The sequence below is a fragment of the Elaeis guineensis genome, chromosome 2 (assembly GCF_000442705.2).
Source record: "Elaeis guineensis isolate ETL-2024a chromosome 2, EG11, whole genome shotgun sequence".
In the NCBI taxonomy this organism is placed as follows: Eukaryota; Viridiplantae; Streptophyta; class Magnoliopsida; order Arecales; family Arecaceae; genus Elaeis; species Elaeis guineensis.
Window position 1 is genome coordinate 88,803,960 of NC_025994.2, and position 60,948 is coordinate 88,864,907.

The following is a 60,948-nucleotide window of genomic DNA, read 5'->3' on the forward strand; positions in this document are numbered from 1 at the left end:
AAGAGTGCTCAAGCTATCCAAAGGAGTGAATACTTCTTGAGCGGAGGTCGGAGTACCAGGTCCTGGCGGCCTTGCGAAGTGTAGTGGGGAAGCCGATGCAGAGAAAAGCATCGGTTGCCCCTTGGATCGTTATGAGAGCCTTGTAGCTCTCCAGGTGGTCAACTAGATCGGTGGAGCCGTCATAGAGCTCCACATGGGATATTTTGAACCGACTAGGGATCGGCTCATCAAGGATGAGTCGGGAGAGAGGTTGGGCGGTCTGAAAGTCGACGTCATTCGAGGACTTCTATCCATCCACCTGTAGCTGGGCTAACCGACGGTCGATTTTTTCGAACCTGCGTTCGTAGTCGTCGGCCCGTCGGTGCTGAGAGACCCCGGGAGTGGAGTCTCCTGACAAATCTGAGAGGGAGGTGGATGGTGTTCGCGGCCGCTTCTCCTTCCTTGCTTGTTCCAGCTGGGAAGGAGACGGCCGTCGAGACCAATGGGTATCAAACCGTGGCCGTCTCTCCTCCTCTCGGTGGGAGTGTTGTGACAGCTGCTCCCGAGGAGGGGATGGAGACCGATGCGAGCGTCGGCGGCTGCTCTTGGAGGGCATCTGATGTGCCGCCGGTTGCTTCGCCGGCGAGTGCGGCAACCGGATTGGTTGTTGTTGAAGGCTCTTGACTGCGTCCGTCAGCACGGTCATTTGTCGCACGATTGTCGCGATCTGCGCCTCCGTGGTCACCATGGGATGCGGAGAGCTAGGTTCCGCCGTGGAGGGTGGAGGAGAGGCCTCTTCCCGACGGGAAGAGTGCCTCACCGATCCGGTGGCCCTCGATCGCTGAGCCCTGATTCTTGTCATTTCGAAAGGGTGTTTCGAGTTTTGTGGGGGTCGTAATCCCTATCACCCCCCTTCCTGGTGCGCCAAACCTGTTGCGGCCAATCCCCTCGTCGTCTGATCGTCAAGAACGAGCACCTGCAAAAGAAGTCCGCACTGACCGGAGGTGACTCCGGCGGGGACCCTCGACGGTCAAATCAGAGAGGAGACTAGGCAACAGTAGAAAAGAATCAAGGAGCTCAGCGAGAGAGAGAGAGAGGGTAAGCCCAAGAATTTCGAAAGGACCTCCTCCAGCACTGTTGCCTTCTCCGTTTTATAGTAGAATGCGGCATGGCGCCGTCATTAATGGCGCAGACAATGGGAGAGTTGTCAGATCGTCGAAGACTGTCAGAGTCGCCGTGGGGCTGTCAGATCGTCGAAGACTGTTAGAGTCGCCGTGGGGCTGTCAAATCACTAGGGTTGACCCTCCGTCTAGGGTAGGACGACGCCCCAGGGCGGCTATGCCGCACGCCTCTGTCAGGATGGACGGCCTTCAGCAGTCGTACGGCGTTTGGAGGAGGCGACCGACTGTACGTCGGCGTCTGGTTGTGGAATGTCGGGTGAAAACCCAGGGACTCTCCGGCGGTCAGTCGGGCACGTTGTGGGGGTCGGATATCAGGTTCTGCAGTTCGACCAGTCGGAAACGGAGAGGGTCTGTCCGACCGATATATATTCGGTCAGACGGCGTCGGCAGTCGTCGGTCGGTAGAGTCGGGTGTCGGTTAGGCGGGTCCGACGGTGAGTCAGTGTGAGAAGGACCGGTCGGTATATCCCAACAGATGATATGGTGACCTTTTATAAGATAGCAGGTTTTAAGAAAGCAAGATAAAAAGAAAAAATAACTGATAAAAATATGGTCCGAGAAAAAATTGTTAATCTTATTATTCTAAAAAAAATATAGCAAAAGTTTTTTAAATTTTTGGGAAATAACCTTCCTTCTATTCGTCCTGTTTTATGCCTTTCTCAGGGGAGCTAAGAAATAGGAAGAGTGATCCGCGAAGCTTATCATTCTGATGCTATATTCTGGTGAAGTTAGTGACTAATATATATACATAGAATCATTGAAATAAAAGTTGGATACTTGTGGATGAAATAAGAAAGGTGAAGAAACATTGCCCGTTAAAGATACTTCGTAGGTGCTTTTTGCGGCAGGAGTGGGCGGTAGGTCCCTGTGTAGGTCCCGAGAAGATGTACCTAAGGGTGGCATCAAAGGAACTTTACAATATTGCAAATATCTATTGTTTTCTACGCATGATAAATATAAAAAATTGAAATCTTAAAATAAAAAAGATGATGGTCAAAATATATATATTACATGGTAGCAATGGTGATGCTTTTTACCGGAGTGTCTTCACAAAAAATATCAGATTGAATATATTTTTTGGGAGTTATGGCATAAGTAAGAGATGTCTTGACCATGTGTCTAGATCTCATGCCACACGTGGTGCATCTTTTTAGATATAAAATATAATAAAAGTTAATTCTCTTTCTTTTTTTTTTTTTTGTTAAAAAAATTAATTCTCTTTTTTAGGATGTATCAGATACACTAGCATCTTAATATGTATGAAAATTTTTTGTACATCACATGCATGTGGCGTGCATGCAGCATAAAAAAATATATTATTTTATTTGATTGGATACATAATTATTATTTTTCAATCTATATTTAATATTCATAATTTTATTTTTTTATTTAAAATTTTGAATGACGAAAATATCCATCTCCTTTTGAAAAAATTATGATATCCTGTGGCGACATTATGATATTCTATGTTGAAATTATGATTTTTGTACATGATATATAATATTTTTACAGGATGTCATAAAGAAAAAAGTCATTTTCATCATTAAAAAATTTATGAAATTTTTAAATGATGATTATATCTCTATTAAAATTATGAATTCTATAAAAAAATTATGACATCATATGCAGAAATGAGAATTTTAACATAGAATGTCATAATATCACCACAGGATGTCATAATTTTTTCAAAAGAAAGGGATATTTTTGTTATTCAAAATTTCAAACGAAAAATGTAATTATGGATATTAAATGCGTGTTAAAAAATATGGTTACATAACCCAATTAGATAGAGTGATGTATTTTTTCTATATGCATGTGATGTATAGAAATTTCCTAACAAGAATATGTCAAAATGGCCAACCATTAAACCCATCTCTTGTTGGGTCTTACTACAGGTGCAATCAGATCGAGTCGGGTAATTAAAAATTAAAGCTCGATTTGATCTAAAATATTTCAATTTGAAATTTATTTTAAAATCAATCGAATCTTAATATTTTAATTTTTAACTCCATCTATTAAAAAAAATAATATTCGAGATTGGTTCAATTCAACTCAAATATCAACGTATTATATTCAAATTGAATTTAAGTTTGAATTCAAATATAACCTACATAACATATAAATTATAATATATATTATAAATAAAAATAATATTAATAAAAATATATAAAAATTTAAATAAATTTATAAATTTTTGAGTCAAAAATTTTATCATTTGAGTTGATTTAAAAAATAATTTAAGCTATTCAAGCGTGATAATAGTCTCGAGCTCGAGTGATTTATAAACAGCTCCCCAAGCTTGCACCCTTGGACCGTATAAAACTAATTAATGCAAGATCCCTGGAAGGGGGCTTTACTAATTTTTAAAATTAAAAATATTTTGATCACATCAGTCGACCTCAGCAATTAGCTGTACGGTGGCAATCATCTACCTGCAGGATCATTCTACTTCCAGTGGTTCATAAAAAATTGTTGTTTAGGCCTTTAAGGTAGCGTACATGAAAAAATCTCCTACTTGTGGGAAACGCTTCACCCATAATAAAAAAATTATAGTTTAGATCTTACCTATATTTGATAGAAAGGATGGATGAGGAAGAATGCGAATGGATCTTTTATTTATTTTTTTATATATTTAATAAAATATAAAAAATAGATAGAAATGATTTTTTCTATTTAATTTAAAAAAATAAAAAAATGATGAATCATATTTATAGATATTTTTACTAAACTATCTTTGTATAAAAAATAATATTATTATTAATTTATAACACTTCTTTTTGCGATATATAAATTTATAATTTTTATAATCTACAATTAAATAAATATTTAATTTAATTTAATAAATAATTTAATAAATTAATTCTATATAAATAAACTAATTATATATTAATTATATAAATAAATAATTTATAATTTAATTTAGATAGTTAATTAATTTATATAAAATTTTATTTTTATTATTTAATTATAATTATGAAAATTATATGTTGAAGTTAAAATAATTAGTAATAAAATTTAATAGTATAGGATAAATTATATAAGTAAAATAAAATGTATATATAAATAAATAAATAAAAATAAAGAAGTGTTAGGATTTTGTCTATTCTTTTATATTTGATCTAGGAAAAATGAAAAGAATGGTGGATCATATTTATAGATATTTTTATTAAACTATTTTTTTATAAAAAATAATATTATTAATTTATAATATTTTTAAGTGATATATAAATTTATAATATTTATAATTTATAATTAAATAAATATTTAATTTAATTTAATAAATAATTTAATAAATTAATTATATATAAATAAACTAATTATACATTAATTATATAAATAAATAATTTATAATTAATTTAGATCGTTAATTAATTTTATATAAAATATTATTTTAATTATTTAATTATAATTATGAAAATTATATGGTGAAGTTAAAATAATTAGTAATAAAATTTAATAGTATAGGATAAATTATATAGGTAAAATAACAAGTATATATATAAATAAAAAAAAAAAATATTAAAATTTTATCAAAAAATTAATAAGAAATAATTTTATAATGTAACATGCTTTATTCATCTTTCCTTGCATTCCTCCAAGTTAAGATATGATGCAAAAGAATGGGTTTGGATGGATAAATAATTCTCATTTTTCATCTATCTTTTTTAAAATTTTTTAAACCAAACGATGGATGAAGACATCTATCCTTCCAACCCATATATTCTTCCTCCTATAATCCCAATCCAATATAGGATTAAAGTTATTAGGAGGATGACTCATGAAAAAATAATCCAATAGAAAATAACCTACGATCACATGCCCCACTTTACGTGAAAAAAATAACCATCTATATGAAACAATAAATATAAATAAATATTATAATTATTGATTAATATAAATTATACTTTTTACAAAAAATTAGTAGAAATATAATAATAGTTAAATTTTAAAAAATATTATTTTTTATCTTGGTTGAGATTTGTGAAGAGTGCTAAATTATTCGTTTCTATTATGCGTCTCATCCTTACTAAAGGCCAAAGAAAAAAAAAAGATTGAAAAAGATTATTTGCATTGATGAGATAATTTGGTTTTCAATGATTTTTTTTCAAACATAGATAATTATAAAAATGATCATATAAAAGATTTTATCATAAATAGGATAAAACATGTATTTCATAATAATTATCCTTATTTGGTATTATAACAATTTTTTTTTTCTTGTAAGCGAAACATATCAATTAAATAGGCCCCTTGGATTTAAAATCCGTTTTGCTTCTAACTTGTTTCCATTTCTTTCTAGTTTCCTTACTCCTTTTGGCATTCTAACCCTATGCTAAAGAATTTATAAGTCATCACTGCAGTCCAAAAAATCTGAATAATTTTTTGTCCCATAATCTTAATATCTAAATAAAAAATATAGCAAGACTGATATGGTTAGCTTGATCGAGATACTTATAGGACCATCTAGAATTCTTTTGAAAAGTTGGAAGCATTGTAAGGTAATAGGATTCAAATAACTCAGAGAGATTCCAAAAGTGACGAAGGAGACAAGGAAGGGGGAAAAAGAAAAAGAAAAAGTCACAATAAAAAATATTAATATTTAAGAGGGACGGTCCAGGAGGAAATGAATGGATGGTGGGCCTGAAGCTGCAACAACAATTTCGCTAGTCGATCACATCGTGTAACATGCAGCACATGTGGGACGTACATGAATAGTTTGAGTTAACTTAAAATAATAAAAGTAGAACCACTGATAAAGCTTTACAAATTTCTTTTTCAATAAATATTTTTTAAAAAAATTAAAAATATTATTCTGGAATTGCGCTTTAAAATCTGAGAGAACGTGAGCAAGGACCCCCCCCTTAGGTGGCGAATGGTCCAATCCCCTCCCTTTTTGTCCCGGGTCATCCCCTTCGGATGGGCGGCACCCACTAATTAACCCCATACATTTCTTTTCTTTTTTTTTTTTAAATTTTATCACCGGATTGTACGATTCGATTCTCTGTCCATCCTCTTAGATGAAACAATCAGATCTGCTGTCTAGATGTAAGTGGACATAAAATCAAAGCAACATCGCTTCCATTATCAAATATCTTTGAGTAATAGTTGCATAAGTATTAGTTTAAAAATGACTGGTTTAGTTGAATATACCATAATAGCAATCATCTCCTCTACATCAGACACATAAAGAAAAAAAATTATTAGAGCCTAAACTTCAAACATAACTAGTATCAAAAAGTTATGAATTAGAAAAATTTTAAAATTTTAATCCTTGTCTTCATGTCGCTTACTGACATATCCACCACGTTCATATGTTTACCAAAAAAAACCACGTTCATATGTAGGTGAAAAAGAAAAGATGATTTTCTATAGAAAAATCTTGGTGTGTTGGTGTTTCAGTCTGGTGAGGTAACAAAAACACATGGGGAAAAATAACTAGTTAACGTGCTCTAATAACAAATATGATGACAAAAACTTTAAGAAAACGAAACAGAAAGGTTGTCTTGCGAATTTCTATTTATCAATATAGAAATAAAAGTTACATTCAGCAAATACCATGAAAAATATATCCCTCAAAAAATTCATACAAAAATAAAAAATCACCCACAAAGAATAGATAATTTTAACTCATTCTATTTTCCTTAACAAAATCATATTAAAATACACGTTATTTCCAATGTTATCATTCACATGCTTAGTAATTGGGGTGAGCGGCGGGTGTTTACTAACTAAGATGGTGGAATCTTGCGTGAAAGGAATGCTAAAATCAAACATTGATAGGCTGGGTCCTACACAATTTTTTTTGGTGAGAAGGGGCCCTACAGAATTTTGTAATCCGAATACTGCAAAGTAGTGGAACAGCGTTGGAGAATAATATAAGTGGAAGGTGAAGGCTCATTATTGTCATCTAGTGTTAAGATGCCATAATATTTATTTTACCAAAAAAATATATCATAATTTTTAAAGCAAAGCCATTTTTGAAGCAATTCCGACATATGACGCAATGATGAGTGGGCCTGGGCCATCCTTTGAGTGCTGATTTTTTAAATAACAGTAAAGAAATTTTTAAAGGTACGACAACGATGCCATATACGATGCCTTAATAAATGGCCCATTTTTCAAGTGCTGGCATCCAAATAATGATTGAATATATTATTTTGATCTTGTTGCGACGGGAGGAAAAAAATCATTAGTTTCGTTTATGAATCAAAAAAAAATTAATTTATATAAAAAAAATTGAGACTTATATATTAAAATGGTAATATCTCAAAAGTCGATCATGAGCCTCGATCGTAATAGTAGCACCCTATAAGGAGGACCATCCCTACATCTGTGAGGTCCCTCCTGTCCACATACATACTCCTCTTTGATTGGATGGACTGTGGTAAATTATATACAGACTTCTTGACTAGATGACTATAGTAAAAACAATACAAGAGATTAAGATATTAATGACGGCATTTTTGTCGTCGCTAATAATAGGTAGCTATCAGCTATGGCTTAGAGAGAGATTTTCTACACCCACTTACGATAAAATAAATTATATTATAAATATTTAATTTGTATAGTATTTTTTAATATTTGTTATTGACAGGGTGTATTTGACATCATTGATTTTGAGGAGGATCGTGTGAGGCGAACCGTAGACACTCATTTATCGTTGCGTTTCAGGATTATCGCTATCACATGCATCAGCATTGGTCCCATATAGTGCAAGATCATGGAGCGGAGATAGCGCGGCAGCAGCCCTATGCAACATCACTATGGATGACTGGACTGTCATATACTGGCATTACGAGGATCCGGCATATCAAGTTACACATCCAAACTTCTTTTTTTTACAGTTTAATATTGAATTATTTATTTTTAAATTAAATTTATTATCTACTAATTTGACTGGTAACTGTACAGAGAAGATGTGCCAGAATGTCGCAAATCGAACGAGACTGATCGTACGTATTGTGGGGATTCAAGGTCGTTCGCTCGTCACATGGAGCACATGATAGGTAATTTTAAAATTTTAATTAGCATATAATTCTGTAGTTATTTAAAAAAATTTTAATTAATTCTCAAACTGCAGAGAGATGCTGAAATTGGCGAGCTTCTGGTAGGATCGATATCTACCAGTGGACCCACCAGCGACGATCAGGGGAGTGGACGACGGGAGCCAGGAGCTCTATGTAAGTTTTTTCAATTATTTTTTCATTCGCAGTCTGATTTTTATTATAAAATTTAAATAGCTATAACTTTAATTTTCAGGACCATATGACGGACATGAGATCCTAACCTACCCCTAAGGGCTTGACCGTATCCACAGATGATAAGATCTGTGATCAGACGCTTGGTATGAGATCCTATTATGTTAGTGGTCTAGGATATGGGATCACTGCTCTCTCATCATCACGTTCATTTAGGGCTGACATCCATTCTGCGTGCGAGGCTCAACTGATGGAGGTGCAGAGGTAGGTTGAGCAACGAGCTCAGAAGTTGACTGCACGCATCAACGAGTATCAGCAGCTCCAGATCCAGATGATGGAGCGGATAGTGCAGTTTGAGTAGACGATACAGCTGATGAGGCAGCAGCAGGTCGGTCTGAGCTCTTTCGAACGCTCTCTTTCTCCAGCTCGTTCTCTAGGTGCCGACACTTGATGGCTTCTTCATGTATTTTTTTATTTTTATTTAAATTTTTTATAATTTTAATTTAATATAATAAAATAATAAAATTTATTTATCTATTTATTATGTAAATTTTTTTATTTTAATTTTTTATTTATAAAAATATTATAGATATAAATTAAAAAATATATTCATATATTATTTTTTTAAAAAAATATAATTAAATTATTAGCGATAAAATTATTTTTGATGAAATATTGGTCGTCAAAAATATTTTAGTATGATAATTTAATTTTTTAATAAATATAAAATTATTAAAATTTTACATATAATTAATAACGATGAAAAATTATTCGTCACAAATAATTATTAGCGATAAAAATTTTCATCAAAAATTATCTTATTTTAATAGTAATGAAAAATTTTCGTTGCAAAAATTTTTTTTGCGATGAAAATTTTTTGTTGCTAAAAGTTTTTAAAAATTTTATTTCAAAAATATTTTAGTTAAATTAATAGTGATAAAAAATTTTATCGTTATTAATATTTTATTTTTTAGCGATGTTATAATTTATCGTAAATATTTTTTTATGATTAAAATTTTTCGACGAAAATATTTTAACAATGAAAATTATTCGTCGCAAATACCGTTTATTAGTGATAAAATATTTTTTTTATCATAAAATATTGTCAACGATGCGATTATTTGCGATGAATAATTAGCGATGAATATTTCATTGTTAATAATTATTAGCGATGAAAATAGATTATTAGCGACGAAAATTTTTTGTCGCTAATAACCTATTTTGTTGTAGTGAAAATTTCTGTCATGGAGACCCTATCGTACAGGAACTCTCTTCATCCAAAGAATCTGATCCAGATTTGTCCAGATCTGCTAGCCTCAAGGATTTATGTCCCTAGCCCTGGTTCCAAAAGTCTTGAGAGTGGAAGATCAGATCTGGAGGTGCATTCTAGGTCCTAGGAAGTAGGAGAGATGCGAACTAGGTCACTGCTGTAGGGTTTTTGATACACAGCGATCTAGGATATGGTATTTGCTATCCTTAGAGAGTCTGAATCATCATGGACTCTTATAGAGGGCTCCGACACAGATCTTCTCAGGTCCACATAAGTGCACGGTAGTCCTAACAAGTGGTATCAGAGCTTGGTGGAGCATGAAAGCAAAAGAGAAGTCATACAAGGTAAAAGCTGAAATCGCATACATGTATACCTATTTCACGATATGTCTCAGATTTATCTTTATTATTGCTGTGGTTTGGCCAATTGAGAGCAGTGGGTTGAAGGTGGAGGCTGAGAAGATTGATAGGAAGAAAATTTTTTGAGGTGAAAGATTTGGGTGCATGATTTGCTGGTCCAACATTGTGTGGAGACGGTCTTGATGGAAAGACCAGGGTGTATGACGGTTAGGCACTAGGATTCTCTGGGGAAGATGGGTAGTAGGGGGGCTATTTGATGGATGAGGAGTGTTTGGCATGCTAGAGGAGCGGTTCCCCAACAAATAATGATCGAGGTGGAGCTGAAGAAGCGACTATACAGTTTTCTGATACAGCAAGATGGAGAAGTAGTTGGGATGCATCCAGCGGTTCGACCAGAGCATGGATTTGTGGAGCCTTGGGATAATGAAGATGACTAATCCACATGGTGTCGCAGCTGGTTCAGAGGAGGAGGAGGTCCTATGGTGGTTTCATAGGTGTTTGGGAGTGCAGAAGGTCCGAAACAGTAGCAGCGATGGTGGAGGTTCAGCAGCAGGGCAGTATTAAGTAGCAGATCTCATATCAGATTTTATCTTCTGCAAGGGCACTAGGAAGAGTCGTGATTCAGATGGAGCACTGGTCAGAGGTGCCTCCACATGTGGAGGATGGTTTGGCATAGGTTTAGAGCTAAGGAGTGTAGGGATAGAGCCAATTTCTAGCACCAGCAGCGGTGATGCACAGCATGGTTCTATGCAGGATGTGTGGGCATCGGAAAGCCATGGCTCTGGGGAGACTGTGTCAGATGGGTTGTTTGTAGCAAGAGAGGATCCAGATACCTACAAAGAGGTTGAGACGAGTCTCAGGTTGAGATAGGTGGCTCTAAGTCCAAGATAAGGTTTGAGCTGTAGTTCCTCCAGGTGATACTGAAGTGACGATTGGTGCAAGGGCGGAAAAGGATAAAGTACTAGGGTGGAATTTCTAAGGTTCAGTCGTTGCTTTTGAAGAGTTGGATGAGCTCTTGGGTTTCGAAGGTACCCATGGGATGCATATATCTGAGACAGCTTTAGAGGGTCTGCGAAGTGCGGAGGGTTCGAAGGGACGCGACAGTTCTCGAGGTGCAGTGGTAGGCCTAGCAGGTCAGTGTTGGATCATTAGCGTCGGGTGACTCGGGTACAGAGTCGACTTTTATAGTATCAAGCGGACTTCGGATTCAGATGGAGCACCGGATAGAGGTGGCTTCATAGGTTAAGAGGGTTTCAGTAGCAGCGAGTGTCAGTTTAGGAACACTGCAGTTTCTCCAGAAAGTTCAGGGTGAGTGATGCAGCTGCCAATAGAAGTGAGCCTACAAATTCCAAGGTGGTATTAAAAAATAAGTAAGGATCTTCAGTTGTGGAGACGGTCATCCCAAAGGTCTCCAAAGGTGCACAGAAATGAAAGAAGATTGGCATCGACGATGGGGGTTTGCATAGGGAGTTGTCAGGTGCGCAGCGATAGCAGGATCGTGCAGATGAATTGTGCGGAGGTTTGCCAAAGCTTGAGGGCACCAAGGTAAAGATTGTTGGTGCATGTATGGTGCTCCCAAGCCTTAGAAGGCCATGAAAGGAGCTATGGGTTTGGTTCTAGGATTCTAGGATCGGTTTGGGTCCTAGGGTGAAGGCTATCAGCCTTCAGGGTCTTGAGATTCAGGAGTTTTGGACCTGAAGAGGCTAACTTGTCTTGGATCGAGTTTGGATCTAAAGATGAGATTGGGTCAAGTCATGGATGTATATGAGCTTGGATGAGTGCAATTTCATGTGGGCTAGCCATGAGAGTTTTTGAGCTAGGATTTATCGGGTTCATGTGGGAATCCTAGGGTATATAAATCATATGTTGTAACAATTTGTTAAATGATCAATATACGGCTTTTCTCCTTAACTTCTCTCTATTTTGCATGCCACCCTAGGCAGCAAGAGAAACCCTAGAATGTGGTGCCTCCCTCAAGCCCTAGCCACCCTAGGATTTGGAAGAGGGAGGCACCCCATCATGTGGGGGCCCCATCATGTGGGCTCCCTCCTTGTGTGGCCACCTAAGACTCCATGCCCAGGAGTCTCCATGCCCAAGAAGCTATCTGATCTAATCAGGGATCAGAGGAGGACGTGGAAGGAGACTTCGGAGGTGGGCATGAGTGAAGGAAGTGCACGAGGTGATAAGCACGGGCAAAGGCTGCACAGGTTGCTATCAAGGTGTGCGCTGATAGTCCCTATTGGACAAGAGATTTTCTCCCCATCTGGATCGGATTTTATGCTTGGTTAAAACAGTAAGGAGGCTCTATCAGATGTTCTTAATGTCTTGATAGATCATCCAAAAGAGATCAGGAAGATGAGAATGAGGCACACAAGTTGGAAGCGTGCAGGTTGAAATTTTTGCCATGGAGTTTCTGTCGTACAGAGACTCTCTTCATCTAAAGAATCTGGTCCAGATTCGTTCAAATTTGCCAGCCCCAAGGATTTACATCCCTAATCTTGATTTCAAGGTTTTGGGAGTGGAAGATTGGATCTGGAGGTGCATTCCAGATCTCGAGAAGTGGGGTGATGCGAATTAGGTCGCTGCTGTAGGGTTCTTGACGTGCAGCAATTCAGGATATGATGTTTGCTTCCCTTAGAGAGTCTGGATTATCATGGATTCTTGTAGAGGATTCATCGTAGATTTTCTCAAATTCATGCAGGTGACGATGGTCCTAACACAAATAGACTCTGATTTTATATTTTCTCTTCCAAGCAACACGTTTACGAATTGATTTAATTAACCTTTCTTTTTGATGCCGCGAAACCCACGAAGCCACAACAGTGGGTCTCCTTCCCTGCGAAAGTGGCTTTTCACCTTTATGAGTGCAAATGGATATTGGAGGCTCACCTAAGAATGCCTCTGGAATGTCTGATGGCCACCGCGTCGCGATGGTGATCGGAAGATGCAAATTCGTTGTTCCTCCAAGTTGCAATGAGTACGAGGCCAGTTGGCTCAAACTCCTCGGAGAGCTTTACGGAAAGACAGTGGTTCCAATTGGCCTCCCACCACCAGCCCTTGGCAAAGGAGGAATAGAAATATCGTGGGCTCACACGCTAGAGAGGAGAATATGGGACCAATTTTTTATTTTATTATATTTTCTTTCGTTTCTTTCTTAAAATAGAAGTTCAAAAATAAAATTTTTTTCTATTAATAAAATCATCAATCACATGATTAAAAATAAATATAATATTTTTTTTTATTTTTATAATATATTTTTTATTATATATACTATATAATCAAGTGATATATATCAAGTAAATTAATCATCAAGCAAGTTAATAAATATCTCTAGATAAATCAAAAATAATTTTCAAAATATTGAGTTCACCAATATATAGTATACGATCAGATAATATACACTTAGTAAATTAGTCATTAAGCAATGCAATATATTACGTTCAAGTGAATTGATATACAATTTTCAGAACATTATATTTACCACTATATACTACATGATCTGGCGATACACATTTGTCAACTTGCTGGAACATATTATAAGTTTATATATATCTAATAGTAATTCAATATATATTTTTAAATAAATTCATATTCAGTTTTCAGAACATGATTTTTATTTGGATACGTGTATTGGATGACTATTAGGTATCTATCTAAGAAGTTTGAAATATGCATCATAAAATCAATAAATATACATCATCTAGCTGTGTAATATATACTGATGAATATAATATTTTAAAAATTATATATCAAATTATTTAAAGATGTATATTAATGCTGATGATTAATTTACTAGTATGTATCATCTAGCATATATTATATACAAAAAAACTTCATGTTCTAAAAATTATATATTGATTTATATAGAAATATGTATCGATTTGGTTGACAATTTATTTACTTGGTGTATATCGTTTGTTTAAATATATCGATAAAAAATATATTCTAAAAATAAAAAACAAATAAAATAATATATTTTTTAAAATTACGAGACTAACGACTTATTAATAAGAGAGCCTTGGCTTTTGGGCTTCTGCTTTGAGCCCATTTTCTTACTTTGGTGCCCGCCCTAAATGATTTTTTTCATAAAGGGGATCAAGAGTTTCATGAGATCACTAATCTCATCGCAAGACTATCCACATGACAAAGTTAATCCAGGCAACTTCTTATTTATCTAATTATTATATATTATTTTTACTATATCAATTCTAATTTAATAATTATTTTTTATAATTTTAAGATAATTAATATTATAATTTATATAATCATATGGGTATAAATGGGTTGGGTTGGATCTATGTACAATCTAATCTCAATTTAAAAATTTCAAATCTAGATCGAATTATATAGATTTAGGTTTGAGTTCAGTAACTATAATATATTACTATCAAACCTTGTATATATTATTTTTGAGAAAGTCTTTGTGCACCGCATGCGGTGCAGTAAAAATACACTGCCCTTTGGGTTATGTAGCCATCACTTTCCTACATACATTTAATGTATGCAGTTTCATTTTTTATTTAAAATTTTAAATGATGAAATTTTTTTTTTTTTTAAATTATACATCTTGTGACCATATTATGATATCTTACGGTCAAATTATGACCTCCTGCATAGCAACAAGTCATAATTTAGTTACATTATATCATAGACAATGAAAGATATTTTTATTATTTAAAAATTTTATAAATTTTTAATATAAAAATATATTTTTTAATATAATTTTTAAAAAAATTATGATTTTTTATATAAAAAATTATAATTTAATTATAATATTTTATGATATAATAATATCATAATTTTTTTAAAAGAAAAAAATATTATATTTTTTTACTATTATATTTTTAAGGAATCCAACAAACTTAAGAAAAAAACTAGTATAAGATCTTATTTTTTAATTTTTTTCCATCTCCTCTTTGGTTTTCATTGATTTTTTTCATCTACGAGAGTCTCAATCCAATGAAAGCTGAGATGGATGCTTGAAATAAATTTTAGCATTGAAATATAATATTAATTTTATTATTCATTATTAAAAAGATAAAATAAAAATTATAAAAGATTTATTAATTTTTTTCTCTAAATTCATTCGATGCACAAGAAAAAAAATTATAAATTCGAAGGATTTTTTTTTTTTTTCTCTCTCCAACCAAGGCGTTACGGTTTTTGTTGCTTGGGTACATATCCTTTATTGCTTACAGAAGATGAAGGCCCACTGCCAACCACTCCTCCATCCCACCGTTACCGCTCACATGCCTCCTTCGCAGCCTCCATGAACTGGCACCTCGAAGCTTCACATTTTTTTTTACCATCAGATCCTCTAAAACCTTTGAACCTTCTCATCATGGACAACAGTGGTGTTCTCCACATCGCCGTGTTCCCCTGGCTAGCCTTCGGCCACATTCTCCCCTTCCTTCAGCTCTCCAAATCCTTAGCCAAGAGAGGCCACCGCATCTACTTCCTCTCCACCCCGAGGAACATCCAAAGGCTCCCGAAGATCCCTCCCCACCTGGCTCCACTCATAGACTTCGTTTCCTTGCCCCTGCCGAAGGTCGAAGGCTTGCCGGAAAACGCCGAGGCCACCCCGGACCTACCAAAATACCAGGTCCAGTACCTCAAGGTGGCCTTCGACCGCCTCGGAGGGCCCCTCGAGAACTTCCTCGAAGAGGCTTCTCCCAAACCCGACTGGATAATTCTCGACTTCGCTTGCCATTGGGTGCCAAAACTTGCGTCCAAGTTCGGAGTCCCCTGTGCCTTGTTCAGTGTGTTTACCGCTCCATTTCTTGCTTTCTGGCGACCCTCGGAATCCTTAAGCCGCGGCGGTGACGATGTGCTCGAAGAATTTACATCGCCACCCAAGGGGATCTCCTTCGAGACCTCCGTATCTTTTCGCCTCCACGAGGCCCGCCGAGTGATCCACGGCTACGAAAACAATGCTTCAGGGGTGTGCGATGCCGACCGGCTTCTGTTGACCATCGAAGGTTGCAGAGTGGTCGCCCCCCGTAGTTGCCGGGAATTGCATTCTGATTGGCTGTGTTACCTTCAGGAGCTTTACAAGAAGCCGGTCATTCCGATAGGCCTACTTCCACCGGCACCCGACGACGGCGCCGGTGTCGATGCTACCAGCGATGAAAGCAATGTGTTCCATTGGCTAGACAAACAAGCTCCAGGATCGGTAGTATATGTGGCATTTGGAAGCGAGACTGTGCTAAGTACTGAGATATTGCATGAGCTAGCTTTCGGTCTCGAGTTATCTCAAGTGCCCTTTCTCTGGGCGATAAGGAAGCCGGTCGACGTAGCCGGCGAAGGCAAGGAGGTTTTGCCGGAAGGATTCGAGGACCGAACCAGGGATCATGGAGTCATCGCCATGGGTTGGATCGATCAGCTCAAGGTTTTAGCCCATGCGTTGGTGGGCGGCTGTTTGACGCATAGTGGCTGGAGTTCGGTGATCGAGAGCCTTCAATTTGGGCATCCTCTCATCATGTTGCCTTTTATTGTAGACCAGGGGATCATAGCTCGAGTGATGGAGGAGAGAAGGATTGGAATAGAGGTGCCGAGGAACGAGGAGGATGGATCTTTCAGTAGGGAAGATTTGGCCAAGGCTATTAGATTGGTCATGGTGGAAGAAGAGGGGAATCAATTCAGAAGCGAAGCGACAGAGCTAAAAGAGATCTTCGGTAACAAAGACTACCATGAGAGGTATGTGGAGGAATTCATACTGTATTTGAGGAATCAGAAAGAGCATTAAATGATGATCGATGTTGTTGCTATGATGCATCCTAATAAAATGTTTATTTTCAACCATCTGAAGGGAGTTTAATGTCCCAAATTCCCAATATCTGGTGGTTATATTACTTGAAAATAGAATTCTTATTTGCTGTGCTGTGCCAACCGGTAAATCAAACAACTTCGCATTTCCATTGTGGTTATCTAGATTCTGTAATTCTCACGCTATGAAAACGTTGTCCTGCCTTGTTAGATTATTTTTGTCCACCATAGCTCTATCTGCAACATGTGCCGAAAGCGGAGCTCCAAATCTACTGACATTGGGCCCATCCAGTGAATATTGCATCAGGATTTGATATCATACGATATAACAGGAAGAAAGAAGAAATAAAATAAGAAACATAATACAAATACATGGATCGGCTTCAAGCCTATCTTCACAGGACGTGCAAGCTTCACTGTGAGAGAAAAAAATAAAATCAATACAAGAAGAACTCACCACTCAATCTTTGTACAAGAGTCTCTCAAGAAAAAGCTCTAAAATCCTCATAAAAACTCTCTAAAATTTCTGTTGAAGTCTTTTTGCACCTCCAAGATGTTATCAGCTTTCCAATACAACTGACGGCTCGTCAATCGGAGTTTTATAGACTCCAAAAACTCAAAAATACTGTTTCAGTAGGAAACAGAGTCCCAATCAAGTCTAGAATCATCTCGAGCCATCCGATCGTGATCGGCTCGCACCAGAGCCGTCTGATCGTGCAAAATAGCGCCACTGATCACCTGATCAAGCTCGAAATTGCTCTCAGTCTTTCGATTATGATCGGCTGCGATCTGGGCCATCGAATCACGCAATCCATCTTTTGAACCGCACGTGGACTGCGACTTCGGTCCATGCAACCCATGGACTGCCAGTACCCCGCGATCCACGGTGGACCGCACAAGGGCGCTGGGTGCTTCCGCACGTTGGGCCGGCCCACGCATGCGCCCGTGCTTGGGCCGCGCGCGCCTGCGTGCGCGCGCATCTCTGCCAGGCCCGGCGGTGCTCTGTCGATCCCTGTTGGCCCACCACCGGCCACCGCCGCCTTGTGCATCGTGCCATCCGCTCCGATCTTCTTCGTGCATATTTTCTCCGTTTGGACTCTGTTTGGGCTATTCTTAAGTTCATTGAACTTTGTTTTTCGTCCTGAACCTCGCTGTAGGCTCAATGTAGATCAAATCTCGAGACGTATTTTCTAACAATCTCCATCTCGACTCGATATTCGATCTTCACCTGTCTCTGAGAGCCTGTGATCCATCTCACCCCCACGCCATGGGGCATACTTGCTATCTCATGGATGGATAATGTGGGAGTCGAGCCAGGCCGCTCAATCCCACCTCCATCATGGGCTGTATCCATTCTGACCAAAGACCTGCTCGGGGAAGTCTCCTGCGGCAATAGAAATCTCACCCTGCGACGTCACATCTTGTCCTCCCGAGTCTCGTGTTTCATGCCCGATCCACCTCCACCTAGAGCTCTACCTCGCTCTGAGCTTCTCTTGGCTCCTAAAGCTTCACCTCGCACTGGGCTCCCTGTCAGGTAGTAATGTCCTCTCGTCATCTTCTTCTCCTCCAGAACAATCCTATCATCGCACAACACCTTCAGGATTCTTCCACCAGCTACCATCCTGTAGCCTCTTGAATCCAGTCTGCTTAGTTAGATAAGATTTTGCCTGAAATTGGATATGTATCAGACCTCCCCCAATCTCCTCATTGCACTATCATGTGTTCTCCAGCTGACCGTTCCGATGCCTCTGATCACATAGCTCGATCCATCCGGTAGATAAATAGTGCCCTCACTGCTCTCCAGAGAGTCAAACTGCTCCTCTCCGTAACATACATGATAGGTGCATGCAGAATCTAAAATCTACTGCTGGAAAGAAGTAGATACCTTGTCAGATATCTCCAGAGCATCACCCTCTGAGTCGCTACTGGCCATCACTGTAATAGCCCTCGTCCGATCTCTGAGTTAAGAGTAATTTATGGCTAGATGCCCCAACTCGTCACGCTAGTAACATCTGGACTTGCTCAAATTTCTCATCCTGGACTTGGACCGCCCTCACCGCGATCTCTTGTCACCCTGTCTGCTGCCTCCTGCTCCTTCAGAAACCACCAAAGCTGAACTGCCGCTTGAGCTCGAAGCTAAGTTTTATCTCTTGAGAATCTCGTTTTGGAGAATCGTCACGGTGACCTCGTCCATCTTGATGGTGCTCTTCTCTACTAGAAGAGCAGTCACTAAGGACTCATACGAAGGGGGAAGTGACGTTAGCAAGACCAATGTCCTGATCTTCTCCTCAACTTTCTCACCAATGCTGAGGAGGTCGGTGAGGATTTTCTGAAAGTAGATGAGATGCTCCTACACACTTTGTCCCTCAGTCATCCGCAGCTGGTAGAACTGTCTCCAAAGAAAAAGAGTATTGGTGAGAGAATTTGCCACGTACAACTTCTCGAGCTTCGACTACAGCATCGTCAAAAAAGTCTCGCCAAGCACATGGATCACCACCTCATCTGCTAGGTACAAGTGGATCGTGCTCACCGCCTGCATCTGGAGCTGCCTCCAATCCTACACCTCCATGATGGTCGGCTTCTCGTCGCACAAGAGAGCATCGATCAACTCTTGCTAGATGAACATGTCTTTCACCCTTGTCTGTCATAAAGAGAAATTGCTCTTTCTATCAAACCTGTTGATCTCCACCTTGATTGTGCTTGTCTTCTCCATCTTGTATCTCGATCACCACCGCTGCAACCTATGGTCTGGCATCACCTTGCTCTGATACCAATTGTTACGCCAGAATCTGGTACCACACGGTGCAGCAAGAAGAAAGAAGAAACAAAACAAGAAATACAATACAAATACGTAGATCGGCCTCAAGCCTACCTCCACGGGGCGTGCAAGCTTCACTATGAAAGAATAAAATAAAATCAATACAAGAGGAACTCACCACTCAACCTTTGTATAAGAGTCTCTCAAGAAAAAATTTAAAATCTTCATAAAAGCTCTCTGAAACCTCTGTTGAAACCTTTCTGCACCTCTAAGACGTCACCAGCTTCCTAACACAACTGACGACTCGTCAATCAGAGTTTTATAGACTCCAAAAATTCAAAAATACTATTTCAATAGGAAACAGAGTCCCAATCAAGTTTAGAATCATCCGTGGCCATCCGATCGTGACCAGCTCGCATCAGAGCCATCCGATCATGCAAAACATGGCTACTGATCACCTGATCAAGCTCGAAATCGCTCTCAACCGTCCGATCATGATCGACTGCGATCTGAGTGGTCGGATCTCACAATCTAGCCCCTGAACCATATGTGGACCACGACTTCGGTCCACGCGGTCCCATGGACCGCCAGCATCCCGTGGTCCACGATGGACCGCGTTGGGCGCCCGCATGCGCTGGGCCCACTCGCGCCTAGGCCGCACGCACCCGCGCTAGGCCCGCTCGCGTGCTGGGCCACGAATGCTTGCGCATGCGTCTCCGCCGAGCCCGGCGATGCTCTGTCGATCTCCATCGACCCACCACCGGCCGCTGTCGCCTCGTGCATCATGCCGCCCACTCCGATCTTCTTTCTTGCGTATTTTCTCCATTTTGATCTGTTTGGATTGTTCTTGGACTTGTTGGACTTCGTTTTTTGTCCTAGACCTCACTGTAGGCTTAATGTGGTCGAATCTTGAGATGTATTTTCTAACAGTGGAAGCTCTTTGATTTCAAATGGTCAAAGCTTTTTCGTGTTTCAAAGAAATAGAAGTTAAAATCTATCATAATCAAACCTTAGAATAGAGTATTATTCTATAAATTAGAACTGGACCTTCTCACTATCATCCCAATATCTCGAATGACACGAGACTATCATCCCAACATCTCGATTGATACAAAAGGTGGGACATCATCTCATCCTATTCCATAAAAAAAATCAAGAGAGTTTCATCCCACATAATTTAAAATTTTGTTTGACAGTATTAAACGTGGTAGCATAATATTATGAATGCTATGTTGATTAAAAAACATGCTAATTAGCTTGTAGTAGGAGAAACGTATCTTTTGATTCCATCCTTGCCTTGGCCTGATTATGATGTCAGCAGATCTAGTTAGAGTGTCGTAGCATTTTGCTGTCACATGCGCCCACAACAATGCATACTCAGAGGGGAGGTGAGGCTATAAAAATAAGAGTGAGAATGCTCCGCTGCAAGAGTTTGAGTTCCCAAAACCGAAAACAAACAGGCTGTTTGGATGGTAGTGTAGAAAAAGGGTGGGAAGAGGAAGCATAATAAACAATTTGTAAAATTTTGGACACTTTCATTAAAACTGATCGAATTTATCTTAAATTTTAAATATTTTGAAGAATAATAATTCTGATTAACTAATTCTTGTTACACAAACTTATTGTCATGCTCTTTTGATGTATAAATATCCCTAGAGTTTGTTTATAAAAATTGGTGCTTGGAATGAGTTGACCATATGAGAGGGGGAGAATCTATCTTAGGGCTGGGCCTGAGTGGGAACTTTCTACCAGCTTTGGCAAGATCGGGGAGAAGAAAAGAAGAGCCGGAGGACCGGGGAGAGAATGAGGGTTTGCTTAGAAAATTTAGCAAAATTGGGTTGGATTTTCTATCAGATTCATGGATTGGATAGTTCAATTGGTTAAGGGCACATATCAATCCAATACCCCAAATCTTATGAGAGGAAAAAAGAATATATCTATGGATTTTGTTCTTGATGCAGACTAGCAGTCTGCAAATGAGATTTGGGCTAAGACAAAGATGAGATACAGGCTGGGCAGGCCAACAAGTTTAATTCTTGTAAGAATATCTAAACAGGTAATGAAGTGGGTTTTTTTTTTTTTTTTCCACCGTGATTGAGCTCCCCAACCTTACATTCTCCCTCTTCCATTCCCTCCCTTCCTTTCCATGTACTCACCAACCCTACATTCTCCCTCTTCCATTACCACCCTTCCTTTCCTCATACCATGTCTCTCCGGCCAAAACATATATAAGAAAAAGCAAACGGCATGCAAAATATGTGAGCGCAGTGAGCGAAAACATCTAATTCAAGCATATAATAATACAAGGGAAATCTTTAAATCAACACAAGAAATCATTCGATAACCACATGAAGAACGTGGCGAATAGTTGGATCATCAATTCTGAGCTTGAATCGGATCGTGAATTATCACATTATATGATGTGTCATCACAAACAACAGCCCAAAAACCAATCGCTCGTTCTGAGCAATAACCTGTCGGCATCCAGATCGGTCCACTCGAAGTTGATGAACTACTGCCTTGAAACCTAATCCAAAAAAAAAATTGGTAACCAAAAGAAGGCAGGAAGGACCCAGTTATATAATAGAATAAATGCAACTAAGGTTTCAACAATACTGCCATCCCATTACAAGGGTCCCATGGGGTCACCTTTCTTGGCAATTGTAGTGCAAGTATAGCTGCTATTTGCCCAGTTCCACAATTATTTCACAATCTAGCAAATAATTAAAGCATAAACTGACAAATCACCGCTCACAAAATTATATTATTTTTTTGGAATTGGCCATCTACAAATCTATTTTAGTATTACTGCAGAAACAATATATAGGTCATAAAATATGTGGACATTGGGTAGATCAAACGGGGTTCCATAAATAATAACACGACGTGATGTAATGCAACGGCTACTCATAATTTCAAATCATGAATGATACACGAAGAAGTATGAATTGCATGGCTCGGACCGCAACTACTCTACATAACAAATTAAACCCTTCTTTTCTATCATTAGAACACGTAACAAAACAAAAACGGATACGGTTTTGATAGGCGAGACCCACCTCCCACCACCCTTTACGTACGTATTTGGATTGCCCTCCTTCCACCAACCAACCAAACAACAATACCACCAGACAGATTATTAGAGAGAGAGGAGGGGGAGATAGGGGATGTCAAAGCTGCAGCGATCTTCGGTATCGTTTCGCCGGCAAGGCTCGTCGGGCCGAATTTGGGACGATCCTCTCCGTGGAATGGATCTCAAAGGAGCAGCCACGCCGCTAACGGAGCCGGACCCCGGGACATCGTTGTCCGGCAATCTATTCCCTGACCCCAGAGCCCAGACTCCTGCCGTCGTCCCTCCTCTCGCCCAACCCCTCAAGCGCACAAAGCAGCCACGGAGGCATTGTTTCTTATGTGCATGTATCAGACCTGCTTCCCCCGCCACCCCAAAAAAATAGGACTTGTTTTTCTTTCGGTACAACTCGTTTTGAGCCATATTTGTTTTCGTTGAATGCCATTCTTTTTTCTTCCTTTTGTGAGTGCAGTGGAGTTCGTCTTGTAAATGGAAATATTGTACATATGGATGATGGTTTCTTTTTCTTTTACTCTTCTATTCTTTCTGTTTTTGAGTCTTGGATGATATGACAATGAACCGGCAGCAAATAAATTTGTCGAACTCACCGGACTAAAGGATTTTATTTTATTTTATTGAAATATATGTTTGCCATAATGTTTTAGCTTTGCCGCTAGTAATTGTTGTCAATTATTTTTAAACTTCAGACTCTTCCCTGGATGATGCATCTACAAGTCTTTGAACTTGGATGTTTTGCACCCAATGGACCGGCCGCTCTTTCTGGTTCTAGGGGGAGGAAGATTTTTCTTTTTTATTGTTTATTACATAAATTTATCTTGTATAGCAATAAGTAATTTGATTTTAAAATAGTATTATGATAATAGAATAGTGCGGTAGTTAAACAGGGCTGTGATCGATATATGATCTTGTTATGATGATCAATGTATATAATAGCCAGACCTTACGGTATTTAGCTGTTAAATAGTAATGTGCGCGGAAAATGAGGTACAATCTTTAATTATCTTTGTAATATCTTGATAATATTAATTAGACCTTGGTCCCAATAGTTACATCCCTCTTCCTAGCAGTCAAACACAATCTGATTATCTTCTGAAAGCTTGATATTTGATGTAAGGTTAAGCATAATATTACCGTTATTCCTTCCATATCTAGGGGTCTTTCCATTACACCTGCTTTCATCTTAGAAATGAAAACTAAAGCACATGTCTGTTTTAGTTCTGCAAGAATCCAATGGACCATAGTTTCATCCATGATGGGATTCATCGATCATTCGTCACCTTGACTTTTGTAAAAACAAAAAGATTTAGCTAGAAAAGCAGATCAACACCTACATTGCATGCCTATTGTCATTATTTTCTATATGTTTCTGTTCCAAAAATAGCTTTATTAGGTGCAGACGAGAGCATGGCACACCAATTTTGCATTTTTTTCACTCGGAGGAAACCATTTGATTCGTTGCTTAAATGTGTACCACTAGGTAGCTTAGAACATAATATGAAGTGAAGTTTCATGTATCATATAAACTTGGTTGCAATCCTTCACCATGGAGAGTCTCTAAATTTTAATCTCCGGATGATCTGTGACATTTCCACTTAAAAGATTTTCTGCAAATGTTAAACTACGGTCGGCAGACTGGAGTTGAAACTTGATCCACCAAAACAAGTTGTTGGAACTCGAAGGAAATCAGTGTCTGTGGCTTCTCGGCTATTTCCCATACATAGGCAACAATTCCACCACAACCCATGATGAAGCACTTCCTGAATCCAATTTGATTCGTTTTGTATGAGAAATTAATGTATGAACCTTCGCATTACCATTTATTTTGTTCAGCATGAATTTTAACCCTGTAAGTAGAAAATGATAAGCAGTACATTTAAGACCAATGCTAAACAGCCGTGGTACCTAAAGTCACAAGAATATTTATCCAGTATCATTATCATCATAGGTAATACCAAGATAGAATCAAGCAATTAAGAACAGCCCCTTTTTTCTTTTCTTTTTTTGTGGGGAAAAAAAAAACACAGACAAAGACTGCAATAAACATACATTGATAACTAGTGAAATGGTGAATGATATTTTTAATCAATTTCCAATTGACATCAACATTTGTACCACTCTGATCTGCAACTTATCATCAGCTTACTCTTCTACCACTGGCCTTAACAACTAATTTTCAGCATACATTAAGTATTTTGAAATTGAAGAACTGCTGCTATTTTCCATGGCATGGACACCCTCTTTGTGTGCCAGGCAATAATCCAATGTCACAGAGTGAAAATTTTGGCATGTCACCCTGTAGCTTCTTTAATCTCAGGATGTGTAGACTCCTCCAACACAAACATTTTCAAGTAAGCTGGTTGACACTGATTTTTCAACTTTAAGGACAATGCACAGCGAGCTGGTGGTAATTGTTGTAGTCAAGACCATTTAACCGAACACAGCATAAGATATGCTCAGGCAACTCTTCAGCTTTGTTTCCCTGTGAAAAATCGAAGTCATGTCCTCCTATCCTATCTAATTAGACAGAACATATAAGGTGTTTACTCACATTAGTGCTGAACCAAAACGTTACCTGTATTGTTAGGCCAACATCCAAGATGCACAGTTTCAGCCTGTCTAGAAATGTTTCAAATCCTTTCCTTGAGATGTAACTGAATCTATGCATATCCAAATCAATCTCAAAGTAATTCTCTCCCTGTCAAAGAAACCACAGGTAGTGGCAGTGTCAGATGGTCTTGTTTTCTCGCTTTTTCTTTTTTTTGGATGTAATATGTAAAACTGTCATATCATAATGCCAAAAGTTATTTGGGAAGAGGAAGTGTTCTAATAATCTGCTGGGTAGAGACATCTTCTGGTATAAGTTTTACACTAACTGCACTAACTTTGTTACGTATATGATAAAACCACTCTCTGGAAAGTAAAGCCTTTGGATACGATGCTCCCCAGCTCTTGCAACTACAATCTTTCCACACAAAGCAGATTCAGATATGGTATAGCCTTCAGTCTCCAAAATATGCATTTTCTCAGTCTCTACTAATAAGTTGTAGTCAAGCAACCTATTTAGTAAAGAAAAGATGGGGAAAGTATTGCAGTAAAAGTATGTCCATTTAAGTGCCAGCTTGGTTGTAATAAGCGTCAGAAAGGATGAAAGTAAAAAACAGGGAGTGGACTCAAAGAAATTAAGTTCCTGTTTCGTGTGGTCGACAGAACAGAAGTGATTTTCTGAAAATAAAAACTATGACCAACAACAGCCAGACATTCTATATATGACTTTTTATAAGCATGGTTAGACTTAGGGGTGGCAAATTGATCCGACCCGCCGGATGCCCAACCCGAATGGGACAGGTATGGGTTTTATAAAAGATACTGAATCGGATTCGCATTAGGTACGGATAATAGTATACCCCCACCTAGCCCGACCTTATATATGTATGTATGTATGTATGTATGTCCCATTAACCCCGTTTAACCTCTCACCCGTATTCCTCTTGTCTCTCACCGCCACTCCCCTTTCTCCCCGAGTCCCCACCGCCACCCGGCCGCTATCGGTCTGCCACCACCCTTTCTCTGCCTTCTATGACATCCTCCAAGCCACCAACGGCCGACGGTCGATGATGCCACTGCCCCGAGGCCTTCCTTCTCCCCCCACTGCCATTGCTGGCTCGCCATCCTCCTTTCCCTGCTCTCTCTCACCTCCGCCAAGCCCCTGACATATGAGGCCTTGCCCCCCCCGGCCCCCCCAAGCGGTGGCCCGGCGGCTTCCCACCACACCCCTCCACCCCTAGTGGCGGCAAACCAGCAGCTAGGGTTTTTGACAAAACCCCAGCCATCATCTAAGCTCCCTACTCGACTGCTCCAAGCCTCCCACTTAATTAGGACTCCTGAGGACCAGAAAAATAGAGGAAACACCAGAGAAAAACATAGGAAAAATCAACTGAAATGAAGGAAAGATGGAAAAAAGTAAAAGGTAAGACCTTTTCCCACATCGATTGATGTTTTTTTTTCCTTTTTGCTTCTTTTTCTTTTCATTTCATTCTCTTTTTTGGAGATCTGTGGGGAAGGAGAGCACCCGAGGGAGATTGGAGGGGTCTTTAGGTTCTGGTTGGGTTTTTTTCTCAAGCATATGGGATTTTGTGAAGTTGTGGCAGTGTGAGTTGGTCCCTTGAGGTTTTGAGAGCTTAATCTTAGTGAAAGCATGATATTTTGTAGGGTTTGTGGATGGGGCGGCAGGCAGTGGTTGGGCGGCAGAGATGGAGAACGGAGAAGAAGAATTGAGAGACTTATTCGGGTATACCCAACCCGATCCAACCCAACCCATCCTTGGAGCCTGGCCCTATCCGACCCAATCCAAAACGAGTATAAAGCGGGTACGGATATGCTATTTTTTTCTGACAGGGCGGGAATGGGTATTGTTTGACTTGACCAATACTCGATCCATTGCCACCCCTGCATGGTCAAGATATAGTTAAAAATAGTGATAGAAGTCTAACAAGATTGTTTTCAAATTGTTTTAAGTAAAATAGTTAACTACAGTACAAACTCACAACCAATAATGGATTACTTAAGTTGTTGCTGGTGAAATAAAAAATGACTGGTTAAACTGACCCGACTATCAGTAAGCAGGTAGTTATCCTGGCTGGCTTGACGTGCACAATTTATTTGTTCATTCTCATGCAACCTCTAAACCTCAATAGGATTTTTGGTTTTTGGAAACCAATGAAAAAAAGAAAACAAAAAGATTTTTCCAAGAACAAAGATATAACAAAATTAGGAAAATCTGTTTATGTATTATTTTATTTTTTCCACCATCCAAACAGCTATAAAACTCAAATTTTCTAAATTATCTTTTTTTCCATAACCTTTTTTTTGAAGCAACCAAACATATACCCTAAGTATAAGCTGGGAAAGGGAGCCAAAAAAAACACACATACACAAAAGAATAAAGTAAAATAAAATAAGAATTATAGTTTCCATGCTTAAGCCAGAGTTTTTACCTGTTGAGACAACAAAACAATATAAGGGGTATGACATGAAGGAAAACCTGAGAATGAGTTTGCCCAATTTCCACCCTAGCATGAATGTTGTTCTGCACAAAACAAATCTAACACAGAGCAGGCTACACCTAGGGGCCACTATGTTTGGTCTTGCCAGTAACATCCCTAGTTTTGCCATTAGGCTATGCAGAAGCATTGGCCAATTGGGGGCATCTTTTTGTGTCTGTGCTGGATGCTAAAACAGTGTGCTTCATTTCAGCAATTCCATATGTTTCACTTAATTTCTTTTTACAGGCTTATAGTTAGAAAATTCCAGGAATTGATGATTAAAATGATACATGGGTCAGAAATAAGCATTATGTATGTAGTACAAACTTACCGAGTAAAAATCATGCTGAGGACGAGAGAGCACCGGCTTCTCATTGTATGCATGCATAAGCTTCCTCTCTGCTGCACTTAAAGGAAGATCCTCCAAATTTGCTACACGACCAAGTATTTTTAACCTTTCCCTAAAGGGAACAATAGTATCCATAGTAAAGCCTTTGACCCTTTCTGTCTCATCATCAATCAACCTCTATGTGCAAGGGAAGATTACATGCCATAAGAAACATATAATAAATCCGCAAGACAAATTCTGGGCAAATAAATAAATAAATAAACAGATTTACTACTAACAAAAGCAGGATTATGGAAGTAATTCTATAAATACAATAAAAATAAGCTATCTGTCAAAACAACAGATTGTATCAATGATGACAGACTGATATCAGTTACAGAAAAAACAGTAAAACACACATTAATAGCAGTATGGCTATTTTGGTGGAAATTATGTAGTGACAATTTAAATGGTTCAAATCTTCTCATATTTCATGCTAGGGTGATTCAAAAATCAGCTCAATTGTCATATGATAGAGGTTGTTTGACACTCAGGTTTCAAAGATGAACAGATAGAAAGTCTCCATTATGGTATGGGATATCACAGAATAGTGGAACTCAGTGCAGGAATGATGGATCATGGATATTTTCTCTTGCTTTGCTGGACGATATGGGAGTCCACTAAAACATAGAGGCTAGTACCTGTGTACCAATCCTTAAGATTACTCATCTACAAACACTAACATACAAGGTTTTGCCTATTCCATTTCCATTGTACACTCTTAACCTTGCAACTACACCTGCATTAGATGGGAAAGGACTTGTTGGTTGATAACCGCATGATGTTATGGTTCATGGTTTGCCTCAAGTTAGGCAGGATCATGCACAAATATTACTACTTATGAGAAAAGTTATATTATAATCAAAACTCTTCATGTAGTCATCAACCTTTTCTGGAGATAGATCTCAAAGAAATCATTATGTTTAAATGATAAAAGAGATATTAAATGCGTAAAGATTTGCTGGTAGATAACCATATAATCTTATGCATAGGCAGGATCATGCACATGCAGTCATCAACCATTCATGCGATAGATCCCAAAAAAATCACTATATTTAAATCATAAAAATGATATTTAATTTTATTTAATATAGGATTTATTGATGTTTATTGTCTACAAATTGTTTCTAGAGCAGGTCTTCCAAGAAGAATAAACATTACAAAGACCCAGAATTAAGATATTTATATGTGCAAACAAAATTGGCATGGTTAAATATTCAGAATAACCAAGAGATCTACTTCATTCTTAACTGAAAGACTAAGCATCCAACGTCTATCATCGGGAACACTAAAACCTGCAAATTTTGTGCAACGCATACAAAAAATGTAAAATTTTTCTTGATTTTAACATAAGCATTAGGATGTATATCTCTGAATTACAACATGTCACTATGAAACAAGATGTGGAGAAGAAGTATGAGCAGAATTCATCTTACTCTAATACTGTCCAGGAAAGGGGATGGAAGTTCTTTTGAATAATTTTCAGAGAGCTTAAAATATAAGACAAAGCTCATCCCTTCCCCATCAGTTTCACTCTGAAATATTGCAGCAGGATATAATGGAACCTGACAAAATCACAACAGATCTGATGTGTGAATCAACTATCTAAACTGCCAAGTAAAAACACTAACTTTGTATCCAGATAAAACAAGAATTTTACTACAGTAAATTATGGTAACCTAATCATTTAGAGAAAGGAACAGTAAAACACTATCATACTGGAATGATTTTAAAGTATCATGATGACCAGATTCAGAGTAATTAACATGTTTAGATCCTGAATCAATTAAATATGAAGCTCAACTCGGACATATTTACCAAATATTTAATTTTTGTTATTCTTGGAGTGGTTAGTTTCCTGATAATCATTTTCAGAATAAATTCTGTTATACTATTTGTTCTTAATATCATATTCTTTGTTCTCTAGAGGTTCCTAAAGTACATTGTCGCATCTCTCACCGGGTTTGGCTGTTTAGACATATATGTCCTTCATGATGTAATTACTACAACATATCAGAAACAGACATACACATGCGCACAGACAGAGAATCTTCAGAACAAACTTAACCTTCTCATTTCAACAACTTCACACACACACACAGACACACACACAGAGTAACAAAAATCTACAGCCACACAGAGAGAGATACAGAATTTAGTACACTGAGGCATCATCCAAACTGCATAAGATTTTTCACAAAATAAACTTAATCTTTCTCATTTCAGCAACCTCTACGAATATCTAGGTGAAGGTTTTAATTATTTTGTCAACAGTGAACATATTCCAGAAATGCCCCAGTTACAACAAAAACATACTCTATGAACATAATATGCAGTGCAGAGAAAAACTAGAAAGGGACCGACAAAACTATAACGGATGGTTACTCAATTGCGCACATATAAAGAAAATTGCAGAACAGGAATGGTCATACCCACAATCATCATATCTTCAAAACCTTTCACAATGTTGGACAATGTTTTCTTTTGGTTTCCACTCCTCTTCCCTGGTCACCTCTGAAATGCTCCCCCCTATCAGACTATGTGGCTGAACTTGAGCTATCTCTTTGACTACATAGAAATATTAAGTACTTAAATCTATCACTTGCTCCTCCTTACTGCTACTTCTTGCCCTCCTCAGATATACTTGTCTCTCGATTTTTCTCTAGTAAGTATATCACACATAAATCCTAAACATCCTCATGTCCAATAAGTTCATATCAGTACATGTGAGCTCCTTATCAATTAGCAACCTACTCAACACAGCACAGGAGATTGTTTTGCTCTTTTAGTACTTCAAAAATCAGTTGGACCCAATCACTACAAATAAACAACAACAAACCTTTTATAAGACATCCTGATACTGATTTGCTCTTATTATATCACAAAGTGAAACAATGAAAAATGAGTTTATGAGAGAGAAATTATATTTGACCAAAGTGCCATCTCCATTTTTTTTATAGCATCTTTATTTTTTGATCTTCCCCCTCAAAACAACTCAGTCAAATTTAACCCAACTGCAAAATTACTAAATAGACCCTTCAATTTGAAATTATTCATAACAATTCCAAATAAGCATTTAAGTTTTAACGCCACCAAAGAATTATCAAACACGACTGCAGAAAACAGGGTATATGCTCCAACAGAATCGACTTGAATATTATCAGTTTAGTCTTCTTTTAACAAGTGACAGGAACAGGCTTAAAGTTGACAAAATTGTTGATTCATCATAACTAAGGACAATTTTTGAGAAGTCAATAATTTTTAATTTGTAACTTCTCCTTCATAAAGTGTACTGTGTTATAGGTTAGGCTCCTTGATACTTAACAACTAAAAAGGTGTCCAAATGCATGAGGCTCTACCACTACAGTGTGGGGAGGGTCAAATGTATGCAGCCTTACCACAGCATGTGGGAGGCTTTTCCATGTTTCAAATCTGTGACACCTAGGTTGAAATGGAGCAACCCTAGGCTTACCCTCCTTGAACTTAACAGCTAACACACACACACACACACACACCCCAAAAAAAAATAATAATAATGTACCATTTCCAGCTTCCTAAAAATCATTTGTAGGTATATGCTCCACTCAAAACTTTCCTTTTAACTACCTGGGAAGTGATGGTTAACTTAAACAACCAAAAATCAGTAGTTTAAGAACCTTAATACTTGCCATTGTCTCAGTTTTACCAGACTATCTAATAGCTTCATGATGTGATTTGTAAGATAGCTTTTAATTGTTAGTTCAATTTGATACACAAACTTCATTATGTAATTACAATGTAATGATTAATTACGATCTTGGAAGTATAAAAATAGCTGGATGATTATTTAGACATGGTTTTTAAAAAAAAATTGTAATAGTTGACAGCACATGTATCTTTTAAGTCATCGTGGTTATGAAAATCAGTAGGATGGGCATACTTACACAAACCAAAACTAGATAATTTCTCATTCTAAATTTTTCAGCATGAGAAAATTTTGAAATAGTAGTATGATACACGACCTACAAATGAAAACAAATCAATTAATGGATATCCATACCTGAACATTTACTACAAGAATAGCTGGGAGCTTGCCAAATGTATTGAAAATGGGGAGTTCCACGAATCGACTGATATGATTTATTTTCTGCTGACACAAGTAGACATCAACACCAATCGGATAATATGCTGCATAATTTGGAGCAAATTCTTTCTTCTTATCCCTGGTATATAATCCCAGATCAGTGTGCTAATCAGATTATTCGTCATATGCAATATTATCTCAAATTTACAAGTGCAACAAACTTGACATGTCCGTTATATGTTATGATACATAAAGTGTCAAAATCAGAAATGCACATAGTGCCCACCTATAATGTGTTCTCCCCGGACTCTGAATGTACTAGGCTCGATCCATGACCAGCTATCCAGTATTTTCTTTTCCGCTAGGCAGAATGGAACTTGAGAACCTGCCAGTGGTCTTTCAAGGATAGCCTTCGAAGAAACTAGAATACAAATGAATGGCCATAAGTCCATGCAATTTTTAAATTCCCAGTTAACTGTATTTCTAAATACCATGAAAAGGACTTGTTTCTGATCTAATACATGAGGCCCTGACATCTATTGCATAAATCAATGCTAAACTGAAGACATGAACTTAGAAAGATGATGGTTTCAATAAGCAGTTGGAAAAACCAAAAATAATAATAATAACCCGTCTACATTCTAACATGCAGTAATGACTATTTATAAGAGGTAAAACACAAAGCAGCGACAAGAACTTGTGAAGTGTCAAATAACATTTCCAAACATATTACAACACAAAACAGGGTTTTACCTGCATATTAAGATTAGATCAAACATACTTCAATGATTTTTTTCCAAAGGTGAGATAAGCACTATTTAAACAATTCGGCTGCTGAAAATTTTGGTGGTAAAGAACAGAAGAATAGAAAAGTTGGAATGATGCTATTGAAACACCAAAACTGAGATGATTTAAACAAGAGCATGAACACCCACACAGTGTTGCAGCAGCATGTCCTTCCCCGAGCTTTCGCTTGAAGGAAAGCTTCAAAGTAGTTTTTTTCGTTGAGTTTGGTGGACTGGAACTTAGATATCTCCTCTTTTCAGCCGTGGGAGCTGCAGAAGCAAGGCAAGGCAAGCAGTTGTTTGGCAGAATACCACAATTGTCCAGTATTCCCCCTTCTTCCCTACCAGCTTCTTCATCCACAGAAAGGCTTGATACATCGTCATGGCTCACATAATTTTTCTCTGAATTTCCTGTATATTGCTCCCCTGATTTGTGGCCCTTGGGGTGTTGGTCAGTGGAAGAGATGGAGGAAGCATTGACAGCAGAACCTCCATGGGTGGCATCTTTTAAAGATGAAACACTCAACCGAGCTTCGCTTTCAAATCCATTTAAAGAAGAAGCATCTGCAAAAAAAAAATCACAGCATCACAAAGCTCAGAGACAAGAAAGCAGGGATAAATCCTGAGACATTAATACATATGAATCATGTATTATCACAGCTGTGCTTCCAAGATTCAGATACGAAGGCATTTAGTGCTGCATACCGTCCTGAAAGCTTTGGAAATCATCCTCGTCTGACTCTATTATCGCAATCGAGTCATACCATGCCTCCTCATTGCTTCCAGACAAGCGTGCTACAATTCCAGTTTAAGTCATGCCAAGTGTCAAGACAACAACATGCGCGATAGAGCAACACCAGAGTGTTGCAAACAATAGAATAATTACTTCAAATGTCTATAGAGTCGGTATCAGTAAGAAAAAAGAAAAACTAGTATCAACGAGAAGCTGTAGTACTACTGATGACCAATAAAATAACAAATCACAAATTTAAGGACTTATCAGAAACCAATAGTATTTTTTATTTGAAAAAAAAAAAAAATCAAAACTTGTGGCCGGCGGGTTAACAGGTTCTCTCCCTAAATAGAAATGCTGAATTCTAAATAACGCCTCAAAAGGTCGCAAAAATTCTTGTCAGAAATCTAAACAAAAGGACAGCACCCGATAAGTATCTTTGATTCCATCCAAGATCTCATCTGGGATCAACATTCTAAAACCATCAAAAAGAAAAAAGTCAAAACCGACTAGTTCCAACGCAAGTTTCGTCAAGGCTTTAGAATAACAGAAACCACTTTACTAATTCTCTCAGGAAGAACACAGTGCAGGAATCCAACTCCTAATTCAACATCACAACTCAAGAAGTCAATGCCAGATCAAAAAAAAAAAAAATCTCATCTTCTTGAACAAAAAACCAAAACGTAGCACAACAAATCCGGGATGAACACAGAGAAAGCCACAACCTTGCAACGCGGGGTTGCCGTATGACCCCTGATCCGGCCCGTCCGCGATCTCCATCTCAACGATCGTCTCCATCGAGTTCCGGGACGATACCCGCCTCCTGATCACCTTCCTCCGCCGCCTCCGCCTCCCTCCCGCCGGCTTCCTCCGCCCTCCCACGCACCCATCCGGCCTCGATACACACCCCCCCATCGCTCACCCCCTCTCTCTCTCTCTCGCGAAGAAGAAGAAGAAGAAGAAGGAGGAGGCAAGCTGAGAGAGAGAGAGAATAGGAGAAGGGGGGCTCTGGTTCCGTACTGGCTGCTTTGTCGAGCGTGTGGGGCCCGAGATCGAGGAAGAAGTCGCGGGCCGGCCGTAAAGGCGTGGGAAGGAGTCGCGACGGAGAGTTGGCAAGCCGCGGCGTAGTCTATGGCGGGCGAGATGGACGCGTCACGCTGTCGACGCGTGTCGCCGGCACGTCCGGCCGCGCACGCCACCGCGATCTCGCGTTTTGTACTTTTCTTCCCCTCTGTGCGCTTCACGCCCACGAGCGGGTCTCCAATCAGGACGGAAACGGAAGCTTAGCTCAGCTGTGGTCCAGACTCCAGAACTCACAGGCTCCGTCCTCTGTCCCGATCGCTTCTTTTTTTAATCATTTTGGTTATTACCCCTCCGTAGTAGTACACGACTGCAGAAAAAAGTCGCATGGCTTGTTCGGTGGAGGCGTTGGCCGAGTTGACGAGGGGTTGGCACGGCTTGGGGCGTGTGGGCTAGAGAACAGCTGCCCTTGTTGGCCTCGTGCTGCACAGGGGACGGTGGATTGGCTAGCATCTGGGGCAGGCTATGTTCGTGTTTGTATTCGGTGGCCATGGGGCAAGGGTGTTAGGTTAGCCAGCTAATCCGCTGCTAAATGCTAATCAAAAGATTTGACGATTAGCGTGGTTGGTGTTGTTGGTTAGAATGATCTTTTCACGGGATTCCCACTTTGCTTTTATTAATACGATCTGCCTTGTTTTGGATAATGAATGCACTTTCCTTGCAGGAGACGTGCTCTTTCGTGTTCAATGCATTTGATTTCTAGCAAATAACTAATGACACAAAAAATGTAAAAGCCTGACTGTAAATTATTATTATGATTGATAAAATCATAGGCATATACCCCACCGTTGGATATGCCTTTTCTTGCCGCTTGCAGCATGGACTTTTTAGATATAATCAAGAATACATGCTTCCCCCTCTCAGAAAGAGTCTCTATCCAGATCTCAAAGAATAACGAGCTAGGCAGCTGGTAGGCAAAGAAGAGGAGCAGGCCAATCGGTCTGGCCCTTGGTGTTGCATTTTCTCTTTTGAAGCATTTTTGTCAATAGAATGGGAGCATCCTTCTCAGGTGGGGCATTCACTTTCAAATGACTGCTGCGGCAGCGGCGTTGCACGAAACCAACCCTACCAAGTGCTTCGCTGGTGGGCCCGGTTAGGTTAGGAGGGCATTGTCCCTCGGTTCTTACCACCTGGTAGGGCCCCGGTTAGTTTAGGAGGGCATTGTCTCCCGGTCCTTACCAACCTCAAGTATAATATATAAATATATTAGTTGAAGTGCACAAGCAAGCATTAAAAATATCAAATGTATGGCTGAATGGAGCTTGTTAAATTTTAAAATTTTCAATACCTACGAGAGCACCTTGGTTTATTCATTATGGTTCTACATTATAATTTTTTTCATTGTATGTATTACATCAATAGGTAAAGATTTGATTATATCAAAAAGCTCTCTGGATGATTATATGTCGTAATTTTTAAGTTTGCCCATCCTACAATATTTTTATCGGTATTAGTATTACCTAATTAATAAATATAACTATTATAGGAAATAAAATATGGTGAGAAGCAAATTGCAAGTAGTTTAGCTAATTGGCACATGTAACTGCAAAGTCCCAAGTTTAAACCGGAGTAGCGATTAATAATCAAAATACGCAAGAAATAAAAAAGAGAAAAATTAATTAAAAGCTAAAGGAGTCATAATTCATGAATCAGTCCATCTAAAATTAGGCCAAACAACCGGCGTTAGCCCGTTAACGAGACAACCGAAGCAATGCCAGGTCTGCATGATTAGCATCGTTCCATGTATAAGTTTTCTATTGAAGAGAGGGCATAGGAGGGATGGCATAATCGCTAAATTGGTTAACGGCGGTCGCGAGATTCTAACGCATCATAGGTGCGATACGGGATACCCGCTTAATAGCTCCCCTTGTCCATTCTTTTATGAATATATATAATAAAAAAATCAAATAATTTTTTCATTGATCAATTTTTTAAATTTTTATATTTTTTAAAATAAATAAATTATTTTTTATAGATAATATATATTCATAAATTGAGAGAAAAATCTTATTCAATCTAGGAGATGACCAAATTATTTTTCTATCAGTCAGTAAAGTAAGCATTTAATTTTATTTTTAAAATATTCTATTCTTATTTTCAATCCCTCCATTGTTCAATATCCAATAACTTAATTATCCACTTTCTATTATGAGATATATAGATAAATTTTAGTAATTTATCCAGAAAAATAGTAATGCAAAAAAACGTGGATAATAAATTTGGAAGCCACTTTTCATACATAAAAGAATATGGATAAATATTTTTTTATATAAATATTACCTAAAAAATATTTATCTAGAAAAATATAGATTTTTAAATAATTTTTTTATCTACAAAAAAATTAACTATTAGGAGATGTTTGGTATGGGATGATCCACCGATGATCAAAGATGATGTGGATGGAGATGATAAGATCACTGTATTTGATTGTACCACGATGATTCTACGTAGCAGTGATTTCAAATCATTTCCACTCCTCAAATTAGCCCCCCATCCAACGATAAGAAATCTATCCTCCAAGTCAGAAATTCAAGATCACGCCCGATAGTGATTTTTGACTGAAATATAAAAATAAAAATATTCCTCAATCTAAGAAAAAATATTGGTATATCAATATTATATATATAATAGTATATTATATTTGATATTTGATATTATATTTATGATATATATGATATTATAATATATTATTAATCATATTATTGTCATATTATGGTTCAATATAATTTTAAATTAGAGTAAAAATATCTTATTATACTTTATAATTATATAAAAAATATTTAATAAATTATTTCTATTTATCTTATTTTTTTAATCAAAATAAATATTCATATTAATAAATAATATATTATAAATATTAATATTAATATTAATTTTATAATAACAATTAATATATTTTTATAAGATTAATAATTTATAAAATTAATAAATATATTTTTATATATAGATCTATTAATTATTAATATATTAATAAATAATATTTTATTTATAATATATTATATATGATTAATAAATATATTTTTATAAAATATATTATGGATAGTTTTGATATTATATAATCAATAATTTTAATTTTATAGAATATCAAATGGATTATTTATGATATTAAAATTTTTAATCATAAATTATGATTTATTAAATATAATGATCTTATATTATTAATAATTAAATTATAATAAAATTTAAATCACAATAATTTTAGATTATCTTTGTGATCTCATTTGGGCTACCGGACACTACCTTAGCATTGACCGGGCAATCTTGGAGGCTTAGGGCTAAGCCAGCGTCCAAACAAAGCAAGGTCGGCGTTCAGCATTGAGCAACGCTAAGTCCGCGTACAAGCAGAGTCGGCGTTCGGCAACGCTAAGTCGGCGTTCGGGGTAGGACAATATCCGCTTTCCCTGTTCTCCTCTCGGGTTAATATAAAATCGGAACCGGGGAAAAAAGAACGGAGGCGGTAACCCATGGTGGCGATATCTCTCTACCGCGGGAACCTCCACCGGGTTCCCGATGTACCCCGGCGGTGGCCCATGCCGCCACCGGCCATCTCCCTCCGCCACTTCAAGATTCTCATCCACAAGCGATCGCTAGCCCTCTCTCGCCTCACCACCTCATCCTCCTCCGCGGCGGCGGCCGCCACCCCGCCGGAACCCTAGACGTGAAGGAGGAGGAGAAGGGAAAGCAAGAAGCCACAGGCCATAATGGTGTCGCCAAACTCGACTCCCCGAAGGCGGAGATTGCTTCCAATCTCAATTCCCAGACGCGAAATTCCGAGCAAAAGAAGAGGGAGGATATGGAGGAGGGCAAGCCGCTGCAGGAATCCCAAGGGACCAATGCTCCCGCCTCAAATCCTTCAGTCGGCACCTCTGTCACGAACGAGGAAGTTCGTGGTTCCGCGGTTGGTAAAGATGGGACGGCTGATGCGAAGTTGGAGGTGAGGAACTTTTAGGGTGGGTGGTCTTTCTTTATTTTTAGGTAAATTTTTGATTCCCAAGTTCCATTTTTGCTGTCAGTTCGTGATCTTGATCAAACTTTCGTGTTTTTATTGGCTACCGATCCCTTTCTTTTATGGAAATAACAAATCTTTTATGGTGAAAGGAGATCATAGACAAGTTTATTAGGGCAAATGTTGCAGGTAAAGAACCAGAATGCCAAAACTTTTCCCCAAGACCTCAGGGTGGTGTAGTCACGGTAAGCCCATATGCCATTAACTTGAAAGAAAGATCGGTAAAACAATTTCCTGCTAAGAAACCGTGATTCTTATTTTTTAGTTAGGTTAGGCGGCCGCATGTCTTGGTACAACAACTGCACAAACTTATCCTCTACCTGAGATTCTTAGCCGAGGGATCCATGCAGAACAAAATTTATTTAGGGCACTGTGTGTGATGTTGACTGAAGCACGGCAAACTTCATGTTGAATATGTTGGATGGTTATTGGAAAGAAGTGTGCTTAAAATGTATGGTGGAATACATGTTCTTTAAATTATAGATAGGATGCTAGTACTGCACTCCTTGACAATTTGTTAGCATTTTAACCTTGTTTCTGGATATGAGTTGGAATATATTGTGAGGTTTTGAAGTTAAACCACAAGAAATTGGTGGTTGTTGGATGCTTCTGTTTCCATACTACTCAGCTCTACTATGTTAGGACTTGCTTGTGTGGTTGGATGACTGCCATTTTTGGTCACAAACATCTTCAAACTTTTCTAATCGCTTTTAAATAGAATGAGTCAATGAGATCAGACCAGAGTCAAGTGTAACATTCCTTTGATGGCACTTTGTGACAAGTTGACAATGTTTTACATCCTCTAAGTATAGCATGGGTTGGCTTCCTGATCATAATTGGGTTTTATGCTTTGCTACTATGCTAGCTCATACCCTTTCAAAGATGAAATGCTTACATATCTCCTGATTTTCCTTGCAATTTTGTGTCTTTAATGTAACATAAGAAATAGAAATCTTTTATCGAAGGTTTGCCGTACTGGTCAATATCGGTGGATACAGACCATCCCATATAATGCTGAACCAGTATGCGGTGACGGGGGCGTACTAGCACTATACTAGGATGGCAATGGTATGGGGTTTAGTACTGAGATGGCAAATCTTGTTTCAATCATTATTGATCGGGGATATTTACAGTCTTAAAGCTACGACTTAGAATACTTATGTTGCTGTTTAGCTTCATCATTTTTTGGTAAAATTAATCACTTTATGTGGATGATTAACATCATAACAGTCTAATTATCTAAGGCATATCTATGTGAATATACATAAGGGTGAAAATACACAAGCATAAAACTGCATATGAATCTGAACTTATATGATGATTACCATCATGGCAAGTATTAGATATATGAATTATAATCCTATAAAGTTTGAAAACAGAACTTCATCTAGATATAGCTCATCTAACTATTTATATGGTTTGACATTGAAACTTGGAAATCTGAGCTTAAACCTTGAAAACTTCCAATTGCTTAAAATTTCCTGAAAGATTCTGAAATTCTTAATTTAGTTATCAGACATTGCTTCCTGATGTCGAATGCTAGATCGCCATTCATAGGCACTGTAGCAATATTGAGATATTATTTTTTTTCCCTAAATCTGAAGTAAATTTTGACTTATTGCTATTAAATGTTAAAGTTCTGAAACACATTCTATATAGATGTATGGATATTAAGTACCAGTGGGGTGCTGGACTATCACTGGCATGGTATGGCATATACTGTGCAGTGATGATGCTTACGCACTCTGCACAGCAGCATGCCAAGCACTAACAAGCAGTTGATATTGTACTTTCTAATGAGGCACCAGCATAGTACAGAGCATGCTAGGTCATATATACCAACTGGCAAGCAGTTCCACTTTAATCCATATTTAAATATGGTATTCTTATAATTAGAATTGGAATCAGATGTGAGTTAGAATTTGTTGAAAAATAGTTAACCTAGATGGATTCTTAACTCATGTCACTTTTTCTTAAATTGATCTATCAAACCTTGAGGCAATGTTGACGAGCATGGCTTAGAAGTGCTAGTCATCATTCCTTATTCTACTTATAATCAGTTTGGTTCATCAAGTTTTGTGCTCCTTTTCAACTAACTCCTTTTGTTTTTCAAAGGTGCGTGAATTAATATCATAACTGTTGGGTATAAAATAACCCCAGCCGAAGTTCGTAAGAGGCCGACTCTCCCAGGGCTCTTCCGGCTTCCGACCTTGTACGGCGTCTTTCTGAACCTCCCCGGCCATCCGAGCTTTCACAATATCATCCGGACTCCTCCAGCAGTCGACCTTCCACAGTGTCCTCCAGATTCTTCCAATGGACAAACTCCTATCGTGCCATCCGGACTTCTCCAATAATGAGCTCCTCCATTCATCTATCGGACTGCTCCAAATGCTCTCTGGATTTCACTATCAGCGGATTTTCTACAGTGATCGACTACTTCCCGAATCTCTTCCAGACTTCTTCCAGCCACGATCGACTTTACCCCGAACTTCTTTCGGACTTCGTCAATGACCGAGCTTCTCCAGCAGCAGGACTTCTACAGTAACCAGACTCCATTCAAGTTTCTACGGTGGTCGACCGCCTTCCGAATTTCATCCAAGCTCCTACAAGAGCCGAACTCCGTCCGAACTTTTACAGCGGATGGATTCCAGACGAACTTCTACAATGGATGGGCTCCACCAGTCGGATCTCTACTTCGAACTTCTATTGCAAGCGAACTTCATCCGAGCTTCTACAATAAGAAGTCTCCATCCGAGTTTCTACGGCAACCGGTCTTCGTTCGAGCTTCTACAGTAAGCGGCCTCCTTCCAGACTCCTACAAGAATCGGACTCCGTCCGAACTTCTACAATAGAATTGAATTCCAGACTCCTCCAGCGGTCAACCTTATACAGTGTCCTCAAGACTCCTCCAGCGGACGAACTTTCACAACGCCTTTCGAACTCCACTATCGATCGACCTTCTGCTGGATTCCTGGTGAAATCGGACCTCTCCAGCGGACATTCTTCAGACGAGCTTCTACATCAGACAAATTTCAGACGGACTTCTCTAGCGATCGGACTCCTGTCGGATTTCTCCAACGGAAAGTTTCCGCCCGAGCTTCTACAGCAGATGACTTCGGTCTGCAGCGTCAATGCCTAAGGCACCCAACAACAGTCCGTCAGCAATCTCGAAAACATCCGAGCTTCTCTCAGATTGCTGAGACAGAGAGCTATTCCACTCTACCAGACGTCCCAACCGAGCTTCAGCCGTCCGGCCCGAATTCTCTGGCAAGTCGCGATAAGGGACATCACTTCACTCTCTGTAACAAACTCCACGTGGTCCCACCACCCTCTGGCAAGTCACGACAACGGACACCACTCCACTCTTCGTAACAAACTCCACGTGGCCCCGAACGACCCACTGACACCACTACTCTCTGTAACAAACTCCGCGTGGCCCTGAACGGCCCACTACCAAGCAGTTGCGGACGTCGTTGTCAATCAGTTACGCTCTCCCGTCTATAAAAGAGACCCCCAGATACATTCTTTTCTAAGCTCTAAACTCTATTTCGAAACTCTGCTAAAATTCCATTCGAGTACTCCATTTCTGTTGAGGTAGAGTACTGACTTGAGCGTCGGAGGATCTTGCCGGAGCACCCCAACTTCGATTTAGACTTTCCTTGCAGGTCCCGACGGTGGCCGCGATCCCTTCGACTCCAGCTTCTCCGGCATTGATAAAATTCTGCACCAATAATAACTATTGTTCTGTTCTATCTTGATGATTTTGTAGTCAGAATAACTTTCTGAGCTGCTTATTTGTACTTAGATTTTAGCTTGTAGTGTGTAGTTATCGGAATCTGTAAACAGGTAAAATATGCAGCTACCATAGCCAGTTCTTTTTCTTTTTTTAATAATGTTCAAAGCCAAAATTTACCTGTTCAGCTCTCTTCTTCCTGAGTTCAATCTTTCTGAGGCTAATTGAATATAATAATAATATTTAATAATAGCTTTCAGTTACAAAATTGTTGAAAACTACTATGTATATTGATGCGTATCGTAGTACACCAAAATTAACCCTACTCACTACTATGTAGATAGGGTGAGTCGGGATCGTATCCACAGGATCTTAGGCCGATTATTTCAAAAATACAAACGGAAAAAATAATAGATTGCAAGAAACTAAGAATGAAATATGGAGATTGTAATAAAAATATTTTTCATTGATCAAATAAAGAAGCATACGTAATGGAAAAGAAATAAAATTTGATACAAGATAACTAAATCATGTTGAACTTTTTGTTGTGTCCGATAGTGGATGTATTTCTTTGAATCCTTCGTCTTTCTCTGTGCGAACAGCGACAGAATGGCTGGAAGGCTTGGTCTAAGAACTCCAGATAGAAGAGAGTATGAAAATATGGAAAGGATAGCGGTACTAGGATTAGAACCTCTCCTAGATTTGATGGAAGGCGTGCTAGGATTAGGACCTCCCTAGACTTCTTGGGATGTGGAGAATGGATTTATGGAAGAATATGGTCTGGTGCTAGGGTTAGTACCTTCTCTAAACTTACGAAGAAGAAACAAAGAGAGATGAGGGTAGCAGTTTGGAGAGAAACTTAGGCATTGGCTTGATGGGAAGAGAGAAAGGGAAGAGCTTTGATGGAGGAGAGGAGGAAGAGAGAGGAGAGAAGATGAAGAACCCCATAAGGGGGCTGATGGATTAAGAAAGGATGGCTGAAGTGTATTTATAGAGAGGAGGCTAGGATTTCATGAAAAGAGAGGTGGGAGCGTGAATAAGGATTTTTGATCTTCATATTACTTTTCCTCCATTGATCAATAAGTCGCATTCACACTTGGATCTTCATGAAGAGTGATCTTTTAATCTGAGTCCTTGAGATTTAAGTCGTGTTCACACTTGAATGAGAGCTGGTTGTCTGGTTCACTCAAATCTGATTCGATTTGAGTCCAATTTAAATCGTATGAATTTAAACTCCCAATTCTTAATAAATAAAGTATAATTAAATAGAATTATGTGTCTCTGGTTACTTAATTCAAGTGATCATCACATCCCTCAACTTGAACTTTACTCGTCCTCGAATAAAATAGATACATTAGCATTGTGCACCAAATTATCCTTGAATCGAAAATTATTCTAGCATTCCTAACGGTAATTGATACCGGGCTAGACCATTAAAGATGTACTTCATTGGATTATCAATTTGATCCAATTAGTGATTGAATATTAGCCATAAAAATTTTAGAGATCTTCTTTCATCAACTTTTCACTCTACTCTTTAAGTCTTCTAACTTACTGTGGATTTGGTGTAGTGTTTTTTACAGTTTATTCTCCTTATTCTCTCTCTTCTTTTGTTTTTTAAATTTTTTGGAAGAATATTTTTATGTACAGTCGGTGCCATGTTCTAACATCTTAAGCTTTTTAATTGACTCTTGTAGCGAGCTTTAGGCCAACGACTCCCAAATCAGTTGATTTTAGGGCATTAGATGTAAAACATCCCTCAGACTTATTGACTCGAGTCAAAAAGGCTACGAGTTAAGACTGACTCTATAAGAGGTTTCTTCATATTCTCATCTTTTGACGCAAACAACAAGCTTACTTAGGCGAAGAGTTTAGTTACTCACTGAGAAAAGCTAAAAATCTATTTTATTAAGATGAATTTTTTGCATACTTTGATATTTACACTCATACCCCTATGAAGCAGATTTTTCATCGAGATAGGCAAGAAGAGGGTTCTAGAATTACTCCAAAATTCATTTTGATCTAAGTCCTACCATTTATTGGGTGTTCTTAATAATTTCTTCCTCGATATCTTTAAAATTATCTGGACCGTCAATCACTCATTGATTAGGATGCTTGATTAACTCCAAATCGAGGCAAAATTCAGGTACACAAAGTTAATTATTTCTGACCATATTCGAGGACTTAATTAAATTAGTTATTCTCTCTCTCAACTTAATTTTCATTTCCCCAATGGAAGAAGAGAATTATAACATAATAGGAAAGGATACCACCTGAGTTCAATGTGTGCATTCATTATTGAGAGATCCTTCATTGTTGAGTGTGGTGTATTCTTGATTCTAGCTGACGTGAACGTGGCTCTCCCCCAACTTGCCTATTAGCATCACTTATCCACTCGACTATAGAGATCCAACTTGGCTACTTATCTTTCTCAGGGATTTTACAAAATGAAAACAAACAAAAAAAAATTATAAGCTGGATTGCCTCCCAACAAGCATTAAGTTTAATGTCTTCAGTCGAACGCTATGAGAGAGTTCCACCTATAACTAACTTAGGTACGTCCCTCAAAGAGTCAAAAAGACATGGCCAATCAGGAAGCCTTGTCATCATGGCAGAAAAACGTCGGTAGAGTGTTCTACATTGATTAGCTTGGACCAATAGAATGTACTGGGCAAGCATGCAATTTCAGGGACTAACAATATTCTTATAATTTTTCTGATGATCAAGAAAGTATTATGTTTGTTGAATCGAGATTAGGGGTGGAAGTTTAAGAATTTTTTTAATTATAATCTGATCTACTTCAATCCCTATCTCAGGTATGACATGTTTCGGCATCATCTCTTCCCAATCTATAGCATGACACTTTTTTAAATTAATATTAAATCTATTTTCATACATCGTTTTAACATCGTAGAAAAATTTTGGAGACAGTCTTCGAAAGTAGTGCCAAATTTAGAGAAATCATCATGAAAATCTTAAAGTCATCATCCCTCTTATTAGCAATATCCCACCTAACAGCTTCTTTATGTGCTTTTAGAATACTTACAAGTTGGTCTTCTTGGTCAGAGCTCACCAATGGGGTGTCAATGGGTGCGTCAAGAAATGTCGTCAATTCTAAAGCAGATGGTGGTTCTAACAAGGGAACTATTGGGGGGCTAGGTGATGGCTCATATTTTAAGATCCATAATAGGGTGGTTTTAGAGTAACGCATATCCAATAGGTCATTTACTTCTGTGCTATATCTGTCTACATCAAAATTGTCCATCCTGAAATGAGCCAGAGAGGGATCTAATGAATCCTGAGGGAGACTTATAGGTGCAGCTTCTCTTATTGTGTTATTCGTTTGTGGTTTTTGAAAAGTTTCAATTAATTCTATTTCATCAATTTGTCTATCCTTTCCATAAAAAGAAGTGGGTGATTCTAGGATATTTGGAAAGGGGGTGATAGATAACCAGGATAATAATGGAATTGATTTGTCCCACCATTCGAATTTTTTCCTAGATATTTTTATCTTAGTCGAATTATTTATGTTGGTCGTTTTGGTTGTGCAGGGTTGTTCTATGACCAATTCATTTTCGAGAGTCATAATCGATTGTTCAAAAAAAATTACAGAGACATTAAAATTTTTAGCCAAATATTGTCTCTCAAGATTACTCTCAAGCTGACTAGGCAGCTCTCCTTCCTCCTCCCTATTGATTGCGATTACTGATTGATCGATTTGAATTTCTAATTCGGCTAAAGCTTGCATAGAGGAGTAAAGGGTCTGATGGCTGAGTTCTAGCCTATCTAATGCTTATTGAACCTTCTCTTCAAATGATGGGCTATAGGTATTAGAGAAGGTTGATGTGGTGAATAGGCCACATCGTAATAAGGTGCTTCTACAAACATAGATCTTTGTAGTTCCGGGATAACCACTGGTTGTGGTTTTCATGAAAAATTAGGTTGAACCCTGCAACCTAGATTGTAGTCATTAAAGTATGGATTATTTCCTGATTCGTAAGCTGTTTCGGTTTGATTTTGATAAACTTGCTCATACATAAACGCAGAAAATTGATGCATGGCTGGGCATTCAACTTGTTGTGCAGAAAGAAAAGATGCAGAGGGAGAGTGTCTGATATCTAGTAGGCAATTTAATTTATGAGATAGCTTATCTCTCTACTGAAGAAATCCATATTTCTAGCACAGATTTAATTTATAGAATTGTTCTGAGTATTAATATGCAATCAAGGGGTCTAGATTAGAACAATCCCCTTCTGAACTTTTTTTTTATTTTTTTTTAAGCGGGAGAGAAGAAGAAGAGAAGATAGAAAAAGAGAGAAGTTCTAAAAATGAGAATCCTAAAAGAGTCCTAAACCTAGAGATGATAGATGAGAAGATTATTTTAATTATTTTTTTTAATTTTTCAAACAAGTGATGCAATCAAGTCAATTCTATCTTAAAGTTATCCTAGATCTAGACAGCTCCTAACTGTCAAGGTCACCTTCGAGCACTCCAAGTAAAAGATTAGCCACTCAATTGGTCAGGTAAGTGTAAGGTTGGTGGGGGTCTCCCATTGCTTTTCTTAGACACCAACTAAGTTGGTCAAATCAGCAAATGAAATCAATTAATGAACCACCTTCCTTCGGAACGTAATCTCTGAACCACTTTTCTAGATATCAATTAAACTGTCCAACCTTAATCCGATCCAACTCTTAGGGTTTCTTATTCTATTGAGCTCGAGAGTCCTTAAGGATCAATGTCTAATTAATTTTAAGTTAGAGGTTTAGGTTAATGCAAATACAAATGCAGGATTATGATTTGTGGATCAAAGAAGGGTGATCAAATCTTCACCTTATCTTGTTTAATTGGGTTAAGTGTCCTTAAAGTGTTTTATGAAAATATGCAATGCAAAAAGAAAAGATGTCCAAACATGTTAAGTAGCTTTTAAGATTTAATTAGGTTATTTATATTAGTTAAGTGTTATGTGGTGTCTTTGTATTCTTTTTATATTATGTTATCTTTAAGCAAGAAGAAATAAGAGATAAGTTTTAAATTAGATTAATTAGGTATGAGAAGATCTAGTGAATCTAACTTAATGGAAAGTAAATAATGCTAAGATTAAAAGATAAGTAGGTAATCTACAAATAAAATAACAAATCAAATCTACTTTAAGGGCAATAAATTATTCTAAGCTATGGAAAACAGTAAATCACTAGAAATAGTGAGCAGTAATAAATAAGATAACTACTTAACTATGCAAATAAGATAATCTCATAGTTAAAAAAAAAAGATAACTACGTGATCTAAATAAAAGGCAAGGAATTTAATCTACATAAAAAATAGAAAATCACTAATTATATAAAGCAATAAATTATTCTAAGCTATAGAATGTAGTAAATCACTAAGCTATAGAAAGTAAAAAAATTTTCTATGCATGTAAATAAAGTAATCTAGCTAGAAAGCAGTAAATCTACATATATGAAAAGCAATATAAGACAAAAATTTTAAAAAGAGTAAATAGAAGGTAATTAAGTAATTAAAGTAAATTAATTAACAATAAAAAATAAAGTACCAATCAGCAAAATAAAGTATGAAAAATAAGAGTGTAATAGAAGAAAATAATCAACTAGGAAAATAAAGTAGTAAATATATATATATATTTTTGATTTTTTTGATTTTTTTTAAAACAATCGCGCTAAGATCTCCGGCAACGACGCCAGAATTTGATGCGTATCATAGCACACTAAAATTAACCTTATTCACTACTATGAAGACGAGGTGAGTCGGGATCATATCCATAGGGATCTTAGGTCGATTATCTCGAAAATACAAACGAAAAAATAATAAATTGCAAAAAATTAAGAATGAAATATGGAGATTGCAATAAAAATATTTTTTATTGATCAAATAAAGAAGCATACATAATGAAAAAGAAATAAAAATTCGATACAAGACAACTAAACCAAGTTGAATTTTTTGCTGCGCTTGATGGTGGATGCGTCTCTTTGAATCCTTCATCTTCCTCCATGCAGACAGCGGCAGGATGGCTGGAAGGTTTGGTCTAGAAACTTCAAAAAAGAAAGGTAGATGGAAGAGGTTATGGAAATATGGAAAGGATAGCGGTACTAGAATTAGGATCTCTCCTATATTTGATGGAAGACATGCTAGGGTTAGGACCTTCCTTAGACTTTTTGGGATATGGAGAATGGATTTATAGAAGAATATGGTATCGTGCTAGGGTTAGTACCTTCCCTAGACTTATGAAGAAGAAAGAAAGAGAGATGGGGGCAGCAGCTTGGAGAGAAACTTAGGCATTGGCTTGATGGAAAGAGAGAAAGGGAAGAGCTTTGATGGAGGAGAGGAGGAAGAGAGAGGGGAGAAGATGAAGAATCCCATAAGGGGGCTGATGGATTAAGAAAGGAGGGCTGGGGTGTATTTATAGAGAGGAGGCTAGGGTTTCATGAAAAGAGAGGTGGGAGCATGAATAAGGATCCTTGGATCTTCATATTGCTTCTCCTCCGTTGATCAATAAGTTGCATTTACACTTGGATCTTCATAAAAAGTGATCTTTTAATCTAAGCATTTGAGATTTAAGTCGTGTTCACACTTGAATGGAAGCTGGTTGTCTGGTTCACTTAAATCTAATCCGATTTGAGTCCAATTTGAATCGTATGAACTCAAACTCTCAATTACCTACAAAATAGACTAGAGGACATCAAATTCTTAATAAATAAAGTATAATTAAATAGAATTATGTGCCTCTAGTGACTTAATTTAAGTGTTCATCATGTATGTGTTGGCTTTTTTGTCTGTATATGGCATTATTTTTACAATTTTGAGTATATGCTTAAAATCCTTTAGCTTTTACTCCCCTACTAAATTAGTTTGGCTGTCTTGATCATTTTGATTTGCTAGGTAAGCAACAATTTGAATACTGCTAGTGACAAAAGGGAAAGGAAAAGAGAGTTGGAGAAGAAGTTGCAAGTCTTGAATGAGAAGAAACACCATCTTGTGCAAATGCTGAAGCAGGTAACTCCATTTTCCAATGTTTACAGCACCCAGTAACACCTGGTAGCTTTTTTTTAATATATATCAAGTATGAATGTGTTCTTAAAATACAAGCATGGGCAACTAGTCTGCTTTCTTGGTCTGACAGCTGGATTGAAATGATCTACCGGAAGTGATTAGGGAAGGCGATAGAAGCCCTGATAAAGGTCCTTTTACTTCTTAAAAGTTATTTATAGTTACAATCAGTTTTTGTTATCATGATATAAGCCAAGAAAAATTTCAGCTTCACATTTTTTTATATATGTAGTTGTCTAATTGCATATATATGCTAAGTTACATGCATGAATTTCTGACTGAATATCAGAGTCACGTTAATTTGGTTTCTAAAAACAGATGTCAGTGTAGATTTCATAGTATCAACAATTTATACATGATACGGCTATCCTGTTATTTTTTAATGCAACATCAGGTTTATTATAGAATGGGTTTTTTGATATTGTAATTATTTATATGTCCTCAGATCCATTTGCTCTTGGTAATGCTCAAAATTCATGAAATTTCAATGAATGCAGACCTATCTAATGAATTGGTTTATATGGTAGGATGTCTCTTTATGCCCTACAAAGTAAAGAAATTTCTCTTGGCTTGTCTTGAGATCATGAACAATTTGTAGCCAACAAAATGCTTACTATGTATGACATGCATTTCAGTCGAAGACATGTCTGTGTAGATAATGCTTTTGACAACTTGGTGATATCTAGTAGCAGAAAACAGCTCGCATCAGCATAAGAAATTACTCATGGTATGGAAGGTATAATCAGTGGTGTACAAAATAAGCTGACTTAAAAATTTAAATCAAGAAATATTGTTGCTGCATCTTGTTATGATATGTGATTGTCATGTCAATAAAGCCCTCATATATTTCAAAGGAGCTCCACTACTTTCAGCCATATCGTGTTTGTGTGCATCTTCTCTTTATATGATGCAAAATGGTTTGAGGCCAGCCATGTGTGGTTGGACCGAATCCTCTGCACTCTCTCTCTCTCTCTCTCTCTCTCTCTCTCTCTCTCTCTCGTTTTGTTTTCTACATATTATGGTCTCCTGAGTCATTTAGGAAATAGATGCAAAATCCTGTCCATTACCTCTCACGCACAGACTCTAAGCCTCGGTTATTTTTTTTCTTCCTTTTTTTTAAAATGTTTTTAAAGAAAACCTATCACAGTAAGCTACATCTTCATAATAAAACCAGGAAAATAAATCCATGAGAAGGGAAAGTGTCACTCAATAACAAACATAAGCTACATCTTCACCCATTTATTGCTCTTAAAGGTTTGCCTAGCTTATTCATGCCAAAATCTTCTCCAAATTACCGAGATTTTCCTTGATCTGACATTTTGATTATGCAGACAATTGCATAATTTGGATTCCTCTTTCATATTCGTTTGATTTGATTAATGCATATGTTTGGGGGAAAACAGTTGACTTTATGCACACATTATGTTCACCAAGATTTTCCTTTTCTTTGAATTGCATTTATTCTGGATAAAACAGTTGAAGCTATGCATATCATCTTCAAACTGGAAGTTTGAGAATGTTTTGGTAAAGTTAAACCTTTGATGATTTTCCTATTATTTTTTATTGTCGTGGCTAATAATAGTTGTTATAACATTCATTATTTTTATTCCAACGAAATTCAGTCAGTAGGCAAACCAAAGGCCATTATTTGTTAGCATGATCTTAAAGAATAGTTTTGGATGGGTCCATTATTTGAACATATTGCTGTCTTTAAAAGGTTGAGGACTATTCTTATGTTTAAAAGGTTGAGCTCTACACCTTAGGACAGGGATATAACTTGATGTTGGTTCATGAATTGATTTTCTTCTTTGAATGCAAATAAATAAATAAATCTTGATAATAAATGTTTCATACTTAAAGTTCTGAATGTTTTTTGGTAGAAAGGTACTTTAGCTTAAAGTTGTTCTAGTGACCAACAAAGGTGAAATGGGACGGGCTGGGTCGGGCCACACCCCTACTCGAGCCCAACCTGAAATTTTTTTGGGCTTTGAGCTGGGCTTAGGCCTGAAAATTTTTCAGGAAACCCAAGCTCAAGCTTAGCCCAAACCCTATTGGGCTAGCCTAGGAAAAAAGTGTAATCTTACCAGCAATCCAAAAAAAAGTGCGATTTCGATCTTACCAAGAGTCCAGGACCCTTGTCGTCGCCGGAGAACCTTCAACTCTCCTCCTAGAACGCCTCCACCTTGCTTTACCTTTGGCATTGCCTACACTGGACCTCCTCCTCCATTGCTGGTGCTCCTCTCTCCTACCATGACTCCACAATTCGCTCCAACCGCTCTCTCACCACCGACCCCTCCCTCCAACTCGTCTCCATCCGCCTCCTTGCTGCCACCCTCATTGGATCCATTCCTTCGAAGCTTTGCAGTCCCTCTATCTCGACATCAACTCCCTCTCTGGTACCCTTCCTCTGAAGCTTGGTAACTGTTGCTCCCTTACCGTGGTTGACCTTGCCGACAACTCACTCTCCGACTCCCTCCATTTGGAACCTCTGCAACTGCCTCGTCTCCCTCTACCTCCACTTCATACCAACAAGCACTCCAATGCTGTCCCTGATCCCATTGGTGGAGAGAAAAATCAAACCCTAGGCCCCGATGGATTGGGAATTGGGATTCCGTTGGGTCTCTTCAAGAGAAGAGCCCATGCTACCCAGAAAGCCATTTTGCCTATTCTTAATTTTAGTTGAACCTAAATGCCTAATTTGACTGAGCCTAACTAGATTCGAGCCTAAATTTGGGCTCCATGTTGGGCCTAAATTCGAGCTTGGGCCAATGGTATACCTAAGCCTGGCCTGAAAGGAAAATGGTCTCTATATCCAAGCCCAAACCTGGCCTGATATTGTTAGGGCCTAGCCCGCAGCCCGACCCAAAGTCAGGCCAGCTTGAGCCCATTTCCAATCCTAAGCAAAGGTGGAACTAAAAAATCATTACTTCATTGTGAGAAAGGCATGGGATATTTTTTCTCATAGAAGATCAATTGCTGGTCATGTAGTATATTTGCAAACCTGTTTGTTCTTGTACTATGTATGTGTATGATTATTTTTCTTCCAAAATTATATTTGCCTCTTATACGGGGATACGGGGAAGATTTAAAAGAAAAAGATACCTCCATAAAACATCTTTAAAAATATTTGAAAGAAGATAAACAAAATCTCCTTTTGTTATCTTGAATATGCTGATATGATGGCTTTTTGCCTGTCTCATCTGTTGCTGTGATCACCTTTTTGATTGTCTGTCCACTGTTATTTACAATTAATTGACTGGATTATAACTCATGTGAATTCATTGCCGGAGTGTTGTCAAGTGTTACATGGATTCTGAGTTTTTCCTACTTATTTATGATGAGAGCTTAGTTCTCCATGTTTCTTAATGTTCAGTGAATTTAAATCACTCACTGTTTGGTAACTATTCTTTTGGACTGGCCAACAGATTTTAAATGCTGAAGAAGAAATAAAAAGACGTAATGTGCAGCCATCTGTTATGCGTGCTTCTATTCCTCTACAAGCAGAAACTTCAGTTGACATGGGTTCTGTTACCAGACAGGTTCCGAAGATTAGTGTGGATGTAAATTTCAGTGGTGATTTGGGTGGGGAATCAGATCTTGCTGCTAACCACAATACTCAAGCACGTCAGTTGAATCACTTGCATAGTACATCTCCATCTGCAGTATCTTTTTCCAGAACTCCATTTGGCTCTCTACAATATAGCACAGTAAGTTCTTCCATGAGAATGAGTTGCAGACTTGCAGCTTTTAATTTTGATTTTGGCTTCCTATGCTGAATGTGCTTAATTTTTTTTTTTTTTCAAATGATACATTTGCAAACCGATGGCAGTGATAGGAACATTTGTCCTATTTCCATCACATGAGACTGGCAAAATACTTGCTGATTTGCTTGGTAGTTTCATTTATAAGTTGTTTCTATTAGTTTTCTCCATTTGAAAGGTAAGCGGTTGCCTGCCAAATTGTGAACTTGCCTGCTACTGTGCTATTACTCGCTTCTTTGTAGCTAGTATCATGATTCAATCTGATAACTATTTACATGTAATGTCCTTATTGACCATTATTGAGTTATGTGAGTGAATGAAAATATTACAGTAGCTGTAAGTATACTCATTAATCACATTTCAAAAGTAGTTAAGCTTGGAAATACCAAGAAGGGTATCATACTGAATGGTTTAGGGTGGACTACTTGGGAAATAATGAACCAATCGAGAAATATTTGAGGAGGTTGCAGGATGAAGTGATGAACTATATGGGTTCAAAACAGGTTGAACAATTAAAAGGAAAAGATATACAAAGGCTAAAATATTAGATGGTGAAGATATGCCAACGTAAATCTGTGAGAGTCCAGCAGGAAGTTAGAAAAAGAAGAGAAAATGGGAGTAGGACTGGGGCTGGAGGGTGTGGATGACAAAGTAACAAGATCTATCTTTAGGAGGATCAGATTGCAACCTTATGCTCTACAAAGTATGTGTGTGTGTGTGTGTATATATATATTGATATATTGTGCATTTTTCTGAGGGAGTTTATTTATGTTTGTTGACCACCTTGTAGAGAGATGAACATTCGGATTTGTCGAGAACTATTCTGCTGAGTGAGGTTATTTGCGATGCACTGAGACCGGTTTTCCCCTTAATTTTATCAACAGAGGGCATCACTTGTTGGTAGCTTACCATCTTTCAGGTGAATATTCATCCCTAGAAGAAGATGACAAGATTGAGCGAGAGGAAGCTATTCTATCTATTCTTAGTTCTAGAAAGTTAATGAAGAAATCATCAAATGGAGCAAACTATTTTTTAAGAGAAAAGGAGGGTGACTAATCCGCACTATGACCACCCAGGTTGGGATTCTTGGCGATGCACCATGCATGACTTGAAACTAGAACTTTTGGTTGCTAAGCAAAGCGGTGTGACAATCAAGGCACGCCCCAATTTACCAAATGGTGTAAACTATTTATTTTCCATTCTTGCAGTACCTTGAGACATTTGTTTGTTTTTTTTTTTTTCTTTTTGTTTTGTTGATAACTAGTGTGGCAGAAAGCCTGGTCAAAATCGGCTGAGAGTGGGATGTGAACCTGGTCATTGGCATCAGTGACCAGTGACTTTCCGAGTGGAGCCAGTTGGCACCCTCTACTTCTTTCAAGTTTAATTAAAGTTATCCTTGTATGGATAGAATGGTCTATGTTTCCCATATGACTTTGATAACAATAGTGGATTCTAACTGTTGGGCAGGAAGAGCCTCGCACCGCCTGTTAGAATTATTCACAGTGTGATTCTGACTAATAATTTACTCTGCTGTTCTCTAAACATAAATTTTGTAGGTCCATACCCCTAGGTCGAGTTTGGCAGCTGTTGGTCATGGGCAGACGTCATCCAATGCATTGATGGGCACTGCCATTGCCAGTCCTTCCCGCTTTGCTCCTGCTGGTCACCAGGGCCATTCTATGGGTCTGCCGACTGTCTCATTACCTGGCACCAATTTTATGGCATCCTCACCATCACCAGCAGCATCTGGAAGTGTGTCCTCGGCCTTCAGGGATTCTCGCATTACCCACTCCTCGTGAAACAATATGTTGTCATCTCAGTTTGTCAGCTTGGTGGTGTATCATATGTCATGTTTGAGCAACCATATATATTGCAATGCCTGGTCACCTCCTTTTCGGAGTTCCTTCTCATAAATCCTCTTGCCTGTTTTCTGGTGTTGGTAGTGCATCTTTGATCCTGTGAAAAGGTCTAGGTCCCATATGCCCAAGAGAGTAGAGATTCTTCGGTCTGTGTTGTGAGTTCAGAATGAGTAGATGAATTCAGAAAAAAATGCAACTAGCACCAGTGGATTTCGCTTTCTATGTTTATTCCATTCTCTTGTCCGCCATATTTTCAGTTCATGGTTCGTTATAATAGCTTCTCCTTGATGCATGGGATCTTTCTTCGAGATATTTAAGGTCAAATTAGTCCATATCATGCAGTTGGGATTCTTGTAAATAAGTTATTCTTTCAGCAGCGCAAGCCCAAGTATTCTCCGTATCATTGAAAAGCTTCGAGGTTTCATCATGTAACCTCTCTAACTTCGTTGTACTTCTTCCATCTATAATTTTTCAAACTGCGACATAGTTTCATAAAGTTGCTCTTTGGTTGCATTGAACTATTACGATCTGCTCCGTCCGTGTCCACTGTGTCTTGCAGGTCTTCTATTCGTGGACTTGACAACGTGGACATCCAAAAATTTTATGGTGTTGGACAGACCACAGAACCTGGAAACTTAATATTGAGGATTTTAAGGTGAACGAGAAGCTATCGGAATATTTTCTAAACCCTCACGTATTTTCCTCCTCCCCCAACCTTTCTCATTCCTCTTGGCATAACCTTTTGACGACTTTGCTCTCCTTGACCTTGATGCTTGGATTGTTTTTTTTTATTTCCCCTCAGTTTCGGGGTCAATTTTGGTCCTCACCAGTCCGTCCTTCTTGCTACCCGAACCCGTCTTGGCCTCCCACCTGATTTATTTGACATCCTCCAGCGCACTCTGATCCGCTTATCGCTTCCCATCTCATTATCTGAATGATTTTCTTTTTTAGTATGAGCAAGCGGTCATATTATTTTAGTCTGAGTATAGTTCAAAAAAATAGAATATAAAATATCTCGCAAAGCTTCTGGGCAGTTATTGTTTTGATGCCAGATTCAGTTTCTGGTGTGCTCCGATGAACTTTGGTAGATTCCAATCCCCTTTAGTGGATTTTGATGAACGAACCATGATTGGTTACTCAACCCACACAACCCCTTCACCAACAGGTATAATAACCCAATATCACCTGCATGCTGAAGGCGGATCATCACCAAAAGAGTTAGAAGAAATAGATCTTCACAACAATAAGCAAACGACTCCAAGCAAAAATTTCATTCAAATCAAGCTAAAGCAACAACAATAATAAGAGGGCAGATGAAGCTCCATACACCATAATTCACTATCACCAAATACAGGCTTTAGAAGAAGACTACAAGAGGAATGATCACCAGAAGATGCCCAAGCTACTCTCTCCGCTAGGATGACATCTTCTTGCCTTTGTTCTCTAAGATAGACCACCTAAAAAATATCAGTAACTCTGTTCTTTCATTACGTGAGTACCCTCTCTTATATGGACTTCGACGCAAGTTATTTACAGTAAGTTTTGACTCCTAGCACAATATAACTACTACCTACCAACAGGACAAAGAAGAACCAAATGTACATCCATATACCACACACCCATTACATAAACAAAAGGATTATTTTTAAATATATAGCCTTATAAATATTTGAAATTATATGTATACCCTTATCAATATACTATTTGCATGTAGACCCTCGCGCGCGCGCGCACACAGATATATATATATATATATATATGTATGTATGTATGTATGTATGTATGTATGTATGTGTGTGTACATATACATATATATACATACATACATACATATACATGCGCACACACACACATATACATATACATACATACACACACACACACATACATACATACATACATATATATAAAGAGAATTATCTTTATGTATGTATATATATGTATGTATGTATGTATATATGTATACGTACATTTGCCTTCAAGAGAATAGGAATTATCCTTCATCTCTTCCCCTCTTCCCTCTTTATGGAGATTGCCTCGGATTTAAGAATCGGATGAATCAGTGTAGAACAGGGTGATCATATGATTGTCTTGGACAGAGTGATGATACTTTCAGTATCTTGAATAATGTGCTTGACCATAGAGGCTGCTTTCGGCACCTTAGAAACTGAGTTTAACTACATTGATTGTAACTTGAATTGTCTTGGTAAGTAAAGATGCTTGTTCACATGCATTGACTATAGCTTGAATTATCTATATTGACTGTAGTTTGAATTATCTGCATTGACTATAGCTTGAATTGTCTTGATAAAGTAAAGATACTTATTCACATACATTGAGTGTAGCTTGAATAGAATAAAGGTGTTTGTTCTTTTTGAAATTGGATCTGTCGACGAAAGTGCTATCCAAATTATGGATTAATCTGAATTTTGATATTGTCACAACTCTTGGAACCACTTTTCTTTTAATTGGATGAAAAGATCTGAGGATAAGCTGGCTTGGTCTTGAGCTTCTTCTCTTCTTCTTTCAGTTTGGCAAGAGATTCTAACAGTAATTTTTTATATTCTATTTTTGATTTAACTTCTGTAAGTCTTGCACTGGTTCTCGATTTTTGCTGAAGAAATTTGGCAGTCTGTGAATTAATAGTTGGTGTTGCTTGAAGGGAATAGCGAGCAAGCCGTTCTAGGACTTTTGGCTTAGTGGCTTGTTCAGGGTTAAATTCTTATCATCATTTAACTTTAAATTTTCTTTCAAAAATGAAAGTTAAGGATGGATTTTTCAAGAATACAAAGAAAGCAAATTGAGAAAAGAATTCTAGGAGTATTGAAAACTTTTGATTTCATGTTGGTAAGATGGCTTTTTCTTTGAAGAGTTAAAAACTTTCTAGAGTAACTGGCGGAAGAATTTTAAGAATTGGACCATAAAATTTTCACCAGTTAGAGAACCAGTAGAAAAATTGAAAGGGTACACCAATTTTAAAATCAAACAACTATGAGTGTTTGAAGTATGGGTTCTGATATAGGAAGGCGGTGTATCAGACAGTTTGATAATCCAATAATTAAAATATTGGAGAGAAAATTCTTTAAAAAAAATTTTGTAGTTTGATTGATGGTCTCCTCAAGAAGTTGGAGTAAAGATCCTCAGAATTTATACAGTTGAATGAGTAATTATATTTGGATTATGTTTATCTTTATGGTGTTTGATTGCAACAGAATCCATATCTACTAGGATGAAATCATAAAATTTTTGGATTTTTTGAATATCTTTTGGTTGATAATGCCAAGTGGGTGAAAATATTTTTTCAGCTACAAGTCTTGGTGTACTTGCGATATATTCATCTTCTATAGTTATTATTTGCTAAGGAGTTTTTTTATCAAAATACTGGGTTGTTGATTTTTTAAAAGGTAATTTTTTGAGTGATGTTGGGTCAAAAATCCCAATGCCTAAGTTTGAATTTAAAGACATCAATTGCAGCATTTGAAAAGATTCTGCAATTGTTTTTTAAAAACATCATTTTTCATGAGGACCGGATTGGCTTTTGCTAATTTCGGTAATTGCTCATTTGTAAAAGTTATGGAAGAGGACTGTTCTTCCTCCTAGTCCTCTTGAGTCATAATTTCGTATCAAGTTTTATGTTTAGAGGGTGAGTGTGGTTTTGGTGCAGTGAAGATTTTAGGATTAGAGATAGAGGTTTAAGCATAATTTGATTTAGTTTGCTTTGGTATAAGATTAGGTGTACTGGGTCTTTTAGGTGGTGTCGGTTATAGAAATTTCTAGGATAAAAAGTTAGGCAAAGAGTTGTATTTTTTTTTTTTAAATTCGATATCAAAATCAAAAACTGATAAAACCACTTACCATCGAGCAAAAATTTATTTTGAAGCTAGATTTTTAATATTTTTTTGTAAAACATATTTAGCAGACTGGCAATCTACTTGTGCAAAAATTTTTGGTTTAATAAATCACTTTGAAATTTTAGAATACATAAAATGATAGAAAGATTTTTTTTTTGATAGTTGAATAGTTTTGTTGGGTTGAATTTTATATTCCTGAATAATATTAAACTAATTCCTTGATATTTTCTCTTTTTGGTTTAAGAATACCACCAAATCCAATTTTTGATGCATCTATTTCTACTATCTTAAATAGTTTTGGGCTTGCTAAATGTAAACATGATAGGATTTTTATTTGTTCTTTAATTATTTTTATAGCATTGGTTTGTTTATTCATCCATAGGGGCGGGTTTTTCTTTAACCTATCATATAGTGGTTTTGTTATTATTTTTAAATCTTTGTAATAGTCTGCTACATAGTTAAGACTTTCCAAGAATCTTTGAAGATGGTTTTTATTTAATATCTGATCAGAAAATTTATCCACGAACTCAATTGATTTTTGAATTGCTTAAGTTGTTCTTAAACTAATTTCATATCCTAAAAATCTTATTTTAGTTTCTAAAAAGTTTCATTTTCGACTCCGAATTTATTAAACCATTTTTTGTTACTTCATTCTCAAAAATTTGTAGATGTCTGAAATGCTGTTTAATAGAATTTGAAAAAACTAAAATGTCATCTATATATGTTATAATGAATTTTGTATGAGGTGTAAAAATATCATTCATTATTTTCTAAACTTCTAACGGTGCATTCTTTAATCCAAATGGCATAACATTCCATTCAAATTGGCCAAAAAGAATAGTGAATGCTGTTATGTAGCTATCCTTTTTATCAATTTGTTTCTGTCAAAAATCTGATTTTAGGTCAAACTTAGAAAAAAATTTTGCTTCTATTATTCTAGTTAATAAGTCTTTTTTAATCAGAATTAGATACCTGATCTATTGAAGTGCATCATTTAAAGGCTTATAATTAATAACAAGTCTGGGAACTCTCCTTTCAAGCACAGCATGCTTTTAGATGTAAAAAGCTGCATAGCTCCAGGGTGATCTACTATGACTTCTCAATTTTCTAAACAATAAAGATTCTATTTTTTTTTTATAGTGTTCTAACATCTGGCTGTTCATTTGAATTGGTCTAGTTTTAGTAGGAATTTTCTTTTCATAAAATATCTTTTCATATAATAGACTTAGTATATGTTTCTTCCGATCTCAAAATGCATTAGGTATATCAGAGCAATTGTTTCTTATAAGCCTACTTTTTATCTTTTGGATTTTTTTTCCTATTTTTAGAGATTTTAATTATTCTTCTATTCTTTTAAAATTAACTTCTTCTTTTAAATACTCAATTTGCTTTTGCTTTCATTCTATTTGATTTATTGATTCAAGTGTTTTGTCGAAGGGCCGGTGAATAAAAGAAAAAATTAGTTCTTATCCTAAAAATTTTTTCTTTATTCTGCACTTATTGCTGTAATGACCAACGCTGCCAAACTTGAAGCAGATTGATGTTTTGTCCTTCTTGATAGATGGTTTTTCTTTTTTAATAAAGATCTTAGGTTTAGCTTTTTGGATTTTAAAGAATTTTTGTTTATTATTTGATTTTTGTATCTCGGATCCAAACCAATCTGTTTTGAAGTTTTTCTTTTTTGACAAACTTTACATGTTTTATTTTTCTTAAGGTATCTTCTTGTTTTGTTGATTGGCTGCAAGCCAAATTGCTCACAAAAACTTCCTAATCCTTTTTTACTTGAGATTTGTTCTTTCTTTAGTTGTTGCTTTAATTTAAGTTCATTACATAGTAACAGGCCTTCTTCAATTATTATATTAACTAAATCTCCATAGGTTAAATTATCATAAGGGATTCTGTCATTATTTTGGTTTTTTTGTTTGGTTTTAATTTTTTCTGAGAAAACTGTAGGAAATCCTATTAAAAATTTTTCTTTTCAAAA

At 37.4% G+C, this 60,948-nt stretch overlaps 2 protein-coding genes, 1 long non-coding RNA gene and 1 other non-coding gene across 4 annotated transcripts; 3 read left to right on the forward strand and 1 right to left on the reverse strand.

Annotated features, from left to right (window-relative positions):
- The first annotated feature begins 15,192 nt into the window (after positions 1 to 15,192).
- LOC105054566 (putative UDP-rhamnose:rhamnosyltransferase 1) lies at positions 15,193 to 16,868 on the forward strand. The gene has a single exon (XM_010936102.4). It carries the CDS (start codon positions 15,257 to 15,259, stop codon positions 16,730 to 16,732), a length of 1,476 nt encoding a protein of 491 aa, XP_010934404.2. The 5' UTR covers positions 15,193 to 15,256; the 3' UTR covers positions 16,733 to 16,868.
- A 7,780-nt stretch (positions 16,869 to 24,648) lies between these two features.
- LOC105054551 (uncharacterized) lies at positions 24,649 to 34,929 on the reverse strand. Its single transcript, XM_073252092.1, has 9 exons — positions 34,338 to 34,929; positions 33,585 to 33,674; positions 33,030 to 33,443; positions 32,368 to 32,515; positions 32,071 to 32,233; positions 29,468 to 29,596; positions 27,975 to 28,169; positions 25,174 to 25,296; positions 24,649 to 25,080 (listed from the first exon to the last, which is right to left on the reverse strand). The coding sequence occupies exons 1-9, from the start codon at positions 34,525 to 34,527 to the stop codon at positions 24,979 to 24,981; spliced, it is 1,554 nt and encodes a 517-aa protein (XP_073108193.1). The 5' UTR covers positions 34,528 to 34,929; the 3' UTR covers positions 24,649 to 24,978.
- A 3,190-nt stretch (positions 34,930 to 38,119) lies between these two features.
- LOC105054526 (uncharacterized) lies at positions 38,120 to 55,361 on the forward strand. Its single transcript, XR_012138647.1, has 4 exons — positions 38,120 to 38,626; positions 49,326 to 49,439; positions 52,919 to 53,200; positions 54,811 to 55,361. It is a non-coding gene; the product is annotated as an uncharacterized protein (transcript).
- On the forward strand, positions 49,631 to 50,630 carry LOC140855693 (uncharacterized). The gene is made up of 2 exons (XR_012138648.1): positions 49,631 to 50,016; positions 50,129 to 50,630. It is a non-coding gene; the product is annotated as an uncharacterized lncRNA (long non-coding RNA).
- Positions 55,362 to 60,948: the final 5,587 nt, after the last annotated feature.

Coding starts and splice junctions, on each gene's coding strand:
- LOC105054566 (XM_010936102.4), top strand. CDS start 15,257: ATGAACTGGCACCTCGAAGCTTCACATTTTTTTTTACCATCAGATCCT.
- LOC105054551 (XM_073252092.1), bottom strand. CDS start 34,527: ATGGGGGGGTGTGTATCGAGGCCGGATGGGTGCGTGGGAGGGCGGAGG. Junction 33,675..34,337: donor CGGCAACCCCGCGTTGCAAG/GTTGTGGCTTTC, acceptor CTGGAATTGTAG/CACGCTTGTCTGGAAGCAAT. Junction 32,234..32,367: donor ATTATAGGTGGGCACTATGT/GCATTTCTGATT, acceptor ATTATATACCAG/GGATAAGAAGAAAGAATTTG.